Source organism: Hyaena hyaena, unplaced genomic scaffold (assembly GCF_003009895.1).
Source record: "Hyaena hyaena isolate Hyena2069 unplaced genomic scaffold, ASM300989v1 scaffold_145, whole genome shotgun sequence".
In the NCBI taxonomy this organism is placed as follows: Eukaryota; Metazoa; Chordata; class Mammalia; order Carnivora; family Hyaenidae; genus Hyaena; species Hyaena hyaena.
In genome coordinates, this window is record NW_024080777.1 from 1,750,037 (window position 1) to 1,822,125 (window position 72,089).

General features: G+C 38.5%; 1 protein-coding gene and 1 pseudogene across 1 annotated transcript; both read right to left on the reverse strand.

Annotated features, from left to right (window-relative positions):
* Positions 1 to 28,805: 28,805 nt before the first annotated feature.
* LOC120236119 lies at positions 28,806 to 53,697 on the reverse strand (annotated as a pseudogene).
* A 4,074-nt stretch (positions 53,698 to 57,771) lies between these two features.
* DSEL (dermatan sulfate epimerase like) lies at positions 57,772 to 62,242 on the reverse strand. The gene has a single exon (XM_039238740.1). The coding sequence runs from the start codon at positions 61,902 to 61,904 to the stop codon at positions 58,266 to 58,268; it is 3,639 nt and encodes a 1,212-aa protein (XP_039094671.1). The 5' UTR covers positions 61,905 to 62,242; the 3' UTR covers positions 57,772 to 58,265.
* Positions 62,243 to 72,089: the final 9,847 nt, after the last annotated feature.

The following is a 72,089-nucleotide window of genomic DNA, read 5'->3' on the forward strand; positions in this document are numbered from 1 at the left end:
AAAGTATGCATATATATGGAGAATGGAAAAGTCTGTGTGTAGAAAAATGTAAACAAAACTAAAACATAATAACTTTCATACAGATGTGCATGTGTGCGCGTGGTGCGCACACACACACACACACACACACACACACACACCCCAATCCAGATATCATTCATTTTCACCTGTCTATTCTGGTCAGGAAATAGAACTAAGAAAAAAAAACCTCTTTCTAAAAATTTTTAATGTTTATTTTTCAGAGAGAGAAAGAGAGTGTGTGCAAGCAGGGGAGGGGCAAAGAGAGGAGACGCAGAATCTGAAGTTTGAAATAAATTTACAGATCCTCAGATATTGCTCTTAATTATGAGTGGACAGAGGAAATTTGGTCTTATCATTTTTCAGGAGCTGGTTGTTTTTCTCCAGAGTTAAAAGTTGTTTACTTTTTAAAAAATTTTTTCTAATGTTCATTTATTTTTGAGACAGAGACAGGGACAGAGAGAGACAGAGTATAAGCTGTGAGCAGGAGAGGGGCAGAGAGAGAGAGGGAGACACAGAATCTAGAAGCAGACTCTAGGCTCTGAACTGTCAGCACAGAGCCCGATGCGGGGCTTGAACCCACCAACCATGAGATCATGAGCTGAGCTGAAGTCAGACGCTTAACCAACTGATCCACCCAGGTGATCCAGAAAAAACACTTTCAAAAACAAATTTAAAGAGGAAAAATACTTTAATTTTTGGTAAAATTAATGTCCTTAAAAATACTAAATATGTAACCAAGATGTGTCAATACTTGGCTCTTTTGTTTCATGGCCTAAGATTGACTTAATGAAAAGGCTGTATACTAATGATGTGCCCATGATGATTAAAATAAAAGTAACTGAACAAATCACTAGGACTCTTCACCGAAGGTAATCAGAAGATGTGGGTGGGACCATTTAAGGTTATTGTTAACAGACTGCAAGTCTTTGTTTCTAGAATAGAAGATGTATTCTTCACCTGAACAGGAGGGGATGAATTGTGTTAGAAAGTGGAAAAGAGGTCACGGAGATTTATATGTCGGGGCAAAGAGAAGTACGGTTACCTGTCCAGAAAGTGCAAGGAAGTGAGAACATAGACTGGAGGCTTTCAATGACTTTCCCACTAGAGAAAAGTCCAGAAAGCTTTCCAAGAACTATTATGAAATTATCTAGATGTCATAAAGTGTTCCTTTTTACAGAAGTTAATAGTATGTATAGAACAGTGTCTAGGGTACAGGAAGTGTTTAATTTATGTTAATGAATGAATAAATGATTACTAAATATATAGTAAACATATAGATATATAATAAATTATATATAATGTATGGTGTATATATGTCACATATGTACAGCATATTACACATACTGTATAGCACATATTTAATATTTTAGAATATTTCATATAAATAGTATACATAGACTACTTAAAAAGCATGCCAAGTAATTTTACTTGAATCTATTTAAGGGGCGCCTGGGTGGCTCAGTTGGTTAAGCATCAGATTTTTGATTTTGGCTCAGGTCACGATCTCACAGTTTCATGGGTTCAAGCCCCACATCGGGCTCTGTGCTGACAGTGCAAAGCCTGCTTGAGATTCTCCCTCTCTCTGGCTGCTCTCCTGCTCACATTCTTTTTCTTCAAAAATAAATAATAATAAAGAAAAATGATAAAATGTTTTTAAAAACCCACTAACATATTTAAATTAGATTTATGGCAAAACCTCTAAAAAAGAACTGCTCCGTCCGAAAAAGTACCTTTACCACTGCTCATTATAAATTAGGGATGCATAAGAAGAAGGTAACAGCTCCCATTATATCTCAAAAATTTTAAGAGACATTTTTTCCTAATTAGCACTTAGGATAATATTATACTTTCTTGCAATTTTAGGTATGGAGCATAAAATTATAAAATGTCAGAACTAGAAGAATTCACGGAGACCAATTTGTCCAAATCTTTCATTTACAGTTAAACAGTTCTCAGCCTCAAGCGAGGAAATCACATAACTAACACAAGCACATTAGTAATAAGAATGAGGGAAAAGGAGTGTTAGACCACCTTTTCCAAAGGAGAATCACCGAGGACAAAGCCCACAAACACAAAAGGAGTTGGTTATTCAGGTTTATTTTAGTCCGGCCGGAGGGCCCCTCCAGAGCACCCAAAGAGTCCTCGGAAGAGCGCACCATTGAGCCATAGCTTAGGGTTTATATAGGGAGAGGGGCCGAAGCCGGTGTACAGAAGCTAGAATTTTGGGGGGGGGAGGGGCTTAACAGTTGCTTGGAGAACATGTTTGACCGTTCTAATCACAATGTCAATTAAAGATTTACATCTCAGGGGCTTGCTGCAGCCAGGAGGAGCTAGGTTGCTCAACCCCTGACCTTTCACCCGAATAGAGTTTGAGATGAAGCAATGGTTGGTATGTCCTCATTTGCAAGCCCCTCACCTTTTGGCTCAAGGGAGTTTTACAGGAGCAGGAAGAAAAGGAAAGACAATTGTGATTTTCATCTCTGGCTGTTACATGCTGTCCATCACAGAGCAAAGTTTGTTAAGTTCTCCTAATTTTTCAACTACCCTAGAACCCTAAAGATTTTTCAAAAATATTTAGACATACTGCATTCATTATCTTAAAAAATAAAGAAAAAGGAAAAAAACACTCGCTTTGAAAAAAAAGTGGTCCTTATTTCATTGGGGAAGGCAGAGATTGTATGTCTTCACTTCTATTTATTTATACATTGGAACAATGTTCTCACCCACAGAAAGAGGAGCCTCATTAAAATATTTCCAAATTCAGACTCTTTCTATGTATGTTGTTAGGGTGGGTCTTTTTTCACTCCCTCATGCTTTTCTACCAGTAGGTATGAATCAACCCCAACAATTTCTTTCTTCTTTGTCATGTAAACTACCCAAAGAATTTCTGTTTTGTTGTTGTAGATATTTTGTTTTATCTTAAGCCCATTGACCTGCCATTCTTGCATATATTTACTTTATGTTTTATTATACTTACCTTGAAGTTTTGTACTAATTGGAATTTAGATCCAGTTGTTAGTGAATGGGCCCAATTAGAGCGAATTCAGAAATCACATTGATTCTCTCATGTAAAGGGAGTCTAGAGGTAATGGTTCAAAGGCTAACATTGCAGGAAACTATGAAGTCATTAACCAAGGATTCTTCTTCTTTTTTTTTTTTCTCCTCTGATATCTTTAGTTTTGTCTCATAAACCAAACGTTCTCCCCTGTTATAAAATGGCAGCTGGAAATCAGAGCATCAGGTCAAATTAAGGAAAGTTACAAATTTTCCTAAGCTACAAGATGAAATAAAGAATTTTGTTTCAGTGTTCAGGATTTTATTGGATCTGTATTATTGTGCATTACAGATATGTAGCAACTGGTCCAGTTAAAAAGACTTGGGGAAAAAGGGTAGAAATAAGATATAAATAATCTAATGGTGTAAAATTAGCCATTGCCTATAAAGCGCAAAAAATCACTACATAATGCAATTTAAGAAGTGTTTTCTGTTGGTTTCTTTGTTTTGCAAATACTAACCAATGATTTGGAAATAAGCTGAATAAAGATATAAAATAGACTTCTGGTAGCCTCAAAACTCAGGAAGATTCAACAGTTTAAATAAAAGGAAACAGGTACTCTCTTTTCACAAATGCACTCAAGTGTGAAAAAATAAATTTAGTTGGAAAATATAAATTGAAATAAAATTTAAATTTTGGAAAAGAAACAAAATTTTAGAGATCCCTATTAAAAGTAACAACTTCTAGGGGCACCTGGGTGGCTCAGTTGGTTAAGCGTCTGACTTCCCCTTTTGTCATGATCTCAGAGTTGGTGAGTTTGAGCACAGCGTGAGGCTCTGTGCTGACAGCTCAGAGCCTGGAGACTGCTTCAGATTCTGTGTCTCCCTTTCCCCCTCCCCTGCTCACACTCTGTCTCTCTCTGTCTCTCTCTCTCTCAAAAATAAATGAACATTAGAAAAAAAAATTTTTTTAAAAGTAAACAACTTTTAACTCGGGCAAAAACAACCAGCTCCTGAAAAAATGTTAAGACCAAATTTCCTCCCTTCACTCATAATTAAGAGCCAACAGGTGAGGATATGTAAATTTATTGCAAGCAACGGACTATTAGAAGATACAGTTTACGATATTGTTAAGAAATACTACAGTGACCACCAAAACTATTCACTTATGTCCCTTTGAGGAAAAAGCTAGTACTCAAGAACTTGTCATTTTCCTTAACTTCCAAATGGCATTGTCTACAAATATATAGGTGACAATATACTCATAAATTTAGAGTTCAGGCTGTCAACAATTACTAGGAGCTTCAAAAATATACTGTTATATTTAAAAAATATAATAAAATATATTTAATAAAATATAACTATATTTTTAGAGAAAATATTATGATTGAAAAAACTAAGAATGAACACAAATTGTAATAAATATAAAAGGAGAAAAGAGAGTAAGTTTGTTTTAAAGTAAAACATCCATTTGTACCAGAAAACATAGAAAAACAGCATGTGACAAATTTTTCTGTGTAGAAAGCATAGGGAGAAAGTAACCTGTAGAAACTAACTTGATTTTCTCTGGTTTTACTAGAACCACTGAAGAAATGGAACTTTCTAACAATCCTAAATTCTTTCCAATTCCTACCTTGGATCCTTAATTTGAGAACTATTATCAAAAGAATATTTCCTTCTTCTTTCTGATATAACCTGTAAAATTTTAATAATCAGGATTTAGTCTGCAAATAGAACTGCCAGATAAAATATATTAGAACTTCCTCCAATTTATCTGCACATAATGAGATTATAGCTAATCTAAGAATTAGAATACTTATATTACGTATGAGACAAAAAAAAAAAAATGAACAAAACTTACTCAAGATCCCAGAATCCCTAAGGAAAAAAAACTAATGGGGCATAGACAGAATAATTGGAACAAAAACCCAAAAGAATCCAGGCTTATTCTTCTTAGATTAAGGTAAACCTTTATTTTTGTATGGATGTAAGGAGGTTTAGATCATGCTCTGAGAGCAGTTAACTGGGGCCCACATCAAAGACCCTAAAGAAAGGAATTCAATGGTGTCTTATTGATTCACTAATTATAGTTCAAGTGTTTATTTAGGAAAGAAATTATATAAAATCTATTTGAAGAGGCTCAAAGGATCATTTAGGACATGGTTCCAATAGTCTCACCCTTACATTTTCCTAAATTATATCAGTCACAGTAAAGTCATGAATTCCTGTGCTCTCCTCTGTTAGAAAAGTTATATTTCACAGTGTTTATGTAGTTTATTTATACATAACTTCTTTCCTCTATGGTCATGGCAATATCCTGATAATAGTTTTATTATCTGGATTGGTTGGACCATTTTTCTGTGGAATATATTTTATGGGGACAGCTGTTTATCAATTATAAAAAGATTTGTCACTCTCTCAGAAACTTTATTGTCCAACCCCTCTGAATACTCTCAAAAGTGGAAAAAATAAACATTTAAACTAAAATTAGAGAATCAATCAGACACCATTGAATTTCCATGGCTTAAAGTACTACCCTTAGTGCATATGGCCCTGTGCTCTTGCTTCTCAGGTATTCATAGATTGTCTTTTTATGAATCAGTCAGAAGCAGGCCCCTGCAATAGAAGTATTGCCACTCACATTGGATTCCATCAATTTATGCGTTGATCTAGCTAATTACTGTAGAGAGATAATAAAAAATAATTGGCCCTACTGTTAAGAGGTTTAGGTTGAGCTTCCTCACAAACCACCCAACCAGCCCCCCATATGACCTAATATCCTAGTGAAGAAACCAGAGGGAGATTGCTTTCAAACCTACTGGAAAATACCTTATCAAAGACTCTTCTCTCCAATACAGAAGTTAAATAATGAGAAATTATTCCTTGGATACCTATTTTTCAACTAAAATGACCAGATATCCAATAAGAATTGGAAATTGGACCTGTTACATTTCTTAACCTTGTTCAGAGAGCTTTCAGAAGTATTCAGCGTATAGGTATGACTACTAACACAAGCCACACAAGTGGAAAATGTATACAAGTACCAAATAGAGTTCTGGCCAAGACTATTTGGGAAATTACCCTCCTCTATGTCGCATGGTTATTTGCTATGCATTTAAAAAAATTCTATTTTTAGTCATACATTTCCTATTTGTTATCTTAAGATTATGTACTTCTAACTTTGCCTTTTTTTCACATTTTTACTAATACTACTTTCCTTAGATTTAAGCTTTACTAGAGATAATCACTATATTAATTTCACGTTCCCAAGCTATTGGTAGACACCAATATTAAACACGATGTAAAGTTATATTTCACTAACTTTACAAATAATGTTGTTTTGATTTAACACACAAAGAATCATTCTTGCTCTACACAAGGGGAACACACTGATTCTTTGATTGTAGTGGTGACTGTTGTGATGACACCAAGATACCATATATTACAGCTCCTAAGGTTAATTGCATCTCTTTTAGAGCTTCTGAGCTGTCTAGGTGGGAGATGAAGTTCTTCAGTGACAACTCAGGATTAAGAAAAGTTGTTTGGGGGAGCTAGTAGCTGGACAAGTCCATTATCTTCTCAAGGGAACCAAAGGAATAAATCCATTCTTGGTGAAATGAATAACAGTGTAAAAGATCCTAAGACTATCAATTTCATCCCTAGTAATTACATGGGACATCAAACATTTAAAAGGAAAAGAGAATATGTGAATGAGTATGAAACTGAGAGCTTTTACATCTAGAACCATCTCTGAAGATGAGAAGAAAGAACTTCTTTTTCTAAAAATTTCGAGTAAATTAAGACTCATAGACCCAGTGCTCTGGGAATCTGATCTGATTCTGGGGCTTACAGAAATGCTGCATTCATATCAGAGACTATTTTTGGTAAATGGACATCCTTTGACTTCCAATTACCTCGGATCCTTTTAGTCATCAGAATAACTGGTTTTGTCCTGGAAAATGCTTGATTGACATAAGACTCTTCAAAGTCAATTATTGGCCCTAAAATGGATTTTTCTTATTCTTTTTGTAATAGTTACTGAGGTGGGTTTCTGATTTACCAAATAAAATCTTGCCTCTGGCTTTGCATTAGACTTTAAGGAGTTGTTTATGCAGGAAAAAAAAAAATGAAGTCATCACAAGTTAAAACCTACAAGTTTTACTTATATAGAGTTGGAATGTCACTTGGAAAAGAAAATTGTATAATTACTTCCAATAAAATTTGATAGTTTAACTACTTAAATGGCAGATACTATTTTAAAGTACTCTGACGTTTTTTTTCCTGGTACAGTTTGCTCATCATTATTTTTATGTGTGGGAAAAGACAATTATAACGAAAGAAAATTTAGCTATCCTTGAGGAAGGATTTCATTGCTACCAGTTCCACATGAAATTTCCTCTAGACAGTGTTAAACTTTTAAAGTGGAATTTGATTGCCAATAAACTATAATATCCTGCTACATGTTTTATAACAAGAACGAGCTTAGGAAGAACAGAACGGTCACCATTTCAATGGTATCAATTATACATTCATGACCATCAATGCATGTTAAAAATTGAAATGTGACATTCACTGTAGGACTTCATGGAAATACGAGCAGCTTAGATATAAGGGCTTAGAAGTCATTGACTGCATCATGATTATCTATAAAATAAAGGTTAAAGAAATGTAGAAGAACCAGTGCTTCTTTTTCTAGTATGGGAAATGCCTTTAAATATCTGTGATATGTTTGCAATTTGTGTTGTCCTTTAATGACACTCAGAAATATATTTTAAAATTTGGAGTATGTCCCATGGCCAACATTCTCTGTTCTTCCCAGGCCAGTCATTGATAACTTTAATAACATGGAGTCTGTCGTGTAGTCCAAGCTGCTGTGTAAACTTCTGGGTCTTCTTCCACTGACAACTGACAGACTTTCATCTGATCTGCCATGTAGGTCAGGACACACATCCAAATAAATGTGAAACATGACATCTCCAGAACTCAAAGAAACCTATCAAACAGTGTGCTTCTCTTCCTGATTGTGGGAGGTTCAAGACACAATAATTTTAGCTCTCCTTTATTCAAATGATCAGGTCATCATGGTTTCACCATTCTTGGATTCATAATGTTTTATAGACTTCTTAACACATCCCCTTCTGAAATTAAAATAGTAAAATTACAAAAAAAAGTTTAAACAAAATACAAGAAGTTAAAAAGTATATAGAAGTTTCTCTAAGATAGAAGTACAAGTTTCTGTCCTTCATTAGACTGTTACGGGCAACCATTTGAACTTTATTGAGGTCAGTCGATAACTGGTAAATTTAATACATATTAGTTCTTTGTACTGACACAATAAAGGAAAATCAGAGAAAATTTTGGAGATGATTGAAAAGCTTTACATAGGAAACTTACTGTAAACTTCAAAGCTGGAGGGATATTAAAATACTTGTGTTGTGAAATTAGACAATTAAAAATGAGATATATCACCAGTAATCTATAAGGTTCTATACTAAACTGCTAATGATAAATGGTACAAAATAAATACGGAAATATTGTTTCAACTTGTACCCTCTGGTGAACATGATTCCCTGATGGGGATTCTGAATGTGATTGCCAAGACACAAAATACTTGGATAATTTGGAATAAGTTTAATAGTATATTACATCCATTGATGGTTAATGCATCAAATGCATTAATGGTCAATGTTGTTTTTTTTTTTTTTGATTAAAAAAAAAAACACTAAAAACAAGACTTCAGTAAGTCCAGTCTACTGGGATTATGCCACAATTAAGCAGAAATGGTGAGAGAGTCATTTCATTTGACAGAATGATTTGTTCCATATTGCAGTTAAGAAAAATGATTAAAGCTCTTTGATTCAGTTGGCACAGAGATTTTTGAAAGCCTTTCAGATGTATTCTACGGCTTTATGAAACTCCATAGCTACTTCCTGTAATTGCCCACTAGATTTGCATACCAACATGAGAAAACAGTAAAATCTTTCAAGTTAGGTCATCCAGACATCTTTAGTTCTAACCCCGATGAATTTCCTATTGAACTTCAAAATTGTTATTGGTAACTCAATATCGTTAATGTTGGTGCTGCCTTTTTCTTAAGATAAAATTACTCTGGTATTTCAGCAGAATGGTTTCTTCCTCTTCCTCATCCTTCATTTTCTCTTTCCTTCTTATAACTAACATTGGATGCATATTATTAATGATAATAATTCTTGTTTTATGACAAACTGTCATTGTTGATCTACAAATGGCCTCCCTCCCTCCCTCCCTCCCTCCCTTCTTCCTTCCTTCCTTCCTTCCTTCCTTCCTTCCTTCCTTCCTTCCTTTCTGTCTTTCTTTTGTCTTTCTTTATTTTTCTTTCTGCCTTCTCTGTCTCTGTCTTCATTCCTCCCTCCCGTCTGTTCTTTTGTTCTTAAAATTAATATGTTGAGTATCTGAAACCCATGGCCTTGCCTAGTGCTAGAAAATGAACGTTGAGTTATGTCTGGTTTCCCCTTTCCTCTCATTCTTTTACATCTTTATTTTTTGAGGAAGAACTAAAGAGGTGGCAAACAAAAAATGCTAAATTTGAAAAGTATCAGAAGAGAGAATATTTAAGACAAAGAATGAGGGTGAGATGGGCGGATGAAGAGGGAGAAATGAGATTGAGTCAAAACAAAGAAAGAAATGGGCAGAGGAAACACAAGAAGGGGAGAAGGGAGTGTGTCTTTTCTCCACCCTCATTTCTTTCTAGACAAGTATTGATTAGAGAGTGTGAGCCTGAGAAGTGATAGCTGACAAGTGATTTAATCTTCTAGGTCTGGGGTGGGTCCTTTTAAAGATCGTTTTCAGCTGAGATATATTACTCTTAATTCTTCTAAATTTATACAACTCATGGGAGGGATTATTTGGCCTGTGTGACTAGTTAATATGAAAATATTAGTGAAAGAGAGGAGTTTAAACCTTCCGTGAATGTCAGTCTGACATTCTCTGGGCTCACTTAGAAAATGATGAGGTCTTTAAGGTTCCTCCTACCTTAAATCTTCTTTATGACAGAATTCACTCTTGACACAATGCCATGTAGTCCTCAGCTCAGTGTAGAAAGATTTAAATTTAAAATGTATTTTTCTTTATTCATGAATATTGAATGAAGTGGAGAGAAAAACGTGTACCTCATTCTTCTTTTCTTATTGATGATATTAATGTATGTTGAAAGCATTGGGGCTGTCGCTGAATGACATTGGTAAGGCATTCTTTATGTAAACTTGAAGCAAATCCCATACCTCTATTTTCAAACACTCTGACCTTGTATTTTATCACCTATGAATATACACCATAATTTGCTTACTTGATCTATTGCTAATTTCCCAATCCTCTGGAATGAAGGCAGAAACCTTTGTCTGATTATGAATATATTCCAAGCACTTACAACTTCTCACACTTACTAGGTGTTTCCTACATATGTGTAGAATGAGCAAATGAATTCCATTTAGAAACTATGTACATTTCCTTAACAGAATCTAATATTTTAATACATACTGTTTTCAGAAATTGTCCCACAAAAGAAATAATGTCCTTATGTATGCTTTAAAGAGTAATCTTCAAACTTTTTATTACCCATTTCTCATTACTACCTGTTCAAATAAATATCAGGTAACACTTTGTGTAATTAGATACAGATATCTATATTTGTTTAATTATTTGTAACTTCAGGTGTTTTTGGCCACTCCATTCTTTATGCTGTTTCCCTAATCTTATAAACAATGTTTGGATGCCAAATTATTATAATTGAGTTTACTCTGCAATCCAATATCTGATCATGTATTACTTTCTACTTTACACAGAAGAATCCTTGAGACAGACATAGAGGAGGGAATGAAAAGAGACATAGAGAGAAGAAAGAAGAGAGAAGAGGAGACGTAGAAACCTCCTTTATTTTTATTTTCATTTTTTAAAATTTGTTTATTGAGAGAGAGAGAGAAAGCACAAGGAGGGTCGAGACAGAGAGAGAGAGGGAGAGAGAGAGAGAATCCCAAGTAAGCTCTGCATTGTGCTAGCCCCACGTGGGGCTCAAACTCACCTCTGGGACTCACAAACTGTGAGATCATGACCTAAGCAGAAACCAACAGTTGGATTCTTAACTGACTGAGCCACCAGGTGCCCTCAGAAGACATCTTTTTAAAGCAACACAAAAAGCCATACAAGTGAGATCAATAGTACTATACTTGCAGTAAAAAAAATGGAGACAGGTTTACAATCCTTGTCCAAATACTTTTCAGAAATATATATGTTTCATCCTTAGGAAAGTAATCCAAAGCATATATTGTTATTTTGTTACAAGCCCAGTGTCTAAGGTCCTTCCCTTTAATCAAGCACATCAACGTATCTGTAGCAGATGATATAGTAGATGATGGACCATATTAAGTGGGATCAACATTCTATAATATGTAAAGGTACAAAAATAAGTGCATTGTGCATGCATGAATTACAAGTACAGAATCTATTGCACTTCATATATGTGTGTGTGCAAGTACAGAATCTATTGCACTTCATATATGTGTGTGTGTGTTAATCATTTATTATCTCTATGGATGTGTACTGTTTTGAAAAGATATGTTATGAATAAACAGTTCCTCAAAGTTTATTCAATTCAGTGAGCACAGAAATACCAATTAAAGGGTGCTTGTGTGGCTCAGTAGGTTAAGCATCCAACTCTCGGTCTTGGCTCATGACCTGTGAGATCGAGCCCTCTAGGCTCTTCATGGAGACTGCTTAGTATTCTCTCTCTCTTCCTCTCTCCCTCTGCTCCTCCCTCATTTCTTTCTCTCTCAAAACAAATAAATTCATAAACATTAAAAAAATACTAAATTACAAATTGGAATGACCTGAATTGTTAAAAGCTAAGCACATGTTAAAGACTCTCAAGGATATGTTTGTTTGTTTGTTTGTTTGTTTGTTTTAAGATCCTCAAGGATTTTAGAATGTATTTGGGAAGATACAATATATAAGTTAAAGTAACTAAACAAGGAAGTCATTAGTCTGGTGTGGCTCCAATCCCTCTGTAGACTACCTAAGCAAACCAAAACCTAAGCCAGAGCCAATGCTCTGGAGAAAAGAAAGTAAAAATTAAGAGCAACCAATCACAACCGGCCAGCTAGTCTCCCAAAGAAGCCAAATGCTTAAGTTCCAGCCAATCAGGTAATGCCCTTGCTTTCCTTAGCTTATTCTCTGTGAAACCTCTCCCCTACTGTAGCTTCTGGAAGTCCACATCATCTTCCCTTTGGTGCAGCCTGATTCGCTGTTTGCTAAGAAACTATTCAAACGTTTTATGTGTCTCAGTTTACCTTCTAACATAAACATACAGATCAGCTTAAAAACTCACATGTGTTACGGGATTAAATGCAAGTACTAATGGTACAGAGTCTACGTGGTATTATTTCCTTAGAAGCTGATTAAATAAGTGGGTACAAACTGAATTGGATATACTGAGCAACAAAGAGAATGGTGTTAAGACCATGGCAAAGGGACCATTTGTATAGAAGGTTAGACTGGGTCAGTGTGCTGCCTAGGAGAGAGCCCAGGCTGTTGCCCCAGGCATGTTCATGCTGCTATTTGGACACAGTAGGCTCAAAAAGACCCTGCCAAAATGAAATCATTTGGAAATTTAATGCACAATAATGTATGAAAAAGACATTTTGATCTTTATTTTACACTGACTTCTCACATTATAGTAGACTTTTGCTTCCCACAAAATTCAGTTTCATCGTTTTGCTTTTATGAGGATATTACTTTATGATTACAAAAGACTAACTTATGAAGTTTTTCATTCCTCTTTCACCTAAATTCCATTTCTAATCCACCACATGTATTATTAATTAAGAGAGCATTACCATAGCAGATTGCAGCAAAACAACAAATCAGAATATATGGGTTATTCAAAATATTCACATGCTCAGAGAAGGAGCCTTTCTGTTTTAGATAATCAGTTAGAGTAAGCAGTAAGTCATGATTGCATCTGATTACCTGACAGATATTGCCAAATCTCATAACACTGCTCACCCTGCCACCCACATCCCATACGTGACCTTTCTCTAGCTCATATCTAGCTCATATTTTCTGGGTGATAGTCAATAGATAACTCATAGGTCTGTACAGTAATATATATTTAGCATATATATTAATTTTATATGTCTTATAGATACATAAAATATATAGAGATCTTTCACAAAAAGATTTTTAAAATATACCATGTAAATTATTAAGCTTCTTACTAAGTGGTAAGTTATAAGGCAAGTTGTCTATCATTAGCTCTTAAGTCATTTAGTAAGTTTATACAAATTGTGAGTGTAATCTTTTGTACGACATGGCTGTCACTAAAAAATATGGTCCCATCTAATGTACAGGTTGGCGTAGGAGAGAACAGGAAATTTTTCCAAAGACTTCCTCATTGCATTTAAAATATTAGAAACCATAAAGTCTTAAAGCATAGGAGAATTCCCTCATCATCTGTGACATTTTATTTTTATTATATATTTTCTAATAATATAAATAGAAGATACCTACGTTATTATGGAATTACTCATTATGCAAATTATTGTATTTGTTATCTTTTAAGAGCTGAGTCTCCCCTTTGATTCTGCTAAAATAAGAGCAAAAACACACAATGAGTATGCTTTGTGTAAATATACTTGAGTACTTAATATCTGTATCATTTAGTAAAAACTCACAAAAAACACTTATGAGAGCCTTTTGTGAATAATTTTGTAATGTTTATTTGTTTATTTTGAGAGAGAGAGAGAGGGCACGTGTGAGCAGGGAAGAGACAAAGAGAGGCTGAGAGAGAGAATCCCAAGCAGGCTCCATGCCACCAGCACAGAGCCCTACACAGAACTTAATTCCATGAACACGAGATCATGACTTGAGTGAAACCAAGAGTCAGATGCTTAACCAACTGAGCCATCCAGGCGCCCCAATAATTGTCCTAATTTTAATAATTTTTTCACATTTATACACATGATCTCATAAACATCATTTTGTCAGTTTTAGGACTAAGTAAAATGAAAGAGTCTAAATATTTATTAATATATGTGTAATGTATAAATTACATTAAAATAAATGTAAAATATGTACATACTTCTCACTAAGAGCTTTTTCTTTCAAAACTGTTTTGTTTTGTTTTTCTCCAAGCACATCTTATTACCTCATTTTCACAACTTCCACTTTTTTTTTTAAATTAGTTGTATATATAGCCAATCATTTATTGGGTCAAACTGATTTTGAGTAACTAAACTATTTCTTTTTGAGTAATGACAGTTTTTTGAGTGACAGTTGTTAATTTTTAAGATTATATATATGTTGTACTAGAAATTAAGTTCTTTTAACTATATAATATATATGCATTTATAATACATATGCATATATATCTACAAAGCTTATTACTCTGATTTTTCTATTGAAATATAAGGTAAGAATATTTTTTAAATGTTTTTACATCCTTAATTACATAATTCTATCTGAGATATAAATAATCTTCAAATTTATCATTTCAATTCTTAACTCTTCAGATCTGTGTTTTAATTATCTCTGATATTTACTTGATGTGTCATAGAAAAATATACAAATTTGTCAAGGTATTTTTTTGGTAATTTTTTTGATTTACTTCTTTTATTGAATACTCCATACTTAATTGATCATGGTATGGGAGTTAGTGCCAAATTAAAAGACCCATATTTTCCCTAAAATGTTGGCTAAGACTACAAAGTTTCTTCTCTCATTACCTCAATGTGGTCGATAAAAATGTAATAAGGGTTTCATATGAATATTTCATGTTGAAACATTTCTCTCCAGTGCTAACAATACAATTTCGTATCTTATTTCGATTATTGTCTTTTCGGAACATAGGAACTCAATAAAAATAAATATAATTTCTGTTCTTCCACAGATTCAAAAGATTAATTTTTATGATACTTTAAAGAAATGTTAATAATCTTATCCAAACTTTAATTCCTTTTATTCTATGTTTTAGTTTTTTTTTTGTTTTTAGAGATTACATTAAAAATTTTTTTGAGTCTATTCATTTATTTTTGAGAGAGACAGAGACAGCATCAGTGGGGGAGGAGTGGAGAAGGAGAGAGAGAATCCCTAGCAGGCTCCACACTGTTGGCACAGAGCCCGATATGGGGCTTGAACTCATGAGACTGTGAGATCATGACCTGAGCTGAAGCCAAGAGTCAGAAACATGACCGACTGAGCCTCCCAGATGCCCCTTCTGTGTTTTAGTTTTTAATCCTTTATTAGAATTCTTGAATGTATACACTCACATGAATGTACAAATCGCATTTATGTAAGAATTACCTCATTGAATCAGAAAAAGAAAATTGAAATGTCAAAAATTTGGAAGGGGGAACAGTGAACTGTTTTGGGAATAGTGAAACACTGACAGTTCCCCTAAAACAGTGTTCATAAAGAATGAGCACCAAATGACACGCCCATAGTGCCCTCCAAACTTTCTCGTGATGTAGAACAGAACACACATTGTAACGTAGCTATGACACAGGACTTTTATGGGTTCCTATAAGATTCACATCTATTACCATGACATTTGTGGTCACTTGAAAGTTTATTTCATTAATTTCTCTGCTTACTACAGGTTAATGCTATTTCAGCACTTTAACAGTTAAAAGAGCCATGTCAAAGGTTATTATTTATCAGCGGTGTCCCTAAAGGAAAGGGGTAAGATGGTGTATAAGGTTCAGGGTGTATTTGAGTGGAGTGACAGTATGACTTTTGCTCCTGGTAACTTACAGGGAGAGAAAGGAATACAAATGTAGTCATTTATTCTCGACCAAAACCAAATGATCTCTTCATTATAATAGCAACATCAAACTGAATATGTCAAAATGTGCTTGGTATTAAAATGGCTGGGCCAGAATATCAAACGCCCAGAGGGAGTGTTAAGAGATAAGATCCAACAGGTAGGTCAGAATCAAGGAATGTTAAGTCCTTAGACTGCATTGTAATTAATGCCACAGGACAAGAATAATTACTGAGTGTTTTGTCAGGGGGATATTATGGTGGAAAGGGAGTTTCAGAAAGATTAACTTAATCCATAGCCAAGACAGTTTAAAATAGAGAGTATAGAAAAAAAATATTTGGTTAGTAACTGATTATCATTATACAGAATGAAACTTTAAAGTCGGATAGGAGCAGAAATGAGAAGAGCCATTTCAAAGATAGAAAACATCATCCAGTGGAGGTGAAGAATAGCAAGAAATATTAAATATAAAGCTCCGGTTTGTATTTTCTCATATAAACAAATTCAGATGCATCAGCCTGGTGCTGGTACGGGTGCACGATGTTCCTGCCAGGCACCTTGGTTCCCAATTGCTGTCAAAACAGGAAGAGAGAAGGGGAGGGTTTGGAACAAGTGACATTGGTATCATTTATCAAGAAAGGAAAATAATTACATAAACATTTTTCTTCCCCCTGGTTTTCTCCTTAGGTTTTTCCTTCATTCATTAGGACTATACCACCTGACCATTGACTGTGACCTCTGTGACCACAGTGACCATTTCGGCAAGCTCCCTTGTCTCTTGGCATCTCTCAGATGGGGTAATGGCAAATACCAGCAGCAGATGGGAGACTTTGGGACCCTCATTTCCCTGATCATCCTGGGTGGGCCCCATTCTGGGTGGGCCCCATCTGGTGGGGCTGAATCCTGCCTCCCAAGGCCCCAGCTCATGTCAGGTGGCCCTCGGCTACCGCCTCGGTCTCACGGTCATTTGTGGCAATCATGATCTCTTCTTGTCCCCTTTGGCTTCTGTCTCAGTTTCTCTTAACCTTTTGTAAATAGTTGCTTTATTTCTCCAGTTATTCCTTTTGTGAGTGATACCTGTTTCCTGCAGAAACTCAGACCAATATATGGGAAAAGCAAACAATATTGAATACAAAAATGTCTCAATAAATTTTGGGGAAAAGAAGTCAGTAGATTTGGGTAGGAAGTTAGCAAACAAGAAATCGGTTGGTTTATATGAAATTAAGAAAACCCTTGAGTTTACAGGAATAATAAGACCTCAGTAAAATTCTAGGCAGCCAATAAATTATTCTTATGTGAAAGTGAATGACGGGTTTTATGATTATAAGGATCTGGAAATAAGAGGGATCACAAAATGCACCATGAAAGTGCTCATCATCCTTTATAAAATGCTGAAAAATATGCTCTTATTAAATGGATGTATTGTACATTTTGTGTAATTGAAAGCAAGCCCAGGAAAACAGGATTTCAAAAGGTGATAAACTTTCCATTTTTTTTCTGTAAAAACACATACTATTCAAACAATTCAAAAACAATGATAGGGATTTCGTATTTGAAATTATAATGACAGGATGGAGAGAGGAGAATAACATTGGTCTTGAAGAAATTTGCAGAAGTTACGTACTTGCTATACTGTTTATCACAGATTGCTGGAATTACAATCTCACTTTCGAATCAGAGAGTTGATAAATAATAAAAAAGAATCACTTTGAAAAAGTAAAAGATGACCACAGTAGAATTTGAAACAGAATATACGCCCTCCAAAACATTAGAGAGAAAGGAGTAATGGAAAGAAAGTGTCTACATCGAAAGACAAAAGCAAAGGAAACATAAAGGAAGAAATTGTAGGGGACAGAACTATGACAGAAGTTCCAGTTATAGCAATGGTTGCAAAGAACACAAAAACCTTCTAATCAAATAGCAAAAAGAAACAAAGAAGCTCTAAGTCTGATGGGGTCAGATAAAACTCCAGATCATGAGACCCCTACGAGACGTGCCTTAAACAGAGTGACAGAAAAGGCATTGTATCAGGTAATTGCAAATAAAGTTCAAGGCAGACTTCATTAAGCGGTGCGAAATTTGTGATTCCCAGGAAGTAGAAGGAGGTTTCCTAATATAATCAAATTTATACTGGAACTCTGTAAAAGATGAAACCAAAAGAAATATATGAATTCAAAACTGTTAATAATTTAAAGTAAGGCTTGGCATAAATTCAGAAGTTGTAGAGGAAAAAGTGACTTTGTCATGTAAGTTAACACGTAGAACGATATACAAGCCTGAATATTAATTGTATGCTATATGGAATGTGTCTGTAACATATAAGAATATATTTGTGTTAATAACACACATTTTGTACTGTTTATAATATTTTATAACAGGAGACTAGAAGGAAATGCTTGTACTAACTGACCTCTACTTCTCTTAGAGTTCCAAAGATTGAATCCATTTTTTTTTCCTGCTGTGTTCCTGAACTGATGAGCCACTGGCAAGTTACTCCCTGGATGCACATGAGTATTTTTCTTTTTTGCCTTACTTCTGAGCCTATATCATGCCTTTCAGGCCATTTAGAAATATGTGAAAAATGATCACTTCAGTGACTCCTCATAGAATGTACTTTTGAGTCTTACTTCCCGTATTATATTCTGGGCAACTGCCAGAAAATTACAAGACTCTTTCCTTGTAGTATTTTGTCATTTTAGGCATCCGGGCTTGGCTGAAAATCCAAAGAGAAAATCAGATATAGGTCAAATCTCTTAATACCTAAGATTTATAAAACTCCAGGTGAAAGTTAACTCCCAAAGCTCTCCTAAGAGAGCAAGCACAACAATTATGTCTTGATATCCAGGTCACACATGGATCAATGGAACAGAAGAGAGAGCCCAGAAATAAATCCACACTTAAATGGCCAGTTAAGTCGAGTTTATTTTTAATTAGCCAACAGGTTTTGTTGACCCAAACTGTCTACTAAATAAGATGCATTAGAAAAACTATCGAAGCCTTAACAAAAATTGCTTTGTAAAAATGGACATTTTTCTTAACTTCCTTCACCACCAGAATTTCCTATTTTTCTTTTTTTATATTTTAAATGTTTATTTATTTTTGAGATAGAGAGAGACAGAGCATGAATGGGGGTAGGACAAAGAGAGAGGGAGACACAGAATCCGAAGACAGTCTCCAGGCTCTGAGCTGTCGGCACAGAGCCCGATGCAGGGATGGAACCCGCGAACCGCGAGATCATGACCTGAGCCGAAGTCGGACGCTTAACCGACTGAGCCACCCAGGCGCCCCTAGAATTTCCAATTTCTTACCTTTGTTTGTGATATTAGGATGGAGATTTGCTAGAACAGTGTATGTAACTGTGGCAGTTACTATGATCCACTGGAATAGAGTACTCTCCTATAAGAAAATCCAATAAAATAATAATTCAAAAGTTTATGTACTCAAGTTATATGTAATTATGGCTATTGAAATATATTGCTTATTACATTATATCATTAATTTTCTCTTCTGACTCCCCCCTCCTGTTTGTATCTAAGATATTGAAATATACAACAGATTAGTAATTTTTATACAAAACACAGAAAGTGCAAGTAAGAATGATAATTGAACTGTACCGAAATTTAAAACTTTGCATTTATGAAATATCACCATAAAGAGTAGGAAAACGCCAGACAAAAACTCAGATGAGTTATTTGCTACCCTTAAACTGGCACAAGATTTATAGACACAATATATAAAGAACTAATATGCTTCGATAATAAGAAGACAACAAAATTGTCCAAAGTCTTAAAGAGATTCCTCACAAAAGAGAAAAACCAGACAACCCATGAGCATCTCATCAGGCAAGTCCAAATTAAACACATAATAAAATATGCTTTAATACTTTTCAGTTTGGCCAATATGAAAAAGTCTGGCAATATCAAATATTATGAGGAAATGGAACAAGACATATTTTTGTAATACACACTTTTGTTTGTTGCCACTAAGAATACAAATTAGTGCAAGTACTTTGGGTAGACAGTTTTTTATTAGCTGGTATAGGTGAATGCATTTGAATGTCCTACAATCCAGATATTGTATGTTTATATATATATGCCTACAGTAACTCTACACAGTGCACAGGAGGACATGTTAAATAATAGTAATAACAAGGGGCGCCTGGGTGGCTTAGTCGGTTAAGCGTCCGACTTCCACTTAGGTCATGATCTCACGGCTCGTGGGTTCGAGCCCGGCGTCGGGCTCTGTGCTGACTGCCAGCTCAGAGCCTGGAGCCTGTTTCAGAGTCTGTCACTCCCTCTCTCTCTGACCCTCCCCTGCTCACGCTGTCTCTCTCTCTCTCCTAGAAATAAATAAAAGACATTAAAAATTGAAAAAAAAATAATAGTAATAATAAGATCAACAACAACAAAGTCACAAATAATACTTCTATAAGGCTTATATTTGTGGAATGGAATTTTAAGCATATGATAAAAGTCATGTGGTCCTCAAAGTAATCTAATGAAGTAGGAAATGATATATTCCTCATTAGTAATAATGGTGGCTGGGTGGCTCAGTCAGTAATTTGGCTTAGGCACAGATCATGATCTCACAGTTTTTTGAGTTTGAGCCCTTCATCAGGCTCCGCACTGACCGTGCATAGCTTGCTTGAGATTCTTTGTCTCCCTCTTTCTCTGCCCCTCCCCAACTTGTGCTGTCTCTGTCTCTCTGAAAATAAATAAATAAAATTTAAAAATGCACAAGCACACATGCATGCATAGAAAAACACAGAAAAAACACAGAAAAATAAAGTAAAATAAAATAATAAAGGAAAAAATTATCAAAAATGAAGATAATGGGTATATCTTTAACGGTCAATTGTGTGTTTTAGAGTTGTGGTTAATGAGGGCTCTAACATATCACAATGATAGCCTGACTTTTATTTGATTAACCGCATTTTAATAATATTTACTTTTTGATTATGTCAGGACTGTGTTGTTAAATCTACCTGTAATTACTTGACACTCTGGTACACTGTGTCTAGTGTTTGTAGGGAGAAATTTTTACTTCCTTCTGCAATTTAAAAAGAATCCGTCTAATTGTGACTGTTACCAAGTTATTTAAGAGGGTTCCCTGCCTGCTTGTTAAGTTGTAACCTCCTGAGGAGTCCCTTAGAAAGCCATTAATTATGTCCTAAGGAGTTGGATTCAATTTTCATCACATCAGCAGATATTTTTTCTCTGTCATTTTGCTGATAATAATCACTGAGCAATAAGCAATCACCGAGTTCTCTCAGAATTAGGAAAGACCAAACCTTGGAACATGCCTGGTATACTAAAAAGCGTAAGTAACACCAGCTGTTGTAACAAGCACTCCCCCAAATCAGTGTCTTTTCCAGCACATGCCACAGACGGTAGCAAGTGTGCAGCTCAGAGTTGTATTTCCATTCTGTAGCTCTGTCATTTTGTAGTTCTTCACCCATAGTTACAAGGATGAGACAGAGAGAATATGAGATGAGGATGGTGCAGGCCTGTTAGGAGCCAGGCCATTATTTCTCTCCATACTTCATAGTCTAAACCCAGTCACATGTCACATTGTTCCCATTTTATTCTAATGGAAGTTGAGGAAGTTGGGAGATGAGGTCTGATCAGAGAAAGGAAACAGAATTGGTGAATATGTAGCCACCAGTTAATTATATATACATAATATATGTTATATATATGAAATATATATACTGTATGTATTCCTGGTCCCAAACTATTACAAATATGTTCAACATCTCTGGAGTAGATATGGATGTAGAGATATGCATCCCTCCAGCTCCAAATATTTAATTGTCTTGGATTCTCAAAAATATACCATTACAAAAATATCTAATCTTTCCCCCTTAATCAGTTGTTACTACTATTTTTTATTTTTACTTGATTTTCTCCACCACACATGTGGAAAAATTAAGAATTAATCCAGAGAAGTAATAGTTACATTTTAAGAGAGTTACCGGCTGAGAGTTAAATAAAGAGGACAACAATGTATTTATTTTACCGTGAAAAGGTTATCACTTTAACTTGTGGCTATGTGCTAGATACTTGATGATGTATGTGACTTCTCATGCCAAAAAGTATTTTTAATTATAAAGAGACAGATATATCCCCATAGCTCAGCAGACTCTACTGCTTCAGAAATGTAATGCAATACAAACCTTGGCCAGCCAAACGTTAACTCATTACTACCAGTAAACAAGAGGCACTTACTGAGCTAGTGAAAAACATGATTTTCCAGAACTGTATAAATTCAGTGCCTAAGATGTTGAATTTTAACATAAGGAAACACTGATTACACTGGTGATTTGAAATCCTCATTATGGATGCCTTCATCGGGCATCAAAATTGCTTAACCTAGTTCAAATTACTACTATGGTTTCCACTTTTCCCTTCAAAATGCCATTCCAAACTGCAGAGAAAAGCAGATGTTGACTGCGAGGAGGGAGCGTGAGGGAGTGTTTTTTGGGTGTGCTCCGCAGAGTTTGAGTTTACTGTTGTGTGCTACCAGATGGTACTCCCTCATAGATAAAAAGAAGTTTGGAGGGCAAAGGAAACCCCGACCGATGAGTGGATTAGGTGGGAGAAGTGGACCCGAAGCACCTCTAAAGCATGTTTACATAAATACAGCTGGCATGGAAAGAGTTAAAGACAGTCAAAACTGTCTTGCTCCAGAACCATCATTATTCTAGAGGAAAATGAACATGCTTTTAAACACCTGCCTTGAAGAGAAAAAAAAAGCACACATTAAAAAATAAAATACAAATGTGTTGTTATATCTAAATATGCATTTGATCAAGAACTTGAAGAAAGATATGCAGAAATGGAGAGAACAAATAAGAAAAATATTTGTGGAAGAGAAAGAGAGAATGGGTATATTGGATGTTCAAAAGTGACTTGGTCCTTGAATAAAGACTAAGTTGGGGCGCCTAGGTGGCTCAGTCGGTTAAGAGTCCGGCTTCGGCTCAGGTCAAGAACTCACAATTAGTGGGTTCAAGCAATGCATAGGGATCTGTGCTGACAACTCAAAGCCTGGAGCCAGATTCAGAATCTGTGTCTCCCTCTCTCTCTGACCCTCCCCCGATCATGCTCTGTGTCTCTCTCTCTCAAAAATAAACAAACATTAAAAATTTAAAAAAAGAATAAAGTCTTGTTGTAAGTATTCAGTACTTAAAGTTATTAATATCGGGGTGCCTGGGTGGCTCAGTCGGTTAAGCATCCGACTTCGGCTCAGGTCATGACCTCACAATTTGTGGGTTCAAGCTATGCATTGGGTTCTGTGCTGACAGCTCTAAAAATATGTCTAAAAATATAATTTAAAGTACTTGAGGGAATATAATCACTAGGTTATAAATGAAATGAATACAATGAGGTTCTTGAGCTGAATTTAAAACAAAACTGAAGCATTGTTATGATGTCACTTTAATAAAACAATGGTGATCTATATCTCAAAGAACTATAGGTAGTATTTTTCTGTACATAAAAGTTTCTCTTAGCAAAAAAAAAAATTCATGCTGCTAAAAAACTAAGTTTGATAAGTATTAATCTCCTTTTTAAAAATTTACTTATGTATTTAGAGAGAGAGAGAGCACGAGCATGGGGGTTGAGGGGCAGAAAGAAAGAGAATTAGAATCCCAAGCAGGCTCCATACTGTTAGTGAGAGCTGGATGTGGGTCTTGAACTCACAAACCTTGAGATCATGACCTGAGCCAAAATCAAGAGTTGGGTGCTTAACCGACTAAACCACTCAGGCACCCCAATATTAGTTTCTTTTTATCTGTGTTCCTATAGCACTATGAAAATTTGACTGCTCCATATTATTCAGAAACTGAATAGATAAATGGCCAATAGCTACAAAACTCCATAAATAGTAAAAATAATATAAATTTCAATATTTGCTTCCTAGGGGATAGAGACTGTGTGTATCATGATTGTATTCATGGCTCAATATCTAATTTAATTAATAAGAATTTAATTCAAGGAAGAAATAGAGGCCTACTAACATCTTTATTTTAGCCCAGAGGGACTAATTTCAGACATCTGTATAATTGAAAGACGATAAGTTTGTGGGTTTTTTTAGGACATCAAGTTAATGGTAATATGTTATAGCAGCAATAATGACCTTATACCTACATGTATGATCAAAATTCCATGAAAGCATAAAAAAATAAAAATAAAAAATCATGAAAGCATAGAAAACAAAGTACCTAGCTCTGCTTGGATGCTTAATGAATATCAGCCAGAACCAAAAGTCATCCATGAGCAGATATTTTCAACTATTTGATTTTATTATGATTTCCATAATGATAAGCCTCATTTCTCATGATATATTCATATATTTAAATTCAGGTGGCAACAAGTTATAGATGGGTAATTTGTATAGCTCATGTAGGCTCTGGTTTTCTACAAGGGATGTTTTTATGAATAAACTACATGAAAATAAAAGCAATTTGAGCACATCTTTAAAACAATGTTTAAATAAACATTATGATTTCACAACCTCTGCCAGGCACTGTCAAAGGAAGAAAGAAACAGGAACACTTTTTAATACCAGATGTGAAGTAGTCTCTCCTAGTGTGAAGTCTAAATACATTAGTGGCTCAGCGCTTTGTCAGCCAGCACCCTAGGGATTATCTCTTTAAAGTGCATCAGCAAACTGAGAAAATGATATGTTTGTCAGAGATCTGGCTTAAATGTCTGTATATAAATAGAACAATATTTCCTTGCGAATATGTATTCATATTTTCTGTTTTTAACATTTCTTTTAATGTTTATTTATTCTTGAGAATAAGAAGTGAGTGGGGGAGGGACAGAGAGAGAGAGGGAGACACAGAATCCAAAACAGGCTCCAGGCTCCAAGCTGTCAGCATACAGTCCGAAGCGGGGCTCGAACCCACGAACCGTGAGATCATGACCTGAGCTGAAGTTGGACGGTTAACCGATTGAGCCACCCAGGCTCCCCTGTATTCATATTTTCATATTTGTTAAGATACTATAGTAAGGAATGCTATTTTACTTTTGAATACCTCCTCAGTATTGCCGACTGATCAGGGCCCAAAATACAGTGTTGCTGGCCCCTAGAATGTTCGAAATTTTAAATACCTTAGTATTTCCACACATGCACATGCACGCACACTTACATCAATAGATCTTGATTCTGCCCACTTGTGAAAAATGATCACCAAACACAAATTTAATAGAGTATTCTGTATTTTATTTTCCCAACAACCATTCACACCAAGAAAATTTGAAATTCGTTTCTTTCATCAAATGATAATTTTAAGTTATACAAGACTAATATTTGAAACCCACTATTGAAGAAGGACTGAAGATAAATTTTTAAACTAAAAAAAATCACTTCATGTTGGATAAAAATGAATTCTGTAAGGTTACTGAATTTACTTCAAATTCTTTTCTTTTCTTTCAGTCCTGCCTGGGTACCTCTCTGAGATTGGCTTTTCTACGATGAGTGTTATAAAATCAATACACAGAGGTTAAGATAGACATTAACTTCTATGCAAGGCATTGTCATTTATTCCATCAAAATTATATGGATTGACAAGCAAAATGTAAGTTCTTGTGTAACATTAAAAATATTATCGATATACGTGAAACTGATTTCAAATGTGCTTCATGGGAGCTTGGAACAGGGATTGTCACATGACTCAGAGCCTTTGGTCAAGGTGGGAGCATAAAAAAAAGTTACAACTGTAATAATATTTCCAATACTAGTCACCTCCACCCCTACTCTCAATAGCTAATGTGCACAGTGTTTGCAATCCTTTCTTCTTTCCTTTTCTGTGTTTGATATGATTATTGGAATGTGATTTTATGTCTGTTGGCCTGAATAATAAAACTGTTTGTTTCATTTCTTTTTTATATTTCATTTTTCTACTTTATTTTTTATATTTCATATTTTATTGTATTTTACAAAAGCATAGACCACTGATGATTTGAAATTAAAAAGCAAATGGTCAGTTCCAAACTACAGATGGCTGGAAAAATACTAGTTAAAAAAAACCCTTTCCATTTTAAAGATAAGGAAAAGAAGCCATAGAAAGATTAATAGTTTTTCACAGAAAAAAAATCAAGTTGTGTTGTAGCTTGAAGCCCAAAGAATGTTAATGAATATCAAAGTACAGAGTGGAGTTTTCATTGAAGACTCACAGTATGTTGGCGCTGAGCCCTGTCTTGTTAAAAATTTAATTAATAACCAGAAGGAAGGCAGATAAGGGCATGGCTTTAAGATTTGTAGATGGCAGCAAGCTGGGAGTGATAACTAAAGCATCAGAAACAAAATTAAGGGGGGAAAATGGTGTTGACCATCTGGTATGCTGTATAAGAACCCAAACAGAACTTTGTAGAAATCTAAAGGAAGTCTGGTACTTTGTAAAACTCAGCAGTGTAATTTCAGATAAAAACGAAACCTTGAAGACAACGACATCAGAATTAAACTGGACTTCTATGTCCATTGTCATAAGCAGCATAAGAAGCATAAGATCCTAAAACTTCTAACACAGAGAGACATGCAATTTGTAAAATAGGTTAACAAGGCTCTCCTGGCTCAAAGAAAAATTTCAATCGTCCAGATGTCCAGATCCTAAACCTAATGGACTGGGGCCGTAGCTGTGTCGCACACCATCACTGGCTTCCTCCAGTCCAGAAGGGCCACGGGATTCCAGGTGCAAGAGGAGGGAGCCGGGCAGCATGTTTGGGGTGCAGACTGTTGCCTGTCTGTGCAAACATGATGCACCACTGATGACAGCCGGATGGACAGAGTGACAGCTTTGTGCCCAGTCCAATTCCATGTCTTCCCTCTTGTTGTGACTGAAGGTCCGCCGACCTTCATCACACTGGAGCTCAGTTTTCTCTTAGATTCTCTACCTTTTTCCTTCCCCGCTCTCTGTAGGCAGACAAAACAGAGAATACTGAATGTACTCCGCAGAGGTGTGAGGCCGCCTGAGTGTGTGCTGGAAGGGGAGGGAACGGCCTGGGAGGCCACAGTGCACATGCTACATTTCTTGGCTTCTTAACTTTAACTGATTTTTATTTGAGAATTTTTTTTTCTTAATTGTAACTGATAGCATGACCATATTAATATCAATAATCATGCATAATCTCACTATGAAGACATCTGCTTTATTATAGAATATATATATATACATATATATATATGACATCTAATTGTTTTATAGGGCTTTAAAGAAATTTGGGGGTGTCATAAAGTAACTAAGTAGTCCTCTCCCACGTCTCCATTTCCGCATTTCTCAAATGTGGGTAATAAGAGTATCACACCTAGTCTTTATATCCATATTATTGTCTTTACTTGGATATGGTGGTTCCTCACCCTAAATTAACTCCCACCTGCAAGAGATTGCCAGCAAATTCGGGAAGGTTCGCAGGGCTCCTCTGCTCACATTTTTCCTGCCCCTGCCAACTCTGCTGTGCCCCGCTCAGGGCGGGGGCCTCCATCTGAGGGGTGTGACCACAGGGTGCCCACACTCCATGCCCAGGCAAAGCGCCTGGGTGGCGGCCTGGACACCCCAAGTGCCGGGAGGGCCAGGGAAGAACTTAACCCGAGGGCAGTGAGGTGCGTGGGAGAACAGGAACCCGGCCTCAAAGTGCCCAAGGGACACCTTCCTCATAGACAGCCTGGCTCAAAGTGACACACCCTCTCCTTTCTGTTTAGGGAATGTTCACACATCCTCCAAGCCACTTTTTGGCCAACCCAACTGAGAAGTCTTTTCTATCCCCGACTGGGGACCAGGATTTACCTTGTCTCAGGATGATTAAAATGGAAACAAACATACCCTCAAGCAGAGAGCTTCCTTGGACATCCCTGAAGAACCGGGAAGCCCAAGGCCCTGACATGCACCCATGCAAATGTTCTGACACAAAATCTCTTTGATGGAGGCCAGTAAAATCCTCATGCGTGCCTTTTAGCCGAGTCCCAAACTGCACGTCACCTGTAAAGAACTGTATGTAAACTAGGAAAAGTATGTAGAAACAGAAATGAATAAATGAAGTTTTAGAAAAAGAGGTTTCTAAAAGAAAATTATTTCTTTTAATGTTTGCTTATTTATTGTTGAAAGAGAGAGAGAGCAGGGGAGGGGCAGAGAGAGAGAAAGTGGGAGAAAGAGAATCCCAAGCAGGCTCTGTGATGTCAGCACAGAGCCCAAAGAGGGGTTCAAACCCACAAACCATGAGATCATGACCTGAGCCAAAATCAAGAGTCTGACATTTAACAAACTGAGCCACAAAGGTGCCCCCAAAAAATGCACATTTTCTACATGATATATCTCTCAAGGGTGAATTCCTAGAATTTGGTTTCCTGGATCAAAAGCTTAACATATATCCAGTTTGGTTAGAAATTTTGAAATTCTCCTCAATTAATGATTTTACAATAGGAATTCCTACTAGATTGTAGGACTTCATATTTTTCTATACTCCTGCTTGCAGAATGTGTTATTATAATTCTTGATTTTGCTATTATAGTTTTGATCAATATGCTAGTTATTGTGTGCATCTTTTGATTGTGAGTGATTTTGTACATATTTCCACACTTTGAATCATTGACATGTTTATGGTAAATTATGTTTTTATCCATTGTTATGGAGTGTTCTTATGTATTTTTCTCACATTTTTAGGAGTTCCCTATTCCTGACATATTAGTCTTTATCAATGACATAGTGATTTATATTCTCATTTTCCATTTTTCTTTTTCTCTTGTTTTGGTGGGTTTTCCTATGCAATTATTATTATTTTTTAATTTTATGCAGTTAAATATATAAAATTTTTATTTTATTATGAATTCTAGTAAATCAAGAAACCAAATGCAATAGTAGTTTATTTCTATTTTGTTTTAAGAAAGCCTCAATACAATACAGCTTTTATTACATCTTTAAAATATCACAAATAAGTCTGAAATATCATCTGGCATCTTGCTGTTTCTGTAGCAGGACAACATGATCTTACTCATCAGCCTCTTAAACTGTTCCTTTTTCAGAAGCATACATACCCTCCCCAAATTTTCTCATATCCTTGTTTATAACTGTTGTGGCTTGCCCCAGCAAAGCAGCTAAGTTTGAGACAAGTTCAACATGATTTCCTTCAAGAATTAACTCATCCTTCTGGGCTTGAGATATTGAACAAGAAACATCTGGCCTCATCTGAGCCCCTCAAGTGTATTTTTCATCCAAGAAATTTCATTTTTCAACAAAACAGCTACTCTCCTACATAACAATGTTCATGGGGAAGTGAGCATACATGACCTCATCTTGTAATGGAAGCCCAGATTAACGCTGTTGACCATGTTCTGTAGATGACTACAGATCATGTGAACAGTGGCCAGTTCCTTCCTATTTCCCACTGTTTGTCAACTGGGAGTCTATTTTTTTTTTTTTTTTTTTTTAAAGTGGGCTCCACACCAAGCATGGGACCCAACATGGGGCTTGAACTCACAACCCTGAGATCAAGATCCTGAGATCAAGACCTAAGCTGAGATCAAGACCTGGAGTCCTAAATGACTGAACTACCCAGGCACTCCTCTTCTTTTTCTTTTCAAGGAGACTAAGTTCTACATTGATGTGATGGAAGTCCCTCCGAAGTTCCTCTGGGGCCCTTCACAGTACCTGTGAGCCCTTCAGAGTGATGCTGACATTTTCTGAAATGACAGTCTGATTGTAGAGACTGGTCTTCACTCTTCATTCTCACAGTAGAAGCGGCAAAAGGCAATAGCATTTTTGATGGTTCTCATACCTTCTTAAATATATGTTTCCATCTGTTTCATTGATTTTCAGCCTAAAGTACATCCTTTAGCATTTCTTTAGCTCAAGTAAGTTGATAAATATCTTCTCAGGTTTTGTTTATAACACAGTATCTATGTCTCTTTTTTCTTGAGACAACTGTTTTCTTTTTCCTGAAACAACCCTCAGGCTAGAAGTGGTTTATAGAATTCTATGTTGACAGCTTGGGTTTTTTGGGGGGAAGGTTGTTTTGTTTTTTATTATTTCATTCATCACTGTAAAGATATTGGTTCAATATTCTCTAAAATCCATTTTTCAAGCCATGAATCCTTTGAAATTTTGTTCCATTTATATGTAGTGCCTTTTTCCTCTCACTGCTTTTACATGTTCTCCTTATCTTTGATTTACAGTGCTTTGACTATGGTGGGTCTGGTCATGGTTTTCTTCCTATCTAACCTGCTTGAGGTTTGCTAAGTCATTGAATAAAAATTCAACATACAGTAAATTTGAGAAAATTTCAATGATTATTTTTCTAATATTTTTCCAGTCTCATTCATCTTTTCTTTTCCTCTCAGACTCCAAATGGGTGTATGTCATTGCACCCAAATATTACTAACACTGTTTAGTTTTCCAGTCATTTATAGGTATCTGTCTTCAGGTTTCCGGTCTTTTGCTGTCTCCCTTCTGCTTTAAATATATCAAACATTTTTGTTCGATCTTTTTAAACTTCAAATATTGCTTTTTTTTGTTTCTTTTTATTGATTGATTGAAATTTTCCATTTTTTAGATATTGCAGGATACTTTTTCCGTATGTCACAAAGTATGATTATAACAGTTGCTTTAAAATCCTGCTCTCATAATTCCAAACCCTGGATCTTCTCATAGTCAGTCTCAAATAATTATCTTTAATACCAAATATAAGTCCCATCTCCCTAATTCTTCATATATTATGCAATTTTATTTATTTTTTAATGTTTAATTATTTTTGAGAGTGAGAGACACAGAGTGTGAGTGGGGGAGGGTCAGAGAGAGAGGGAGACACAGAATCCGAAGCAAGCTCCGGGCTCTGAGCTGTTAGCACAGAGTCCAACGTGGGGCTCGAACCCACAAACTATGAGATCATGAATGATCTGAGCTGAAGTTGGCCACTTAACTGACTGAGCCACCCAGGCGCCCCTATTATGCAATTTAAGATTTTACCCTGCACTTTGGGAAAATTATTTTGTGGGAATCTGGATTCTGTTATTTTACCCCAAAGAGATTTTCTATTTTGTTCGGTTTTTAGGAGGTTATTAATTTAATTGTTCTCAGATAGAAGAGTCAGGCTTTTTAGTAGCAGGTCAAATTTGCTCAGTCATTGGGTCTTCATGTTACCTCTAGGACTCCATCCTTAGCATTTGTGTTTAGAGTTGACTGGATAGATAGGCAGAGTACGTGCATAGAATTTGTGGCCCAATCTCTTACACTCCCCTTTGCTGGTTTCCTTGTTTGTTTTTCACTGAAGTGTTCTCTTGACCTTGTAGCTGCTATGTGAGGTGTGGGTGAGGCCTGTCCTCAGTTTACAAGTGGTAAGAACAATCAACTCACTAGGGCCACACTCTTTGTCCAATGAAGAACTCAAGGTTCTGCCACTTTTGGATCATTCTCCAGTGTCTTCTAGTAGTTATGTGTTTGCTTACTTATTTATTTTTGTACTCTCTCTGGACCTCAGAGATGCTTTCTGTAAATGGGTTGATAAAACCAAAGCTTGGCTTTTATCAGAAGTGAACTCAAGCATGGACACCCAGGATAAAGACAGCATTTTAGTGTAATCAGATCATTCTAACTAGATTTATCCTAAAGCTTTGTCAGATATTTGTTTTCTCCAAGCTTTCATTGACTTTTTAATTTTTTTAATAATTTACACTTTACACTTTTATTTTTACTCCCAGATTTGTTGAGATATAACTGACGTTGGGTAGTATGGACATTTTAACAGTATTAATTCTTTGAACCCATGAACATCATAACCCTTACCATTCATGTAGGTCTCCTTCAATGTCTTTCATAAGTGTTTTATAGTTTTTGGTGTACAGATCTTTCACTTCCTTGGTTAAATTTATTCCTAGGTATTTTATAATTTTCAATGCTATTGTGAGGGAATTGTTTATTTCTTTGTCAGAAATTTTATTGTTAGTGTACAAAAATGCAATGGATTTCTATGTTGATTTTGTATCCTGCAACTTTACAGATTTCATTGATTATTTCCAACAGTTTTTTCTGGACTCTCTAAGGTTTTCTATATGTAAGATCATGTCACCTGCAAACAGGCCCAATTTTACCCTTTCTTTTCATTTATTTTTGCCTGATTGCTTCTCACTAGTACTAGGATGAATAGGAATGGTGACAATGAGCTCCCTTATCTTGTTCCTAAATTTAGAAGTAAAGCTTCTGATTGTTCACCACCACCGAGTTTCATCTTAGCTGTGGGCTCATCACATACAGACTTGATTAGTTGATGTACATTCCTTATATAACTAATTTGTTCAGCATTTTTATCATGAAAAAAATTGAAATTTCTCTAATGCTTTTTCTGCATCTATTGAGGTCATTATATGATTTTTATTCATTCTATTAATGGAGTGTATAAATTGACTGACTTTTGCATATCTGACCATCCTTGTTTCCCAAGGATAAATCCAATTGATCATGGTGTGTGATCCTTTTAATATGCTGTTGAATTTAGTTTACCAGGGTTTTGTGGAGAATTTTTGCATCTGTATGAAGAATATTGGCATATAATTACAGTGTTTTCACCTGACTTTGGTCTAGAGTTATTCTGGTCTAGTAAAATGAGTTTGGGAGTGTTCCCCCACTCTCTCTCTCTCTTTCTCTCTCTCTCTCGGAAGAGCTTGAGAAGGATTGGTGTTAATTATTTTTTTTTTAAATTTTTTTAATGTTTTTTATTTATTTCTAGGAGAGAGAGAGAGAGACAGTGTGAGCAGGGGAGGGGCAGAGAGAGAGGGAGTCACAGACTGAAGCAGGCTCCAGGCTCTGAGCTGGCAGTCAGCACAGAGCCCAACGCCGGGCTCGAACCCATGAACCGCGAGATCATGACCTAAACGAAAGTCGGACGCTTAACCGACTAAGCCACCCAGGCGCCCCTGGTGTTAATTATTTAAATCTTTAATGGAATTCACCAGTGAAACCATCTGGTTTCAGACTTTTCCTTATTGGAAGGTTTTTGGAAACCAAATCAGTCTTCTCACTTATTATCGGTCTATTCAGATTCGACTTTTCTTCATGAGGGAGGTTGTTAATTTTTAGAAATATATCTGCTTCTTCTAGATTGACCAATTTGTTGGTATATCATTGTCCACAGTAGTCTCTCTAATAAGCCTTTGAATTTCTGTGGGATCGATTGTGATTTACATTCATACCTGTTTTTATTTATTTGAGGTTTCTCTTTTTTAAAAATATTTTATTTAGAGAGAGAGAGAAGGATAGAGAGTGACAGAGAGAGAGAGAATCCAAAGCAGGTTCCATGCTGTCAGCACAGAGCCTGATAAGGGACTCAATCAAACCAATTGCAAGATCATGACCTGAGCTGAGAAGAGTCTGGATGCTTAACCAACCGTGCCACCCAAGTGCCCCGAGCCCTCTCTATTTTCTTGGTAAGTCAAGCTAAACTTTTGTCAGTTTTGTTTCAAAGAAAGCATTAGAGTTAATATACTAGTATCTTAGCATTGTTAACCTTTTCTATTGTTTCCTATTCTCTTATTTATTTCTATACAAATCTTTATTATTCGCTTCCTTCTACTAAATTTTGGCTTAACTTGTACTTCTGATTTTAGTTCCTTGAGATGTAATGTTAGGCTGTTTACCTGAGATCTTTCTTTTTTATTTTAATGTAGTCATCTATAGCTCTAACCTTACAAAGCTCTTACAACTGCTTTGAATGCATCACCTGTTTTTGTATGTTGCATTCCATTCCATTTGTCTCAAGATATATTTGTATATCCTTTTTTTTCCCTCTTTTTTGATCAATTGGTGTTTCAGAATTGTGTTAACTTCCAAATACTTGTGAGTTTTCCAGCTTTCTTTCTCTGATGTATTTCTACTGAAATCAGTAGATGACGGAGGCATTGGCTGGTACGACCACAAGCAGGAATGTGGTCCCCCATGATGTGAATACTGCTTTCTCTTCAGTCTCACCCTACTTCTTTGTCTCTCCGTGATTCCCACTCAGTGAGCTCTACAGATTCTTCAGTAATCTCTATGAGGTGAGATCCAAGTCAGCCTCCCGGCAAGCATCCCACAATGATGAGGAAGCTGGTATGTGTCTGGGGTTGTCTTTTCCCACTGGACAGCCCACAGGTCTAAGGGACCGCCGCTAAGAGTGGCAATGTGCCAGTCTTGGGGATGGCAATGTGGCCAGACGATAACCTCTTCTGTTACACTTCTTTCTTAAAATTTTTAAAAATATGTTTAATTATTTTTGAAAGAGAGAGAGAGAGAGTGAGAGAGCAGAGGAGGGGCAGAGAGAGGGAGACGTAGAATCTGAAGCAGGTTCCAGGCTCTGAACTGTCAGCAGAGCCAGACATGGGGCTCAAACTTACCAACCGTGAGATGATGACCTGATCCAAAGTTGGATGCTCAGGGCGCCTGGGTGGCTTAGTCGGTTAAGCGTCCGACTTCCGCTTAGGTCATGATCTCGCGGTTCGTGGGTACGAGCCCCGCGTCGGGCTCTGTGCTGACTGCCAGTTCAGAGCCTGGAGCCTGTTTCAGTCTGTGACTCCCTCTCTTTCTGACCCTCCCCTGCTCACGCTCTCTCTCTCCCCTAGAAATAAATTTTTAAAAAAATAAAAAAATAAAAAAAAACAAAGTTGGATGCTCAACTGACTGAGCCACCCAGGTGTCCCTCATTCTATACTGCTAATGCTTTTTTCTCAGTGTCTTAAGTCCAGAGAAGGCTTCAGCTTCCTCTCCAGGCTCTGATATTTTCATAATGGTGTGTTGTTTATGAATCATTGCTAGTTGTTCTTGTGACAGGGAATCAGGAATGTCCTATGTCACCATCTGACTTGAGGACTGACGTGTGATGCAGTATGGTAGAGGTCCTGGGCACAAATCTGGGTGATGGTCTTCTTGTCCTAGGCAGCCTGAAGCTGCCCAGTTTAAGAGGGAGCTGAATTTCCAGATGGAGAAGCTGGTGGCAGCTCCGTTGGCAGAGCCAAAGCTGGGGCCAGAGCCAGAATGTTGCAGCCACCATCAAAGGTTACCATGGTCTCTTATGAACTGTTAGTACAAAAACAATTTTCATTCCATAAAAAAGAAAGAAAGAAAGAAAGAAAGAAAGAAAGAAAGAAAGAAAGAAAGAAAGAAAAAGACAGACAGACAAATGGAGCACCTGGTGGCTCATTCAGTTAAGCGTCCACTCTTGGTTTCCACTCAGGTCATGATCTAATGGTTCCTGAGTTTGAGCCCTTGATCAGACTCTGTGCTGACAGCATGGGGCCTGCTTGGGATTCTCTCTCTCTCCTTTCCCTTCCCCCATTTGCACACACACACACACTCTCTCTCTCTCTCTCTCTCTCTCTATCGCTCTCAAAATAAATGAACATTAAAAAATGAATACCTTTACTGCTAGTTGCAGAACTTCAATCTGGTTTTAACAGCCTTATATTAATATTTGAAAGTAAGTTATCAACAGCAACGCCTTATAAAATAATATTTCAGCGACTGTAAGAGATATCATAATCACAATAGCAAGTAACCTAGGTTCATCTTTACTCAAAAATTGGGGTAAAATAATATTTGGTCAGTAATGAGCTGTGCTCAGGAGAGGATCCATACATAATGAATCCTATAAATTATGCAACTTGGAAGTTACTCTTTCATTTCTGTGAAAGATAATCAAGAACCAGGAACAAAGGCAGCAAAGTTAATGATAAGAGCTGGGATTTATGCTCTTTGTGTTAATTGTTCCAGTCCTTTACTGAAGGAGACACAATAACTTTCAAGGATGGATGTGTAAGTCTGTTTGAATAGGTCTGAGTCTCCATGCTGAGCGGACCTAAGAACTGTGTGTACATACCATTAGCATATCAAAAATGTTCCAAATTGTTTGGAAGATTTTTTTTTTTATCTTTTATTGCAGGTTTTCTCTGGAACAGACTAGTAAGGAGTGTATCCTGGGATACAAGAGTTTTATTTCAAGGTTATTGAAGAATCACAGGAGTGCTGTCAAATGGAAAACTGATGAATAATATCCAGAGGGTACAGTTAGCAAGATAACCTCATAGTTTCAAGACACTTGAAAAATGATAAGAAGAAAACATTTTAAATCTACTTTGTTGTTAGTGAGAATAAAAATATATTTTGACAGATGACCAACTGTTTTGTACAAGTTTAATTACGAATTGTATGTTTGCTACCTTCCAGGTCACAAAGAATACCTATCATTTTGATTGATATTGGTATTGGTATTGACATTTTAAACTCATGTTCAAGAGATATTTAGTCTTTAAAACACAGATTTGTTGCCTAAAATAATATAGAATAAAATGCATTTAAGACCCTTTAGGATATTCATGTATTTTTGTTTAATAATAAATATTGAGGTAATTTCCAGGATCTTTTAGCATACAATTTTACAAATGACAATGTAACATTTGGAAATTTCACCTATGTTACCTAGGTATTATTTTTTTGTGTAACTAGGTGATCATAAAGATTCTTTCCAACTCTAAAATTATTTCCTTTTAGATTACAGATCTCCTTTTAGTTGAACATTGTCTATTATTTACTGTTGTTTAGTAAATTAAAACCTCCCAGCTTGATAAAGTAGCCTTAAGATACACTAATGAATAAATATACACAAATAATATAAATGAAAAAGTGAACAAATATGTATTCGCCAACCAACTAAAGAAGGTAAATATTATTTTATCTTTGGAAACACCTGTGTGGTTCTAAGAAAGTAAGCCTTACATTTAGTGTCTAAAACTTAGCCAGAAAACTGCATGCTTACTCTTTTGATGAATGAGAAAACAGATGTCATGACTACAACCAAATTTAGAAAATTAGAGAGAGAGAGAGAAGTACAAGGAAAAAAAAAAAAAAGGAAACCACAGGAGAGAGCAGGACCAAATTTTGCATATGAACTTTGGCCAAATTTCTGGCAGATTCAGAAACTAGAATGTCACAGACAGATTTCAGGAAGGCGAGATAAGGCTAAAAGACCTGAAGGCATATGTCAGCTACTGTTGAGGACAGGGAAGCAGAATTTGGTTTCAGTTCAGCCAAGTTCACTTTTTAAAGCAAAGGGTTAAGCACCCCTGTAAATTTAATAAGAGAAATAGGAGGTAGAATATATCTGAAGAAACAGTGAACCAAATTTCTCTCAGTTTTATGAAAGACATACATTTACAGATTTAAGAAGTTCATCAATGTCAAGCAGGATAAATACAAAGAAAATAGCCCACAGGCAAATCATAATAAACTGTTGACTATCAAGCTCAAAGAAAAATTTCCAAGTAGAGGCTTGAAAAGAACACTTTAAAAGCACATGGGGGCAAGGATATGAATGACTGATGACCTTTCATCAAATTCAGAAGAAACCAGAGATAGTAGAATAACATTTCAATATATCTTTCCAAAATTCGAGGAAAGTGACAACAGACAATATTTTCCAATGAGAGAGAGAAAGAGAAAGAGAATGCTTTGTCAGCAGCCCTTACTACAAGAAGTTTCAAGATAGTCATTCTGGCTGAAGGGAATAGTAAGGATATATATGATATGAGCAAACTTGACCTAGTTGACAATAACAAACTATTTCACCTGACAGGATCAGCATATTCTTCCTTTCCAAGTACACAAAGTGCATTTATCAAGACAGACCATCTTCTAGGCTTGAAATGTAACTAAACATCTTATCTACCTATGATGATTTCTATAAATTTCTATAAAAAAAAGAAATAACAGAAACTTCTAAATACTTGAAAATTAAATGCACACTTCTAATTATCGTATGATTAAATAATAAGTAATGAGGAAAGAATAAAATTTATTTTACGCCTACCCATCTATGGGTCTGCTGCAGTGTACCCCTCTTAAAGGCAAAACTGACATAAAACACCAAGAATTAAAAAGTGCATCTGAAGGCAATCCACCACCATCACAGTCATTGTCATCACCATCCAGTCTAAAAGGAAAGCTCAGACACCAGGACAATCCTACCACAAGAACAGAATCCAAAATACTACATCAGGAGTCACAATGGCTGACCACTGTATCTTTGATCTATGACTTTCCTTTTTTATTCACAAAACCTTAAAATAACAACAGCCACCAAGTTCAGTTTCAAAGTTTGGTGCTGACTGCTTACTCTGCTTACTACTGACCATTAGATGAGCAAAAAATTGGGTTGGGTTGTTCTCTGGCCATTTATTTTTATAACTATTTCTTGAAATAATCTGGGTCCTTATGGATCTTTCACTCTATCTAGCCATAGTTGTCAGTTCACAAATGGTCTTTAAGGATGAGAGGAAGAAAAAGGAAAGGAGAAAAAAATAAAAAGGGGGAAAGAAGAAATTAAATATGCTCTTATTTCTATAAATTATAAAAAGGAAACTTCACAAAATAAGTCTAATTAAGATTTAAATTATGTCCTCTGAAATGTATGTTTTAAATTAATAAAGAAGATTTAATTGGAACTGAATTTAAGCTGGAAGTGTTGAATGAAAGGCTGTTCACATTTTTTAAGCTTTTAATATCTATTGCCATTTATTATTCATGAAAATTCTGTGAACAGCAACAATATGTAAAAGCACTTATTTTATTTTAAAAAATAAAGTAATCTATTTTTAAAATATATAATTTATTGTTTGGGGGGCAGAACAACTGATTATAAGTTGTTTTCATAATTTTTGAGATCAAACAGTTATTCGGTTGCTTAATGGCTATTTTAACTCAGCTTCTAAGTTTTGCATTTAATTCTCTAAGAATATTTTTTTCAGAATGCTTTGCTATGTTTTTCTTAAGTTCTCAATCAGTTTATTTTGAGATTTTTAGAACAACTATTCTAATAAGAGCACAGATAAGCATAAGGAAAAAAAAAAACACTCATCTGAAATTTCAATACTACTGCTAACATTTGACTCATAATAATCTAGAAGTGTGTGTGTATAAAATATGACTGTATAAGTAGATAATTCATGTGCAGATGGATATAAACATCAAATTGAATAATTTGAAATTACTGACCCTTGATCTCTGTTGACTTACTAAAATAACCATTTGACATAGTTTAGCTTAATAGGTAGGTATAAATGTATCCAATTTAAAATTAAGATTGTTTTAAGCTGTTTTGCAATTAATTAATATAAAATGATCACAAAGACTTTTCTAATAAGCTACTATACATCTCCATTGATTTTTCTGGCCTTTTTAGGAAGTTTCCATATCTTTTTTTTTTTTTTAACGTTTATTCATTTCTGAGAGAGAGAGAACACATGTGGGGAAGGGGCAGAGAGAGAGAGAGAGTGGGAGACACAAAACCTGAAGCAGGCTCTGAGCTGTCAGCACAGAGCCCAACACGGGGCTCAAACTCACAAACTATGAGATTGTGACCTGAGCCGAAGTCGGAAGCTTAACCAACTGAACCACCCAGGTGCCCCCAAATTTCCATGTCTTTAAGTGATAAAGGAATGCTTGAAATAGATATCCTTATATATGCATCTTTTATATTTGTTTCTTTTTTGTTTTCTGATGGAATAAGAGACTTGAAATGAGAATTCTCATCCTAAAGGAACAGTGTGGTGGCAGAAGAAAGGACCTTTAAAATATTTGGTGAACAGCCAACTTGCTTATACTAAAGAATATATACTTATATTACCAAACCAGTAGCCAATAATGTACTTTTTTGCTATATCCACCAAAATTGATGTTCCTTTTGGTGGTTTGTAAACTAATATGATATTGACTCTTCTTAATTTGAATTTATATAATTAATAATGGCATAGATGGTTTTAATATTTTTTGGTCAGTTGTAGTTTTTGACTTTCCAAAAATCAAATAAATAAATAAAGTTTATTTATTCAGGCGGAAGTACATTCCATTCCCACACTGAGTAAATCAAGAAATAAACAAAAGAAATACAGTTTTAACCTAACCATAGTGTTAGTGCCTCTTGGCTTGAGTCAAGGAAACTTCTTGTGGGCTGAGAAAAGTAAGTCCCTCACCTTTGGTTTGGGACACCAAGCAAGTCACTATGATGACTGCTGGGTTTTTATTGAAGGACCCAGGACATTTGTGAAAGTGAAGTGCCCCATACCAACCCTTCTTGTTCCCAACCTGAAAGGAGAGAGACCTTGAAATTTGGCTCATGGTGACCCCCAAAACTACTGTGTGTACAGAAAAGGACAAGAAAATACCTGAAATAAGATAACCTTGAGAGGAGATTTTAGGCTGATAATCCAGGCTCAACCGAAGTGTCCAGTATTTTTTTTTTTAGGGGTTGGGGAGGGATGGATGGGTGGTTTCTGCATAATATGTACCTAACAAGGCAGCTTTTCCAGACTCAATAACAATGGTCCAGTACGTTGTGCTTTTAGAAATAAAATTGAGAGAGAGAGAGAGATTGAGAGACAAGGCTAAAATACACTGTCCCTTTGTGCTTGGGCCAGTACTATGAACCTCACAGAAACAGTATAAGCATGTGATTCCAGCCCCTGTAAACAAGTATCATTTGTTGAGCTGGGCAGGATCAGTCATCTGTAACGACACTTTATACCAGTGAGAAGCAGGGAGAGTTTTGGCCACACGGGATTATAGCTCGCTCTTTATTTTATGTTCGGAAAGTCCTGAAACCTTTTGATTAAATCTCAAGGAACTTTAAGACTTTTTTTTCCTGTAATTCTTTTTCCCCCTGCATTTCTTTTCTTCCCCATTTATTTAGTAGTGGGAGGACAGGCCTTAAGGAGAAATAACTTGAAGTTTAAGATATGAATTGTAAAATAAAAGGAAAGTAAGAGTATTTGTACTTGGAATTGGTAACAAAGATTATCTGCTTTATGCGTGTTTGATCACAGCTAACCTCTCTGTCCTTTCAAGTTGCAATACTCATCTTTTGTCTACAGATATTTTTCGACATTAAAGAATTTAAATCTTTACTCGGTTATAGTGAATTCATGTTTCTAATTTGGCGCTCTTTTGTAATGCTCTTACTGTTGGAGGTTTGTTTTTTGACATAGAGAAGATTTAAAAATACTCATGCAAATCTCTCAGTCTCTTCTTATCTGGTTTCTGGCTTCGGTGTCATGATTAGTTAGTCCTGCCCTCTTCACACACACGTTATGTGAACGACTGTTTCCTCTTTGTCATCTGAAATATCTATATTTCCACTTTTGTCATTAGTGTGTCTGCAACATCCTTCAGGGTACTGGGGAAAAAGTAAGATTTGTTCCTGTTCTTCACAGCATCCCTCATCCTCCAATTATTGAACTGGACACGCTGACAGTAATGACTTTAGAAAGCCATTGTGAATGATAAACTTGAAATATACCCAAAGAAATTGGCAATCAGGTCAATAGTTGGAATTAACATTACTGGGTCTACATTTACCTTTATTAATTGAAAATTGAATTTGAGTTTTGATCCCAGGTCAGATCACTTTACCTTTATAAACCGGAAAGTAAAAGGACAGTTAAATGTTAATAGCAGCTGTTTTTCAGATAAGTATTTGTGGCTGTTCTTCAATTTTTTTCTGTTTTAAAACGTTCTTTAAAGAATGCATTTTTTAAAATCAAAACTCCCCTCTTTCTGACAATACCTTATTAAGAATAAGGAATATCACTCTTAAAAAGTGCTGGAAATGAGGGAAAGGGTAAGATAAACATTTTTCATAAATTTTGGAAAGACAGAACCAGGCAGAAAAACTCTGATACTGTTAGGGTGAGACAGAGAATCAGGTGCACAGAAGTGGGGTGTCCGTGGAAGCTATTGCTCAGGGCAGAGATCCTGAAGGATCAGGGAAAAAGGAGAGGAGTCAGATGAAAAGGAGAAAGGAAACTGAGATACAGTTGATCCTTGGTATTTGCAGATTATATCTTTGCAAACTCACCTCTCTCTAAAACTTACTTGTTACCCTCCCCCCAGTCAACGATCATGATGCATGTCATTTGCAGATATGCAGAGTGGCAAACAAATCTGAGTCGCCCGCCTCATGTGTGCCCAGTGGAGGTTCAACATGGTGGTGGTGTTGGGGGGGGGGGGGTCTTCTTTGTTGTTTCAGCTTTCTTACTGTAAACAAGTATGCTCTTCAGGGTTGGTTTCATGCCATAGTTTTCACACATGTGGGGCTCTGGGTTGGTGATATTTAAAATCGGAAGCACAGTGAAAGAAGTGCCATCTCATGTTTCCAGACACAAGAAGGCTGTAAAGTACCTCGCAGAGAAAACGAGTTCACATAAACTTTGTAATGGAGCTGTTGGCCGTGAGTTCAATGCTGATAATGAATTACTGATATGTATTAAGTAAGGTGTCTTCAAACAGAAATATATATAAAACAAGGTTATGGATTGATTGGTTAGTAGAAATATGGGGATCGGAGTACCAAAGGAACACAAATAACCCTGAATTTTCCCGGAGGAGCAACTAGGAAGTATTCACTAATTCAGTGTTTGTATTAAATTTAGAAAATATATAAAACAAACAAGAAGCAACTGTAATTGTAATTGTAATTATATGCTGAATACAGCAGATCTCAATCTGAGCTACCCAATGGAATCCCCTGGAGGGAGAACATTTTATAAACAGAGATATCTCAAACCACTCCAGGCCAAGGGAAAGAGAATCTGGGGAAGTGAAAGCCTCTGTACAGATCTGTTTCCCTAAATTTTCTCAAGTAATTCCAGAATTTTTTAAATTTTCTACCAAATTATAGCTCATAAAAGTGGAAAGTGTTGGATGGAAGGCTCCCTCTTGGAAAGGCCTTTCAGGATGAAGTGATCAGCTGTGATATTTCTCTTCTCGTTTCTGAAATCAGCTCTCATGACATTCTTGGCTCATGGCACCATCTTGGAAATGGCAAGCATCCGCTAAGGATGGTGAAGTCGCATGCGACCAGTGGAAGAAACTGTGTCCCTTATTACCTCAGGGCTGTATTCATCAGCTATTGGATTCTCTACGGACTGCTCTTCCACAGGAGAAAAAGAAAGATGATCATAGTGAGCCCATTTTCTGTTATCTACAGCCAGACTCGCCCCAGCCTTCCCCCTCATAGCCTCCTTACCATCACCGGCCTTGAGACCAGTATCATCGATCTCATGATGTCAGCCTCATTATACCCATTATGAACTGCTACTCACCACCTGAATTCTAAGTCTATGACATCACTCCTCTTTGGCTATACTCCAAAACCAAGTGACACTGTTCAAAACTGTTTCCAACCCTTCTCCAGCTCCTAAAATCTTTGCACTGTGCCCTCAGGAATTCAGCCAGTAAAATCCTCCACATCTCCACCGCACATGCCTTTTCCTGTCTTGTCCCTCAAGACAATAACTCAGCTAACCCCCCGGAGCATGTTTCTTCTTGTGAACTTGATTCAAGTGCTGCTTATGCTTTCTTCTGCTCTCCTCCTGCTGGAAGGTGCCCCAGACTTTATTATAAGCAGTAATTTCAATGCCTCAAGAATCTCAGTTCCAAGGATCTCTCTTAAAAGCATTGCTTCCTACCTTACAAGTGAACGTGTCCCTGACCAAAGTCTTGGATGGCACCAGAACAAAGGTCCTTTATAACTATGTGTCCTAAGCCTCATGTCCTCATAAGCCTTTCTCTCTACAGTCCATCCCCTGCATACAACCTCACCTCACATTCTTTTATACTGTCACCTCATTGTGCAATGGCCACATTCTGGTCAATCCAGTGTTCTAGTTTTTTCCATACTTACATGGGTGCAGCTGAACAAGACTGGGAGAAACTATATGTCTAAATGCAGAGTCACTGCCATCAAGGAGGTTCCAAGGGCTACGGGCAACAGTGCAACACGTCTCCCCACCCTCCTTACCCTCTCATCTCCTAGATGACTATTCTAACAGCCTCTTCTCACGCCTCTAACCTCAATACCTCTTCCCCACATTCATTCTCAGCTATCGATCTTGATACCTATTTCACAAAGAAAACAGAAGAAGGGGGCGCCTGGGTGGCTCAGTCGGTTGAGCGTCCGACTTCAGCTCAGGTCATGATCTCACAGTTCATAGGTTCGAGCCCCACGTCGGGCTCTGTGCTGACAGCCAGCTCAGAGCCTCCTGTTTCAGATTCTGTGTCTCCCTCTCTCTCTGACCCTCCCCTGCTCACGCTGTGTGTGTGTGTGTGTGTGCGCGTGTGTGTCTCAGAAATAAATAAAACATTAAAAAAATAAAAAAGAGAAAACAGAAGAAGCTAGAGATAACTGAAATAATGGATCCAAAGTGCTGTTAACCCAGGAGTGCACATACAACAAACTTAGAAGAGTTAGTGTCAAAAAAAGAAAAATTTTAGGCCAACAGGAATTGAGAAAATAGTGAGATAAACTTAAAATAGAAAAAACAATAGACATAGATGAAAAACTTTGACAGCTTGATGGAATAGAAAGGAAGAAAAAAGCAAATACATGGCAAAATATAAATAAATGTTGGGTATAGAAAATAGTAATATTTACTTATCATTTTTTTGTAAGCCTCAAAATAATACAAATAAGATGCATTGTTTCTAAACCAGTAAAAGGGAGGGAAGGAAAATTATTACAAAATAATTTAAGAAAGAAGAAAATTAAGGGGCATCTGGTGGCTCAGTCAGTTAAGCATTGGGCTCCTAATTTTGGCTCAGGTCATGATCTCATGGGTGGTGAGACTGAGCCCCACTTTGAGCTCTGCACTGACAGTGTGGACCCTGCTTGGGATTCTCTCTCTCTCTCTCTCTCTCTCTCTCTGCCCCTTCACTACTCTCTCTCTCAAAATAAATAAATAAATAAACATTAAAAAATAAAGAAGAAAATTAAAAAGGAACATAGTAAATAGAGGCATAAACAGAAAGTACATACTAATTTTTACAAATAAATCCAAGCATATGAAAAACGGTAGTGAATACAAAAGAGTAAACACCTAAGACAATAAAGATAATGATTTTTAGAATAGGAATAAAAATCCAATTATACCCTGTTTACAAGATGTATTTTAAAAACATGAGGCCAAAAATGTTTTAAAATATCAAAATGAAAATTACATGATGGACTAATACTTAAAGAGGAACTGTGTTATCTACTATCATCCAAAAACAAAACAAAACAAAAACAAACCCTGTTTAAGCCAAAAGCAATGCTAGAAAAAAGACAGTCACTCCATGAAGGCTCTATTCATAAAGTTTATAATACTATGTATAACATGCATATGCCTTTAATGACATAAAGCTTTTATAGTAATTGAAAGATTAGGAAAAACTCCTATGGATACACATTTTGAATAAAGAAAGTATCGAGTTAGAGCCAGCAGGCTTTCAGAACATCACACCCGACAAGTGAAGGATATCTACTGTTTATACAACATGTAGAGCATTTATAAAAATGTACCAGACACCAGTCCATATCCATCCAGAGAGCCTGACATTTGGCAGAATGGGTGCCACACAGTTCATAGCTTTAGTTTATAACTGCAACATATAGAAGATAAAAACTGACAGCTACATATAACTGAGAGAAACCCATAAATACAAGGATACTCATGGTAATATCAGAGATCACACAGAAATTCAGAAAATAATCAGAAGGGAAAACTACATATTAAAATGTGTGGATACAACCAATATGATTTTACAGATAAATTGGTCGCCTTACATGAACATAATCAAAAGAATAAATATTTTTGGGGGGAGAGGGAAGGAGGCAAACCATGAGAGACTCTTGAATGTTGAGAACAAACTGAGGGCAGATGGGGGTGGGGGAGGGGGAAAGGGGGTGATGGGCATGGAGGAGGGCACTTGTGGGGATGAGCACTGGGTGTTATATGGAAACCAACTTGACAATAAACTATTTTAAAAAAAGAATAAATATTTTAAAATGAGAGTAAAAAACAAAACAACAAAAGCTCCTGACATCCAGAAGTTGTCTTGTTGCCATCAGTGAGGTGTGGTGTCCTCCTGTCGATCATAAGTCATTTCAAAGAACAAAGCAATGCTGTGACTAGGATGGATCAAGATAAAAACAAGATGACTCCAAAACTCTGCACAAACACAACACACACACACACACACACACACACACACACACACACACACAAACCATGAATATTTTCCAGCTACAGAATCCTACACACATTCCCTCTCTCCCATCTTATGGGGTGATGGCCACTCCTTTATCAATTACAGATTTTGCCTCTCTCGAACTTTCCTTCCTTCTAGGTAAGATTTCTTCAGACACCCAATCATAGAATTATACCCCCTCCTTCCTGACAGCAGCTAATTTAGAGCAAAGTCATACTATTTCCACCATTTTACTGCAATGAATAAGAAATCCTGTTTGTTCCTGATGGATTTTAGGTGGTGGACACTGACAAAAAAATAATGGGCCAGATGATTAAAGTTATAAAACACAATTAAAACAGCAAATTAGAGAAAATAAATAAAATAGGATGAAGGATGTATGTAAGATCAAGAGCCAAAGTTACACAATATCAAATAAACATAAAATAGTAAGAAGAACAATAAGAGCCAAAAGTTAGTCTTTGAAAAGACTTATATAAAAGGAAAACCCTGATCAAGAAACAAAAAGAAATGAGGCACACATATTAGGGATGGAAAAAATCTGTGTGAGGGATGGATAATTAGAGAGAGGCAGTGGAATGCATTTCAAACAATTTTAGGTCAATGCATGTGGAGTTTAAAAGAAAACGACAAATTGTTTTGTCCAAAATAGGCTTTAAAATAAACATATGACCTAAATAAAATAAGCCAATAACATCAAATACAACTGTATACATAGCTAAAATGTTTCTAGAAAGAAAACACAATGACCAGTTGGTTTTACAAATGGGTTCTAACAGTCTCTGTATTAGATCATTTCAATTGTATGCAAACTCTTCTAGTGAATATAAAAAGCGAACATCCTCCATTTATTTCCTGTGACAAGTAATTTGACTTCAAAATTAGACACATACAGTACAAGGAAATCACAATTACAAGTGTTGATGTCAACATCTTAAAGTCAATATTAACAAACTCAATCCAGCAACATGCAGAAATAAAATGAATCATTCCTAGGCTGGTTTTATCATAGCAAATCAAGTGTGGTTTAATCTCAAAAGAAAAAGTATGTTCACATATTGTACTATATTAACAGATAAAGGCAAAGAAACATGGCGATCACAATAAACGGTGAGAAAGCATTGAATAAATCTCATCATGCATTGATGATAAAAAGTCGTTTCTCAAACTAGGCACAGAAGGGAACACCACATACTGACAAGGTGAAGCTAGGGTACACACACAGCGTCCGTTTGTTCAGTGGTGAAATGCAAAAGCACTTCATTCACATTAGAACAGTGCGAGAATGCTCACTACTACTAAATCCATTCAGTATTTTATAGGAGGCCCTACCACCTGCAGTAAGGACATTAAAAAGTTATAAGATTAAAAGGAAGCGAGTATAATTCTAATTAATTACACATTATATAACTTCCTATCTAAGTGTTTTGAAAGAATTAACCGGTAAATTATTAAATTACTAAGAGGATTTAATAAAGTCCCTGATACCATAGAAATACACAGAAATCAACTGCATTTTCTATATACTAGTATCAGTTGGAATTTATAATTAAAAAATAAATATCATCCATTCTAATAGCAATATATAAAGTGCTCAGACTTAAATCTGTCAAAAGATTACCAAATGTATTATATAAAGGAGAAATATCATTGTTTCTGGAGAGGGATTAATTAATAATTAACATAATGAGGTGAAATCTCCAATATTGGCATAATACACTTACATTTAACATGTTTTGTTCTTTCTTTGCTTGCTTTGAGGAACAATGCAAATTAATTCTAAAATGCACATGGAGGGGAAAGAGAATAAAAAGACGTGTCTTGCCAGCCTTCAAGGCGAACAAAAAGACAACAGTAATTAATACAGTGTGGAATTATCATTGGCGTAATCAAATTTGCCAGCAGAATAAAGAAGAGAGCTCAGATACAGACTCACACCAAACACAAGGACCTGATATGTGGTAGAGATGGCATCGGAAGTTGGTGGGAAAGAAAAGGTTATTCAATCTTTTCAGTCTGGGGCAGCAGATTATTCATACAGAAAAAAAAAAAATTCTCAGAATAAGACAAAAGTCTGTCACAAATGGAGTCTAAAATGGCCCCCAATTATCACAACTCCTGGTACCCAAGCTCTGTGCAATCCCTTTCCTTGGGCTGTGGGTGGGACCTGCCACTTGCTTCTAACCAAAACTGATTAGGTGTCTCTTCTATGATGAAGCTACATTGTTAGCATTTTTCCTACTGATTCTCATCCTGTCCTTCCTGAAGTGAGTTGACACACGGATAGCTCCATCTGACACATGACTGAGGATGGTCACAGCCAACAGGTGGAAAAGAACTGAGTCATTAGTCCAACAACACACAAGGAGCTGACTCCTGTCTGGAACCACACGAGCTCAGGTGAGTCTCAGATGGGACCCCAGTCCTACACAGCCACTGGATGGCCGCTTTGTGAAAAGCCCCGGTGCCCGGATTCCTGACCCACAGAAACTGTGAGATAAAAATGTGTTGTTTTAAGCCGTTACATTTGTGATAGTACTGTTTTACAGCAATAGAGGGTGATGAAAAGAATTTTAAGTGCTCAAAATAAAATAGAGAACATTTTCTGTGCTAAGATCTTGGAGAAGATTGTTTAACATGATGCAGAGAAAATATAAATAGCAAAGAATAAACACTGACATTATTTACTTGCATTCAAATGAAGAACACCTCTGTATCAAAATACATCATGAGAGTCATAGTCCAAAGATCACGAAAATATAAACAGAAAAGTTATTCATAACATATACAACCAAAAGAGGGTTAGTATTATTAATATATGGTAAACTTCAATGAATCAATAGGAAAACAGAATTAACTCAGTAGACAAATGGATGAAAGATAGGAACATGGATTTCATTTCACAAAAGAAGAAACACAAATGGAAATAGTAAAGAGTACTGTATGTGTGTCTGTGTGTGTGTGTGCGTGCATGCGTGCTTACACGAGCACATACACACCAGGGTGTATATGCTGTATGTCATTAATACTCAAAAGACTGCAGATAAGAAACAAAAATGTGACACCATTCACTCCCATCTTTGTCTTTCCACAACCAGGAAAAAAAACAAAAAACAAATGTAACTACCTTACCCCAGCAGAGAGGGAAATATTTAAAAAGTCAGAAAACATCATGTACAGGAGAAAATCTGGACAACAGAACCTTTCCTATAATGGCTAGAGTGTCAATTTGTACAATCTAGAAACATAGTACCTTGGCATCGTCTTGATGTTGAGGATGTGCTTTCAGTCTTAAACACACACACACACACACACACACACACACACACACACACACACACCAGAAAGAAGGTTGGAATGGGGGTTAATTGAAAGATTCTGGGTACCAATGAAACACAATAACAAAATTCTTACATAGGTACACTATGGAACATATACAATTTTTACAGGCAATGTTTGAATTTCCAAAAATTAGATAGATTTCCCAAATCCAGGAAGCTAAAAGATAAAGCATGGCATGTTCAGATAATGGTATATTCATCTAATGGGACACTACCATGTTGAACATAAGTGATCCTCACCTAGAACCATCAATATGCATTAGATGAACAAACGTTTGAGTAAAGGAAAGCAAGTTGTGCAAAAATATATGCAGTATGTTATTGGTTAGATAATGTTTGAAACCATGAAAAAATATACATTATGTTGACAAAGATAAGCACATATGTGGAGCTGTAAGGAAAAGCAAGGAAATAGTAAACACAAACCAAGGACAGATGCTTCCTCAGGGAACACTGTTGGGACCAGTAGTATATAATAGTGGAAAGTCAGATGGAAGGCTTAATTAACTACTAGTATTAATTGTGGGTGATGGATACATTCTTGCTCATTTTATTTTCTTTTTTTTAAGTTTATTTATTTTGAGAGAGAGAGAGAAAGAGAAAGAGACCATGCATGTGCACAAGCGATGGAGGGACAGAGAGAGAGGGGGAGAGAGAGTCCCAAGCGGGTTCCACATTGTCAGTGCAGAGCCGACACAGGACTCGATCTCATGAACAAGGAGATCATGACCTGAGCTGAAATCAAGAGTTGGATGCTTAGCCACCTGAGCTACCCATGTACCCCTTACTAATTTTCTTCTGTATTAAATATGCTTTGTAGTGTATGTGAATATAGAATTCCTCCCTCTTAAGTTCCAGCTCTGGCTACAGAAACTTATCAATATCATGGAGGACAGCTTCTGACTTCCAGATAGGGTCATCACAACTTTTCAGTCCCAACATATTATTGTAAACTATTCTGCATATCTTTAATACCTACAGTTTGAGAAGTGGGAGAAGTGGAGCTATCATACACAAGAATCAACACAATAGTGTTTTCTAATTTGCATAGAGGGAACCATGGTAAGAGAGTAGACAGCAATATCCAAGGAAAACTGATAGGAAAATCAGGGTTCCTGTCCATCAGTGGTATGAACCCCACTATCATAGATCATCTGCGACACTTGGGCCCAACGCAGTCATTTTGCGCTCATTGCTGGGGAAGGCTGAGTTTCTGGCTGGAGGCTGTGGAATTCGTTCCTGGGTCATAATATACAGCCATAGAAAAAAAGCAAGCATCCAAATCTACAGAGCATCAACTAGAAGGTAAATACTGTACAATTTTACCGCAACTCACGGAATAGGTGTGAATGCCATGTGATTTCACAGAAAAAGAAATACTCTATACAGATCAGATCTTTATATGCTGATGTCATCTTTGTTATGTATGGTGTTATGGTGAATAATCATATATGTAATTTGGATATGCTACCTCCTATTGGTTTTTACTTCTCCCACCAGACCTAATGGGGGAAATGCAGTGTTCACAAATAGTCTTGAACACCTCAGTTTTCATGCTCATTTCATAATAAATAAGTGGAAAAAATAAAATAGAAAAACTACAATGGTTATAACATAGAGGCTTCCTATTATGTATCTATTGAATGAAGGTGTGAACATAACAGTACGCTCAGTGTTATACAAATGGCACTTGGAATATGGAATACAATTTCAAGTAATAGCGTCATACTTAAATTCAAAATGGCCTCTATCTCAATGAAACTCAGAAGTAAATACGATATGTTTTGGAAAAAAAAAAGCGCAAAACACGGCTCTGGAAATGACAAAGGCGTGGAAGCTAAAGTAAGTGAAAATTGTAAAGAATTTTTTCTTCAGCTTAAGAAGAGCACTACTTGCAATGAATGCATTAATTGTATAGTTGTGACTCTGCATGCTTGTGCAACTCAATTGATATATTAACTATTACATTAAAATAGATGATATGTTAAATACTAAACCAAAATATAAAAGACCAGAGAACTGTAGGTGATCACAAAGAGGAAACCAGGATTATTCTATTAGTTTTTTACATGTGATTTTATTTACTCCATGCATTGACTCGGGGAGGTTTACAGAGAGGGAAATGGAGATTTAGAATGACGAAAGTTGCCCAAGCTCTCACAGCTGTTCAGTATTTACTCACCTAGGGCTTTGTATTCTGTTTCGGTTTAATTTCAAAGCTCATACAATACATAAAAGTGTTATAGAAATGTAACATTGTAACAGAAATGTCGCCCTTCAAATTAAACCAGGAAATGGGGGGAAGGTACAAACAAGGCCTGGGAACGTGCCTCCAGGGGCCGTCTGTTCATTTTTCGAAGACTTCCTGCCTCTTCTAGTAGGGAACTTTCCAGGTTGTGTGGCTGCATACAGGCATGTACCTTTCTATTTGTGTGTTCAACAGTGGGCTATCTTTGACAGTTTTCTAATTAGTATTGGGTAGAAGATGAAGTAATAACTGAATGTATGTACAATTCAGTTTATTTTGGTAAATCTGGAGGAATAACCACAAGTTTGTTGTACTCATAAGCCCCCTGTAAGCTTACTGTGCACTGTTAGCATTGAATTAGCCACAGGGCTCAAGTTAATGTCTTAAAACGAGGAAAAAGACCATCTATTTTGTGTAGGGCTGACTTTTGTCAATTGCATTCCTTATATGCATCTATCTTTTTATGAGTATCTTATGAAAGCAATTTCATCACTTCTTGGTTGTATTATTGTATGTTCTTCTACACACAAATACCCCCCCAAAGTTTTGTGAAATATCACATGAAGGCATCAAATTAAAAAGCCTTAATATAGTTAAAATAGCCATATTTCAAAATCTCATGTACTTTAAACAAATCTACAACAAAATTAATCTTTTGGAACAATGCGAAGGAATAAATGAATATGTAATCACAGCAATAAATAAATACTAGAAAAACTGGGCAATAGTCTTTCACTGCAGTACAATAAGGACTTAGAGCATATTTGCATCGTGCAATAAATATGGTAAGAAGTGTGTTATGCATTGTTCATAGATGCCCCATTTTATGCAGGGATTAGAGTGTTTATATTGCTCATGTTCTAAATGAGACAAGTGACAGTGATTGGGAGCTAAACTGATTTCAAAAAAAAATGAAGAGTATCACAGATGTCACATGTGTGTTGAAGTCTGCTTCCTTAAACCATTAAGAACAACTTATATATCCCAAGTTTGGAAATAGAGAGGAAGACAATATATGGGAGAGAGAACATCACAGATTTCAGACATTTGAAAACCCAAAACACGTAGGTAAATTTCAACATCAGTGGTAATACACTTCAAAGAAAAATTACATTTGATCTTAAGAAAGTGCAATACAAAAATAGTTTAAAGAAATAAAACAGAAAGAGCCACTGCAATGCACTACACAAAAGATTTGCTCAAATTACAATTTACATCTTTTCTCAAGTTTTAACAGCAATAAGATTTCAAAGAAATTTTTAAATAGTTCGTGGAATAATTAACGAATTGTTATAGGAGTTTCTCCTTGTGTGCCTTACTTTCTGTGTTCCAACTTCCTCCCGCCCCTCCCTTCCTCCCTCCCTCTCTTCCTATCTTCCTTCCTTCCTTCCCGCTGGTATTGTTTACATGGTGGAGAAAAGACCAGATTTTTTTTTTCCAAAAATGAATTCTCCTTGAATATATTTGATTGCTAGTCACAGATTTAACAAAAGTAGTCACTTCTACTTGGTGCGGGTTCCTCTGAACTAGAAACACTGTGAAATGCAAAATAAGAATGTATGTTTTTTTCTAGTCCCCACTAGACTGCCAACTCCATTGGTTTTGTTCACTACCACATCCCCAGTGCTGATAGCTGGTGCTAGCAACGTGGGTCTGGAAGTACCAGAGAGGGAGGGGAAGAGATGCTACTCGTCAGCTGGACTCTGGGTGAAATACACAGGGTTATCTTTCTTCCTGTCATTACTAGCAATGATCTGCATGTGTGTGCGCCAAGTGCGCGCGCGCACACACACACACACACACACATACACACAACCGGTCACATTCTTTCCTCTTCAGAGTCTCTCTTGATATTCACCTACAGACCAAACCTCTTTGTTGTAAATGTGCTGGGGAAAGTGAGCACATGAGAACAGGGAAAGAACAAGTGTTGGTTTTGTTCTATTTGCACTACTTTTTTGGAAAAGCTACCCATTGATGGGATTTGTGACACCTAGAGCCAAAACCTAGGTAAGAAAAAATTGATGGTGATCTCTATGCAAGTTTACCAATCATAACTTCCTCTAGCTCAATAAACGACTCCCTTTCCTCACATCCACCACTTCAGAAATAAACAAACCACATCCACGACACAACAGACAACAGTTTTTGGACCTTTCCTCTGGTGGTGATCCCTACCTGGCATGCCCCTCTTCGCCTTTTCTTCTTGATGAATTCCTACGGCTTTGAAGTCTGGAAAGACTGTCAATTCCTCAGAGGGCAGGGTCATAGTCAACTGAGTTTTGTGTCCTTACCTCACACTAGTCACTATCTCAATAGTAACTACCCCAAATATATGGCAGAAAAATGAACTGATGAATTGTAAACCCACTAAAAATTCCTTTACAATAATGTATTTCCAACAGAGATAATAGGGGTTTCTAAATTTATCTGTAAAATACGTACCATATACAATTGTGAGGATTTTAACGAGATAGGTGAAAATCTTATGGTCCGTGTGTAGCACACTGGAGACCAATTCACCATAGAGCCTTCCTTTCTATGCCAGTTCTGTGCACCACAGACTTAGGAACGTCTCAAGCCACCTTCTTGTTAGTGATGCCATGCAGCATGGAGATCTTCGCTGCAGCCGGTGTAGATGTAGAGCACAGATGCACAGCACAGAGATACTCTTGCCATCCAGTAAGTGGGATGACGTATGCAGAAGAGTGAAATGAGTCCAAGTCAGAGACCGGACTGGGATTCAGTTAGGGGAGAGGGTCGGCAAGCGCATCACTGAAGGGTGCAAGCTTCGCAGCTGAAATAATGAGGCCACCTGTCCACGTTCAATGTGTCTCCCATTTCCCAGCCCCTGCCTTCTCAGCTCCCATAAAATCCTCACAGTTGCCCAAAGATCTCAAGAGAGCTATTATAAAATTATCCCACCATAGCCAAATTGCTTTTAGCTTTTTTAAATTTATTAATAGCAGAGTCCTGTTATACATATTGTTCCAATAAAGTTGTTTATGATCCTTAGTCTATCTTTTCTTCACCGAGTAACTGGGTGAGTGTGAACAACAAACAAAACAAAACAAACAAAAGGTATGGAAGCCTTAGCTGAACGTGTCTTTGGAAACAGAATTAAACATGTGTATGTTGCTCGGACTAAAAATAACATAAACTCTTATAAATTATAGCTCAAGCATCTACAAGTTAATTAGCAAATGTTAGAATCTACTGTGTGAAGTTCCTATCATCCTTTGTGCAAAAATCAGTCATTTAGTTCTTAAAATATTTGGATTTTTCAGCTAACAGGAAGGGAAATCAAGACACTAGTGAAGTTATGGGAAAAAATCGCCATACCAGTCATTTTTAGATATATTAGACAGATGTTAGTCAACATTTACATAAGCAGTAAGTAGCCCACATGTGAAATTCCTTGATATATACTATTAGGCTTCCTTACCTTTGAACATGGTATTACATATTGCCTTCTATTTACATTTTTGCTAAATTAGTCAGTGAATATTTTACCAATTATCATCAGTTAATCAAGCCAATCAAGCGTAGTGATTTTGAAACCATTGCTAACGTCTACTCCCAGATAATTGGATACACTTTACATTATCAGGCATGGCTATGATCTTTGATGATGCACCCAAAAGTGCTGGTAAAGAATGCTAATCAAGTAAGTGGCAGCAGGTTAACACAGTTAAGATGCACTATTGTGTGTGGAGGGGAGATTCTTCTAGAAATATGCTTGCTGGGGGGTTTGTGGCAAGTCCCCAGCCATGACTTGGGAGCTTAACACCCCGTTCTTGCCAGGCATTTACTAATTCTCTGTTGACTTAAAAAGACAACCAATGAAATGTCTGATATTTGAGGTCTAGACCTAATGTGCATGTATTCTTGTCATTTGCTTTAAACTTGCCCCTCTTTAAGTTTCTATCAATTAATTTTAAGCATAGTCACAAATTTATCTTCCTTTTCGTGAAGCATCTCCCACTCCCTAGCCTCTCCAGACTTTTATTACAATAAACTCAATTCCAGATATGGCCTTTTTCATCCAGAGTAATCTGCACTTCAAACTTGGGAGAACCATGTTATTACCATGAGTTTGTTACTTTTGCCAGCAAAATTTTTTTCTTTAATTTCAAGACTTAAATTTTAATAACAGCTTTTATCCCAATTAGACCCATGTTTGGGGAAGTTAATAAAGAAAGGGGTTTATTTTACAGAAAGGACAGGGATTTTCTTTACAAGTGTCATGTAGTGACAATCATCCCTTGCATTATTTCCAAGATGGTAAGAATAAAATTAAATGTGGAGGCTATTTGAATTTATCTGAGGCTAACACCCTAAGGATGCAAGACCTGGATATTGTGGGAGTAAATCACCTTAGGCATTGCAATTATAAGGCAGGGGTTCCCAAGCATGAACATATGTGTGTATGTCCAATGGCTGGGTCATCCCTCACTCCTAACTTTCCTCACAGGGGAGTCTGCAAATAGAAGTCTCCAGCAAACATTCCCTTAGGGTGGGAGGGGACAGTGACAGGGAAGTTCACCTTGGCATTGCTATGTGGGGGTGAAAGTCAGGACACTGCGAAGATCATTTTAGTAAACAGGTTCCTTTCTGGGGTACCTGGGAGGCTCAGTCAGTGGAGTGTCCATCTTCCGGTCAGGTCATGATCTCGCGGTCTGTGAGTTCGAGCCCCACATTGGGCTCTGTGCTGACAGCTGAACCTACTTCAGACTCTATGTCTCCCTCCTCTCTCTGCCCCTCCCCCACTCACATTCTCTCAAATATAAACAAACATTGGAAAAAAAGTTAAATTTAAAAAAAATATGTCCCTTTCTTTAGCTATTAAGAACACATTCCCATATTCATTCACAGAACTCATTCATTTTCCTCGTCTCCCGATTCCCCCACATCTTCAATCTGGTTCTCTGCTGCCCTTGGGGGGTGTTTCTGCAAAGTTTAAAGGCAGTGGTTACCTGCACACATTTGTAATTCTTACCCTGATAGGACCTGATATTACTGCCAACTCAAAGCCTTTCCATTTGATCTGATCTGAGATCACACATGCTGGGAACTGACAGCAGACACACAGACAACGACCAATGATGGAACGAGTGTGATCACCCATGCGGCACTGTCACGTGCTCGCTGACAGTCCTGAGGCAGGAAGAATAACCTTCCCTGAGAATCTTCTGCAGATTCAGGTCCTCAGCTGCCTTCTCAACCTATATTAATACGATTCTCATTCATTCTGACATTGAAGCGAGAAAGCAGTAAGCAATGGGAGGGAAGTACATCAAGGGGAGGAGGAGCAGCCTGCATTCACACTCTAATGGAAGAAAAATGACAGCCCGCTTAGGGTTAGCCAGAATGTAACATATCCACAGCTTTATCGTTCTGGATGCACATTTTGACATAATAACAAACTACTGAGAAAGAACCGTTTTTATCTAGGTCAGAATGACAGACTCCCAAGTGCTTGAGAGCTTGGGGGAAAGACAGTCTGAGGCATCGGGAAGATTGCAATCTGCCCAGAGATTTTCATCAGGGCTGGACGCTGCCTAATGGTTTTCATCCAATGCATTATAATTACTCCACGGCCTTATAATGGCATGGCGTTTTGATTTTGGAGCCTACCAAAATAAAATGAACCACATTTTATGACGACTACATTTATAATAAGATGCAGATGGTAAAGGAAACAGATGCCTCTGACATCATCTCCCATTTGCCTTTGACTTTTGCAGACACTGGCAGTCTGTAAACTCATTCAAAGGGATGCAAGATAAGTCAGGCAGGTTTCCAAGTCGTTTCCAGTCTAAAAAAACACTGGCGGTAGAGGCATCGCTTTGAGTCATACGGTGATAATTCCACAAAATGAAATCTGATCCTAAGTCTGTTAGGGGCTTTAATGCAAAATTAATCATCGGGCAGGGAGAAAAAAATCCCCACAAATGTCCCGACTTCCACAATTAATAACCACTGATTCTTTTGCATGACAGTGACAGAAAGGACAGTGGGAGTGGTGTGATGGGAACAGCTGTAGCTCCCAGGAGGCAAAAAAGAGAAGAGAGAGTTTTAAACAGACAAGCAAGTCTAAAATACTCTCCCAGTCCTTGGTACCCAGACTGTTCAAAGACTGACTCCTTATTACTTCTGAGTAAAAAAATTTAAGGAGGCTGTTCAGACCACAGTTTCTGACCTCAAAAAAAAAAAAAAAAAGTTCATTCTGCATTTCTGTCTGTATTTTCCAGAAGGAATCCTATAGTTATGATAGGAGGTTTCACCATATCCCCAGTGATATCACTGAACATTATACACATTTAAAAAAAATCTTGTTTTTATTTTGTTTGTTTTGTTTTGTTTTGGTGCAAGATAAATGTTAGAAGATCTGTTAAAAAAGATAAGGAACTTTTGTAGTCCATCTTGAAAGCAAGAGACACTTGGGCAAAGCAGCAATTGAAAGACCTTTTGTAGTGTTTGAGGTTCCAAGATAGATCAGCACGGTTACAGACAAGGGAGAGAGTTTGACACAAGCCTGTAAAATCTTCCTACCTCCCCGACCACCATCATGTAACCTCCTCTATGCCTCTGTAGCAGGAACATTTCAACAGAAAAAAAATCAGAAACACAGGCAAGGAAAGCGGTGACGTAAAAATAAATCCTGCGAGGCCAAATACGGTGCCTAGTTTTAAAATAATCTCTGTGCAAGTAACGAACGGAACACGCGCACACACGCACACACGCACACAGTACAAGAATAAACAAACTCTTCTGGTTCACATCCACAAACCGTGTTGGAAAGTGTTAGTGCAAATTTCTGCTGACCTGCAGCATTTAGTCCATAAACTTTGGGTATCCTAAGCGCTCCATCAGTGTCCAGCAGATGCTCTCAATCAGTTTAATTTCATCTCTAGGCAAGTTCTGTTTCCAAGCATTAGTATTAGTTGGTGATATTTCCCCTTCATAGGGAAGATAGAAAAGGTTTGTGGAGGTGGCGAACAATATTTGGTTTAAACTAGCAGGAGACAAAGGTATTCCAAGAAAGGCAAAAATCCCTTCCGTGGTTTTCTGAGGAAAATGCACAATATCTTCAAACTTGATCAGCCGGTAGCTGGTAGGCGGCAAGTCCGTATTTATTCTCAGGGCTGCTGCTGTGTTAGCCAGCCACAGATGAGACAACAGGGAGACTGCACTGGACTGGGGTTTTGATAATTCTTTCCTCAACGACTCATATTCGAAAGCATAGCCTGAATTTAAGTTACATCTGCCTTTCCCTCCCTCTATTTTAAACAATTTAGCTAAGTGCTCTGGTACATTCTTCAAGGAGTAGAGACTTGGTTTACTGCTGTACAGCATTGAATAAATCCATGCCCGAGGGTCTCTTACTATGTACAATGCCCTCATAGAAACTCCTAAGACTTCTTGGAAAAAATGAAGCTTTAACGTCCAGCTCCCGCTGCTTAAGCTGAGCACGGGACGTGCACTTGGGTAATAGCCCAGGTGTCTCCTTAAAGCCCTAATATATTCAGCATCCCTATCAAAGGTGCCTTTCATTCTACTTTTTTGTTCTGGCAGAGACTCTCTCCTTTTCAGTTTTCTTTTTCTGTCCTTATTTGCTGTAAAATATTGGGCCAGTTTACCCCGACTGGGCTCATGTAGATGGATGTTTTGCAAGTGTAGTTTTGTGTCTTGAACTAAGGACTGCAGCCAGCCTCGGAGTAAACGGAAACGCACACTGTGGATATCCGATGCCTTCCATTCACAGGCATCTACAAATGAGTCGATTTCCAAGTCAGTTTCAGGAATATCAATGTAGGTTGTAGGGACTCTGATGTAGAGGAAATCACTGCTGTTGAAAAAAAGTTGTTTGAGAATTTCAGCTCCTGAACCAGGAAGTGAGGTAATGACGACATCAGGAAGATCAGCGAGGCGCCCTTCTGAAGACAAAGGCTTCGGGCTTGCCTCGGCTTCCGTCCTTGCCCATTTTGCACAGATGGGCTGCGTGCAAGTGGTCCACACATCTAGCAACTCAATAAACCACAAGGCAATAACGAGGATTAGGATCCACCGCATCAGCTTCCTAAACGAAAGGTAAAACCGCCACTGAAAGGTTAAAATCACCAAGCTAATGCACAAAATCAACCCAACAGCTATATTAAATTTGAATCCAAAGGGGAAAATAACCCTATCTTGCTTGATGGGCTTTGCTATTGCTTGAGTGCCCAAACCAAATCGGGTGATATGGCCCTGATCAGCCACATTGGCAAAGCCACCAAAACCCAAGTAATCGAACCTTGTCTTCAGGTTGTGGTAGTCAGTTACAATGGACACAACATGCTCAGTATTGTTGACACTGAGAGAGATCTGAAGTCCAGAATTGGAATTATCAATAAATCTGCAGCTGGAGACATTGACATATGGCCCATAAAAGACATAGGCGATTCTTGTGACCGTGGATTCCATCTGAAATGTGACATTAACAAACTGAGTCCACCGTTTCTTAAATTCAGCAGCTTGCTCTGCTTCTTGTATACTAGCAATGGGACTGCTGCCACGATGATCAAACCAGAACATTCTGTAGTGTGCATCCCACACATCCATCATGGCGCCGTTATACCTGTTCATAAACCTATAGGGGATGTACTTAAAATCGATGTCCAGATTATGAAAGAAGGCACTGACAGATTTTATTGGGGAATTGTCTTGCCTCTCGACGTGATCAACAACGAGCAAAGTTTGAGAATTTAAGAGAAGCAGAGCACGATACACACTTTTCAGCCTCATTGCTGACGAGTAAGCAGATACTGCTTCCCCACTCACGAACAGCATTTCTCCATGCTGAGAGGCAGTAACGATTTCCCCCGCTGCTTCCCCAACCTCCTCACCGGTCCACCTGAGCCACTGGCCACATTCTCCCAGTTGACCTTCCCAGGGCTTGTTACACTGGCTCGTGGGCGACGGAGCAAATACCAGCACATTGTTGAGGTGGCTCAGCTTGGGTCCATAGAGAGCTTCCGAGACAAATACTTGTCCATTTGGGGCAAAAGTAAATGAGTTCTGATCTGGATGTTCATGTCCTGGGTTAAAGCTTCTCCACCCATCAATCCAGGAGTATGGCTGAAAGTGAACTATGTCATACACAGCTCGGCCCCCCAGCTTCCCAGACTTAAAAGACACAAACGTATTGGCCTGTGTATTTGGCAACCCAGCCCCGTAAGTCACAACACCCCAGTTAGGGAATGTGTGCATTTTTGCAGCGCCATATTCGGCAGGAGGCTGTGGGGTGAGCTGGGGATCATACCAGATGTACTCAGTGTGAAGAGTACTCCACCTCTGGGCAGTGGAGGGAACCATTGGGCCATCTTTAGGTCGGTGCCTTCTAATCTGTTGAGCTAACCAATTTCCAGCTCCGTTCTTTAAGATAAACTTATCTAAAAAAACTAACTGGCTCTCCGGACCATAAAACCAATTATAATTGGAATCTGCTATCCCCACAGTTCTTTGGAAGCCTGGTAAAAGGGTAGCATAATAGAACCAAAAGTGCATTTTTAGCCAGTTATTATCCAAGTTGTTGATACCAAAATGACGCTGGGCTAGAAAAACATACTGCGTGACTGACTTAGCTGTGTAGCTTCCATAGGCCACACCCTCATCCAAAGAACCATCAACAATATGATTCAAAAGAAACATCGTCTTTTCCATCACATCTACGACAACTTGTTTCCATATGTTTGCTTTAGATCCTTTATCTACCCCAGTCACCAAAGCCCCGGTGAGTAATGCTACCATGTTAGTAGCCTGGTGATTATGGAGAAGTTGTTTGCCCCACGAACGGACCTTGGAATACTCATACATTTCCTCAGTAACGGCCCATATTTTTTCCAGGTATCTTTGTCTTCGATGATCATCTAGTAAGTTATACAAAAAGTCGAAGGCAGTGGCAAAACCCGTTAAGGAATGGCCCACTGGGACCTCATCCCCTGGAGCATTCTCCACCAGCCAGTCTTTGTAGCCAACCATCCTGTCCATATATTCCAAGGCAAACTCAAAGGCAACTCTGTCTTCCGAGCATAACAAACAGTACAATGCTAAAGGAGGCAGATTGTTACCATAAATTTCATTCCACTTGGCAGCAAAATCGGCATGCTTGGGTGGAGGTAGGTAGTATGTGGGGTTGGACAGCATAACTGTTACTGCACTTCGGAGAGCTCTAAAGAGATGCAAATGGCTTGTACGAGACTTCTGTCTCATTGCCTGGATTTCTCCAGCATCAAAATATAAACTTGGATGGAGCATACTTTTCTTCAGCTTTTGATTGGGTTGGAAATCTTGCACTTTCTGTGTTTTAAACTGATCTATAGCGTCTGTGAAGACTGCCCAGTCAGAGTAATTGCTCACAGATTCCTCAAAAGTAGAAAAAGCAAACATCACTAATGCTAAAAATAAGAAATGTCCTGTAAACATTAACGCCATGATCCATGGAGGAGCTCCCTTCCTCAGGCATACATATCAAGTACAGGGCTCAGTGTGTTTCCCATCTGCTTAGTATAAGACATACACTTAAGGCCTTGATAAAACAAAGACTGTAAATCGTATATGCTGTGAAATCCAGCTGACATTCGGTTCATTCAAAGCAAGCAGGGCTGCCGAGAAGAGAAAACGTACACTGTCTACCTGTGTGCCTGACGGAGCTCGGCTTCCAATAAAACTTCAAGGAATGTTAAGACCTCTAATGTTTCCATATCACACACCAAACAGTGATACAGCATATTACGAATTCAGGATTTACTTCCTTTACATAAATCTTTCTAACATGAGGAGTCAAAACACGCATTGTAAAAAAAAAAAAAAAAAAAGAATTAGAAGAAGAAAAAGAATCACTCCAAAATCCAAATCAAGAAGTCGATCCTAGGATAGAAAACCAACACAAGTGATAAAATCACCCTCATGCATGATGCTGCTGCCTATGTTTTGCCCAAAGGAGGTGATGAAGTACTGAAATTCTTGGGAGTCGACTTGGTTGTTATTCCCTTCCACATTTTACACTTTTGCTTTGAGAATTTTTTCCTCTTCCATTTTTGGGAAAAGAACATCCTCAACAAGTGTTCAAAGTCCCACTTGGCTTTGAAAAACTGAGGATTTCTGGCCTCATTTCAAATCTGTCTTGTTCAGGCTTACTCATCGCCTATTATGACCCAGAGAAAGTATTTTCATGTCTTCTGTTATCAGCTTCATCCGTACAATTTTAAGAATCTAATCGCTTCCGCCACCTAGGTACTTCTTTTCCAATCATGAAGTAACCACCAACTGGGAAAGAAAACTCCCCTTTCACCGAGAGTGACGGTTCTTTTCTGTTCCTTTTTCATGACACTCCTTTCTGGGGGGAAAAACACAAAGACATTCTCTGAGGCTACAGATATGCTAGCAGTGGACACGAATTGGTGATTTTACAACCTCTTGACAGAAGTTGTAGAATCGTGATAAAATCTGTTTCTGAATACAATCTCAGCTCAAGTGATTCTCTTTTGCCTCTTATGTGAGGCTGACAATGAATGGTGGCAGGTGACAAGCGCCTAAAGGACGTAAGTCTTCTGCAGTGTTGTAGCCGAGGCTTGCCTGACTCATTCAACACGGTTTAATTAATTCACGTGCAGTTAACACACAGAGGAGTCCTGCAATCAATCCTGGGGGTGTTTTTGGTCACAAAGGACTCAAGGGCAAAAAGCAAAAGGTGAAAGGACCTTTGTGATTCTGGTTGCGGGGTTCGCTTTTACGGGGCCAAAAGGTGCCCTGGTCCAGGAAACTGCCCAGAAGAGTCACGTTTCTCCAAGGAGAAACCATGCCCGGGGGTGGGAGCGAGAGGAAGGCGGTCCGGCTCCAATCTCACCTGTAGCCTCGCCCCGCATCCTTAGGCGAGGCCACCAGGGGGCGCTCGGACCCAGACGGACGGCGCAGCTCCGCCTCTGCCCGTCTCGGGTCTGGAAGAACCCAAGCAAGTTTCAGTCTCGGACAAGTCTCGTCTCCGCAGGAAACGCGAACGCTAGTTTCCCGGGCCGCCCCGCCTGTTGCATATTTTTCCCTCGCCGGCTGCGAACGTGCCGCCCCCGTCCTCCGCTGCCCGCCCTCCACTCCCCGGCTGCGGTCTGGGGTGAGCGACCCTTGGGTGGCCAGGTCCGCTTACCTTCGGCAGACGTGGAGGGGGTCTCCCGGCAGCGCCGGGCCCCAACGAGGACGCGGACACTTGGAGAAAACTGCTCCGCGCAGGGAGCCGGGCCGCGCCGCCCCCCGCAGGGCTCCCCGCGCCCCCCGCGCTCCGACAGGCTGCGGACCCGCGCCGGTCCCCCGCCCCGCGCCGCGAGGACACGCCCGCCCTCGGGCGACGCCGGACGCTCCGGGCAGCCCCGCAGCGCGGACGGCAGATCGGCGCGCGACGGGCGCTCTCGCGGGCGCCAAGTTGGGCAGAGCGCCGGAGTCCCCAGGCCGCGCTGCAGCCGCGGCCGCCGTCGCTCCGTGCCAGCTCCGGCCGCGCGGCCCGGGCGGGGCGGGAGACGGCGACGCGGGCCGGGGGCGGGGCGGCAGCGCGCGGGGGCGGGGCCGGGGCGGGGCCTCAGGCCCCGGGAGGGCGTGCGAGGGGGACGCGGGCCGGGGGCGGGGCGGCAGCGCGCGGGGGCGGGGCCGGGGCGGGGCCTCAGGCCCCGGGAGGGCGTGCGAGGGGGGGACGCAGCGCTGGGCGGGGCGGGAACTGGCTGGGGCGGGGCCTTGGAGCCGGGGGCCTGTAGGGAGGAGATGGCGACCACGGCTGCTGGCGGGGGGCGGGGCGAGAACCGGGCTGGGGCGGGGCCGGGGGCGGGGCCGGGGCGGGGCCGAACGCCCATCCCTGGTACCCTTCCCAGAGTTGGTGGGTTCTCAGGGAGCGCGAATTCCCCGCCGCGGTGGGCAAGCGGAATTGAGACGTGCGAGTGTCTCCTGCTGATGCTTATTACCCTTCGGCTTTCGGGGGAGGGACTGCTGTCCCTGGGCTGCGGGCGGCAGCGAGACAGGACCCTCTGGGCAGGGTTACAAATGATGTGGGAGAAGCGGGACCGGCCGGGTCTACGCTGTGGGATGTCAGGAATTACCCGAAGGAAGAGCAGTGACTGCGGAGGGAAGGGATGCGAGGCGGCCTGCCTGAGGTTGCTGTCATTTAAAAAGCAAAATCAATACACCAGATTAATACAAGAATGACTTCAGGGGCGCAGATGCTAAACATCAGAGGAAAACAAAAAGGCTAATCAGTTTTATTGATGGAAATAGTTTATCCGACAGTATAAATATGAGATGGTGGGGGACAAACAAGTGGAAGGAATCTCTTATTAAAGAGATGAAAACCAAAATTCAAGCAGAAGAGAGTGTGTCTCATTTGGTACGACACCTGTGTGTGATGCCAGGGACGTACTGAGGCAGCTGTGGATCCTGTCGCGTTTCACATATGCAATTTCGCACACGTATCTGACATTACACCTGGGCCTGAGCCAAGCCAGGGTCTGACCTCAACTGCCACAAATAACATAGAAATCGTAGGAATCCGGTGAAGTATCAGGCCTCACAAAGGAACAAGCCCATTCCCCAGCTGGGGATTGATGGCACCTTCACTTTCTTCCAACTCCGTTCCATTTTGGTAAAATGGGCGTATGTGTCCGTTTAAAAACGTGTCCCTTGTTTGGATCACTTCTTGGTACAATCAAGTCGTGGACCCTTACTGGCAGAATAAATTTCAAATAATTTATCTTGAAGATGAAATGCAGCCTCTACCTCATCACTCTTCTATTTTGTCCCCTTGGGACCCCTACCCCAGTCCAAAAGGCCAAATTCGCTTTGGCTTTGGCCCACCCTTAATTACACTTACCCTGTGTGTCCCTGTGTGTCCTTTCCCAAGCTCTCCCCAGCGACCAGGTGACATTTCTCTGACTACTGAAGTTCTTTTATCTTCCTTGTCTTAGTTTAGATACTTAAATCCCTCTGTAAATACCTCTTAAGTTTCCCTAGTTAGAATGAATTACTCCAGCACTCTACGATTTGTGTTTATTTTCAGCCCTTTGACCGTTTGTTTTGTGCGTGATATTTCACCTGACTCCTGCGCTGTATTCAAAGTTCTTCACGTCATCAACCGTCTCTCAGTTCCTTCTGTGAGCACTGCATTTGTGATTGACATGAGTTGAACCTTTAAAACTGGGCTCCTATAGAGCACTGTCTCAACTACTGAGGTTCATTGGGAAACAGGGATTCTCTTCCGAACTCTAAGGGCAGAACTTCCTGCAAAGGTCAGGTTGGTCCCTTATGGGACCCACACTGGCTTCCAGCCTCGTTTTTGGGAGAGAGTAAGAGATGGGGAGAGAGGATCCCAAATGCAGAGATTCCTGTAATTTTCCGTGAAAGGGAGCTTTGGGAACTGCCTAGGAATTAGTGTTAGTAAGTGAAATGTAGTGAGAAAAATGCAGACCATTTCCTAAGATAAAATGCATGGTTGGGTTCTTTTATTCTGTGGATCCAAAGTTCCCCATGATGCTAGGGCACAGTGAATCATGGAGAATTATTATGAGCTCTAAAATCTGCCAGGCAAACATTCTAACTTCCATCTAACTTCCACTGATGCTTTTTCAAGTTTATTCACATCAGTATGATCATTTTCATTTTACAGAAGAAGGAATCCAGGTGCAGACATGGTGGCTTTTTGGTTCCCCCCCACCCCATGCATCTTCCCTGAAGCAGGACACACCTAACTTCTCAGTATTTTCAGATGAATTTCAGACTAATTCGCCTTGACCAGGCATCATATCCCATTTGTGAGTCTGTTGAAATAAATAAGAGCTACTGGTGAACAATTCAAATTATTGTTAGAAAGAGTGGTAGGTAAGTGGCACTATGAAAAATAAATAGACTCTTGTTTCCTGTGAACTAAAAATGGATAACTCCTATCTATTACTGCTTCTTCCACACATGGAGAAGGTACAAAGTTAGGTAATTATAAATAATGCATCCAACCATAGAAGGGATGAGCTATATGTGATGTTATTGCACATCAAAAACCTTTATGAGTGTGGCAAGAGACACGTATGCCAACGGCTGCTAAATTCAGAATCCTGGAGCCGTATCTTATTTTAATATAAGCGGAGAACAGTATAATCTATCGCTCTGGGAATTTCCCGCTATGTACAAGCCTCTTAAATCTACACGAGCTTTTGCTCATGATTTCAAAGAATTTATGAAAATTCGTTTGCTTTATTTGAATATCTCTAGCCTCATCCTCAGCCACTCTACTTACAACAAAGATGATGCTCTCTGGATGAGATTCCCCAAGACAGGAGCCTCCCAGCCCATCTACCCTCCTTCCTTTCTTTCCTTCTTTTTTCTTTCTTTCTCTCTCTCTCTTTCTTTCTTTCTTTCTTTCTTTCTTTCTTTCTTTCTTTCTTTCTTTCTTTCTTTCTTTCTCTCCTTTCTCCTCCTTCTTCTTCTTCTTCTTCTCCTTCCTCTTCTTTTTTAAATTCTCATCACCTAACCCCAGAGTGCAGCACTTTGTCTTGCGTGTGTGTTGAATGTTGGACATGAATTATCACTCTCATTTTATGGCAGAAGAGGAAAAAGTCATAAATGTCTCAGTGGGTTGCTGAATTCTGAGCAGAATCAGAAACTCTTTTTCTCCAACTGTGCGGAGAAGTTTATTACCGCACAATCATAGTTGGAGCTTTGTCTTGGGGTGACTTAATTCAAGTGAAAACTACGACTGGGAAGTTGGTCAACATTTTAAGGAGAATTTCTGCAAGAATTGTATGTCTTAAGATAGGTAAATTCCAAGTTCTGAGCCTTAGAACAGAAGGTAAATACTGCATCGCCTTACAGATAGATAAAACACAAGCAATAGAACAAGCCAAGGCACTACACAAAGTCCTTCGGCTGAAATCTTATTTGTCCATGACCTATTATTCTGGTGGGCTCTTAATAATTGGGGCAGAAATACGGAAGAACTAATTGCTGCTCATTAAGCACCTGTCCACTCCCAGACCCCCAGTGTTTGGGCTTCCGCAGAGAGCAGGCATTTCAATCTGGGGATGACTTTGTTATCCCTCTTTAGCATAACCCTTCCTTGAGATGCTTTTGGCTGAGAGCTCAGATGCAGATTTCTTGAACCACTTACCAAGGCCAGATGTATATTATATTGATCCACGAGCGCTGTTAGAACAAGTGTTTTCCCCAGAGTTTGGGGAGAGAGCAGCTGCGATTGTATAGAAACAGACACCAAACTTAAGCTGCAAATTTTATTGCACAATTGGCCAGCAGTAATAGGCCGCACCAATAATAAAGACAAAACCACAGATTTAAAGCAGGCAGTAGAATCCAGAAAGACTCTTCCTGCAATTGCTCTGAATACAAAACATCTCAAAATGACAGGGAATTTGCCTGCAGAGTTGTTAATGAAGATGTGGCTGAGTGTGCCCTGCGTTTGTTTATCCGGCTGTACAAGAGTCTACATGACAGGAACTGGATTTATAAAATTTTAAAAATACCACAGCCAAATTCTGAGGAAAGAAGTTTCCCCATAAGTCCACTAAAACCCTGTGTTCATAAATGGAAAACTTCCTTGCTACCGCATCTGCGTACATGCACTTTTGCTTTTACTGTGAAAAAAAAAAAAAAAATTAGGCAAGGTGAAACTTACAAGGGGAGCACCCGATGGGGTTATTCCTCTCTCCCTGCGCTCCCTGACCCCCACCCCACCCTCGGCCCCTGTCTCATGCTGGTGCTTCTCACTGGGGCTAATTTGGCAACGTATGGAGAAATTTTTGATGTCCCAGCTGGGGGTGAGAGACTGCTGGCATCCAGTGGAAGTTATAGAGGCCAGGGGTGTTATTAGACATCCTACAATGCACAGAACACCCCGGCCCCTAACCCCAGAGCATTATCCCATCCAGGATGTGGATACTGCTGAATTTGAGAAGGCTCATCCTGGTCCATGGACTCTAAAAAGTATGTACATATTTTTGGTCGTTGTTCACATCGCATCTTGAATTCTCCTCCGGACTTTCTATCACCTTTTGGCAGTAGTTCCAAAGCCAGCTGTTACCCAGTCGGTTCACACATGGCTTTCTGTTTACCAGCTACTGGGTCTGTTTCTCTTTGCTTGACCAAAGACACCCCTAAGCCCAGCTAAGTCACCTCAGATAAAAGCCTAGGCTGAACTTCCAGGCACAACTGGCAATAAGTCAGTTACTACTGAACGATAAGGGGAAGATGTGACTTTATGGTTATGAGAAACACTCTTCTGATAAAAAAAAATCCTATCCCCTCACACACAGGCACACGCACACATGTACATGCACACCCCAAGCACCTTTATTATTCTCTGAAACTTGACCTCTAAGATGGTGCTTTCAAATTAAAATTCTTGAAGCTCCCAAGATCAGAAAGACCGGGGTGTTGTTTAAAATGCCAGTCTTTCAAATCTGTCCCGGGCTATGCGTTCAGAATCTCTGGGTGTGTGACCCAGTAATCTGCACTTCACTAATGTTCCTGAGGGGCGCACCAAATTTGAGCCACTGTTCTGAGGCAATAATTCTCTTGCCTTTCCTCCCCGCACACCTGGGAGCATGTCTCTGGGGGGTTATTTGAGTTGTAAGGGACACGGCCCCAGGCTGACAGGGGCATGGGACCCAACTAAGGGTAGGAGTTGGTGTTGCATAACAGTCCAGGGACACGGGGGTAGCTCTTCTGCTCCTAGCTTGATTACGTAACTTGCTAATTGTTTGTTCACACCTGAGAGCATGAGGTAAAGAGAATGCATAAGATGGAGAAGAGAGAAAAATTAATCTGAGAACAGTGAAACTTGTTTAGCACATTTGGGGGGCAAACTGATTAAATGAAAGGTAGCAAAGAAGTTCGTCCTGGGTCCTTGGGTGGCCAACCTGCAATTCTTTACAGATTCCCCAGAAAAGAGTGAAAGTTTAGCTGTGAGCAGAAGGGACAGCCTGTTCTATAATGTCAGCCAGGAACCTTCCCTCCTAGCTGTCACCTTGTCAGATCCAGCCCCCAGATTCCACAGTAGGCGTCCTCCCTGGAAACTCACTGGGAAAGAAAGCTCTTCTTTCCACCCATTCAAGGCCAGGAGAGGCCTCTCTTTGGTTCTGAGCCTTAGCTTCATTCTTCAATTTTTGAGAATCAGCTTTACCAGGTCTGTCATGGGCATAGGACTCAAGACGGCCACCCCTTAGCACAAGTTTATGTCGCCTTGATTCCACCATCAGGCAGAAATAAATTATCCTTTTAGAAATCCAAATTCAATGTCTCTGGAAAGAAAAGCTGATTGCACAGCATGGTCATGGTTACATCATGAGTCACACAGTGATGGAAAGAAGTTCAGGGTTAAGTAGTTCAAGCATTGCTACGATGGCTGACATTTGTGGGTTTGGGGTATCAACCACCATCGGAGAACAGAGCTGGCTGGTATCTAAGAAGTATCTACAGTAAAATGACATATCAGAGGGCTGTGCTTTCCCCAAGAGACCCAGAGAGTGCAGTGGATTTGATGGTGGGTAGTAGAGGTGGTAGAGGTTGAGGTGGGGGGATAGCAGAAGGTAGGGGTGGGAGGTTGGCATATGCTGTTCCAAAATGTCCACAAGCTGCATAAGGCAGGCTGACTCCTCTTTCTTAGCCCTCTTTGAAAAGTATTTCTTTGATAGGATTTATTAAATTTGCCTGGTCATAAAAATCACCTAGGAATGCTTATTAAAAACACACAGTGGGAAATCTCACCTTAGAATTGTGGTGTGGGAGGGGGATGCAAGGGATTCATAGTTTTAAATGCCATTTTGATCATGCAAAATGGGCAAATTACCCTCAGAGAGATAACCTTTTTAAAATATTGCCAGCCACTTACAATAGCACATGAATTAAGTTCAGATCCAGAGAGCAGTTTGACTGAGGATAAAAGGTAATTGTGAGTGAAGTCAGAGAGCTGTGCTGTCCACCGTAGCCAATCACCACATGTCTTCCTTTTACATTAACATTCATTAAAATTAAATAAAATTAAACATTTGGTACTTTAATTGCACCGTCCACATGTTGGACACGTTCAGTAACGCTCGTGATTAGTGGCTGGAAGGCGGAAGGGCACAGACCAGAGCACTTCCTTTGTTGCAGAAAGTTCTATTGGATGACCCTACAGAGAAAGGAGGGAGGAAGGAGAAAGGTGTTAGAGTATTTATACCAGAAGTCCCCAGCCTAGGCCTATGCGGAGTGCGTACGTACTTACCATGACACAGAAGATGATGTTGACGTACTAATGCTAATGAGAACAATGACACTTCCTGAGGATGCATTATATCACCCTCCAAACAACCTAAATACCAACGATGGTACCACGTTGCTTTACGGGGAAATGTATGCGGGTGCAGTCAGCAAGTTGATCACTGTCATGTGGAATTTAGGGCCCCATGTAGGCAGATACTGTGATTTTTGCAAAGAAAGAAATCTGGGTTTATTAAATGAAATGAACTGATTTTTTTAATGGCTTTTTATTTTTTTGAAAACACTGTGAAGGCCAAATAAAATATGACTGCAAGATGAATTCGGATCATAAAATGGAAGGTTTTGACTTTTGATTTAGAAGCTGGATGCACTGAAAATTAATTTCCTGATTTTATCTTTGTTAGCCCAGTTCTATCCCAGGAATTCAACTTTTGTTGTAATACCAGAGAGAAAAGTGCCACTCTTTCTCTTAAATTATCTACTGTTACAACCACTCTCAGTCTGGACCAGTCAAAGATTGATGATGTATTCAAACAATAATACTTATATCTGCAGAAATGTGTTATACTTTATTTCCTTCACCTATTCAATAAATATTCACTAAGTTCTCAAAAATGCACCATGCCAGGTACTCTTTGGGAAACCTCTATGGGGAAAAAAATTACCAGCCAAATGGACCTTATCTAATCTTACGGACAGAAAAGGCATAATGAAAAGGCATAGAAGTTATGAATTATTGCTTCTGTTGTTTTCCGTATCTTGAGCATTACTTCATAAGGTTTAAATATCTTTGAAGGATACTCTATAGCTCACTGCCTGTTATTTTCAAAAGCACATTTAAATTGATGAGGATGGAGGGCTTAGTAATGACTTGGGAAGTGAGAAAATGGATGAAAATCTAAACGTCGTGAGAAATCTCTAGGATGTTTGCATTTTCTCAGAGCTGCTCCCCTTCTGTGAGAATACCTGGAGTCCAGCCAGGCACCAAGCAAGCTGGCTGACTACTGCAGAAAGGAATCATGGATCCTCTATTGCTGACCTGTTTCCAGACTTTCCAGCACAGCTAGCCAGAGATTTCTTATCGACAATGAGGGAATTCAAAAACCACCAGTCTGGTAGTTCAGCTATTTATCTGGGGACCTTTGGGGATGAGACTGAGCCGTTTTCCGGCAGCTGGCTGCAGCACAGGCCACCGAGAAGGCCTGGTAGGAAAGAACAGGGCCATGACGTTGATCCAGGCATCACCCTGGGCCAGAGCTCTTTATCAGAGGATTCAGCCTAACCCAAAAAGCAAGATAAAAATAATCTCTCTTGTTAGTGATCATTTAAAGCATAAGAGAGAGAGAAAGAGACAGAGAGAGAGAGAGATGGAAAGAACAG

Coding starts and splice junctions, on each gene's coding strand:
- DSEL (XM_039238740.1), bottom strand. CDS start 61,904: ATGGCGTTAATGTTTACAGGACATTTCTTATTTTTAGCATTAGTGATG.